At 43.5% G+C, this 60948-nt stretch overlaps 1 protein-coding gene across 1 annotated transcript; it reads right to left on the bottom strand.

The window, feature by feature from the left end:
* Positions 1 to 2197: 2197 nt before the first annotated feature.
* LOC120021829 (volume-regulated anion channel subunit LRRC8A-like) lies at positions 2198 to 33071 on the bottom strand. Its single transcript, XM_038965679.1, has 3 exons — positions 32980 to 33071; positions 12716 to 14837; positions 2198 to 2473 (listed from the first exon to the last, which is right to left on the bottom strand). Exons 2-3 carry the CDS (start codon positions 14825 to 14827, stop codon positions 2198 to 2200), a joined length of 2388 nt encoding a protein of 795 aa, XP_038821607.1. The 5' UTR covers positions 14828 to 14837; positions 32980 to 33071.
* Between the last annotated feature and the right edge of the window lie 27877 nt (positions 33072 to 60948).

The following is a 60948-nucleotide window of genomic DNA, read 5'->3' as shown; positions in this document are numbered from 1 at the left end:
GGTCTGGGGCGGTGTGTCACCCCATCATCGGACTGAGCTTGTTGTCATTGCAGACAATCTCAACGCTGTGCGTTACAGGGAAAACATCCTCCTCCCTCATGTGGTACCCGTCCTGCAAGCTCATCCTGACATGACCCTCCAGCATGACAATGCCACCAGCCATATTGCTTGTTCTGTGTGTGATTTCCTGCAAGACAGGAATGTCAGTGTTCTGCAATGGCCAGTGAAGAGCCCGGATCTCAATCCCATTGAGCACGTCTGGGACCTGTTGGATCGGAGGGTGAGGGCTAGGGCCATTCCCCCCCCAGAAATGTCCGGGAACTTGCAGATGCATTGGTGGAAGAGTGGGGTAACATCTCACAGCAAGAACTGGCAAATCTGGTGCAGTCCATGAGGAGATATACTGCAGTACTTAATGCAGCTGGTGGCCACACCAGATACTGACTGTTACTTTTGATTTTGACCCCCCCCCCCCTTTGTTCAGGGACACAGTATTCCATTTCTGTTAGTCACATGTCTGTGGAACTTCAGTTTATGTCTCAGTTGTTGAATCTTATGTTCATACAAATATTTACACATGTTAAGTTTGCTGAAAATAAACACAGTTGAGTGAGAGGATGTTTCTTTTTTTGCTGAGTTTACTATAGAATTCCATGCATTCCTATAGAGGACTGCTCCTACTGGGGAGTGCCAATATGACCGACCGGTGGCCTCTCAATGGCCAATACATAGCATCAGCAATCCAGGGTTTATATAGATCATTGGTCTCAATCAGCGAGCCTTTGCTCTGGGATCGTTTGCTCCTTTCTGATGCACTCCTACTCTGTGAGCGTTGCTCCATTCATTCACACATGGGCCCTCGCCTTTACTATCAAATCAAAAACCGCTAACTTTTCAGAACAGAGCTAGATTCAAAACACCTAGCTGGAAAGTTTTCATCGCTAAGTAACATTGCGAAAAAAGGGAAATGGCATATGTAGTTAATACATCAAATGAAAATAATTGTGTGAACAAAGATGAATTAATCTCCCTTTCCTCCAAAGTTAGGCTTTCCTCTCCTAAAATAACTTGGGACAGTTGGTGAGAAAAATAAAACCATCGATGCCTATGCTCGAAACAATTTTACAACAGCTATACATTTGTCTGCATGTTTAGCAAAATCATGAACATTATGGTTTTAATCATAGACAATGTGGGACGTACAGCACAGCACCCAAAAGGTAAGGCCATATTAGTAACAAGAGTTGCCTGGCTGGTCTTGAAGGAATCAGCTGAGGTGGCAATTTCCCTCCAAATTATGTTGTTTACTCCAAGTCCCATCGATAAAAGTGTCTCTTCTTTGATTTCCCGGCAGAATATATTGCACAATAACGTGTACTGTATAAGCCATCATTTTCATTAGGGCACAGTATCAAACGTTTCAAAACATTTAGCAACAGAAAACAAAAATGTGTGTTTCTTATTGATAGTCCCTCTGTTTCAGACCATTTTCTTCCATTTGGTGGCTAATGAACAGGGCCCTGCTTTGGATGTATTGGCCATCGAGATGTGTTCCCTTAAGCCAGTCGGATCCTGTGTCCTCTCACTGCCGTTTGGATAAACACATACTGCTGGTATTTGTGGACTGTATACTTTAAAGTGAAGATGATGGAAAACGGAGCACACACACACATTGCTTGGTAGGCTACATGAGCCTTCCACTCCCATACAGCGTCTCTTTCATGTTGACCGCTGGCTTTCTAGCAGTGGATCAGTTAGGCAGAAGATACTATTTTTGAGTTCTAGGAGTGTGTGTGTTTTTATTTTCACCACATGGGCGAACCGTGGGGGTACTGCTTAGCTTTGTAACCCCTTGTCCCTTTGTGGTCTCTGTCTATACGGAGATGACTCAGTACTAAAAAAGGGCCTCGATCTCAGAGAGGTTTATGTCTGGTTAGTCTGTTAAAGAGCATCTTGTGGACCTAAAAAAACAAATTCAGCCAGTAAAACCAAGACACCAACCAACCATCCTTCTCTAAATGTACGTCCAGAAATATTGACACCTCTCACCCCTTTCTCCTTCCCGATACCAGTGGAGGCTGGTGGGAGGGAGAAATTGGAGGATGGCTTCTGATTTAAAATGACATCATCCTCCACTGCCCAATACCCCTTCTCTCTCCCGCTTTCCTCCTCTCCTTAGGCTTTCTGGAGTCTCTCCTCAGACCGGCTCTTTGTCGGCCCTCCACAGCTGCTCTTTGACCTCGGGGGGCAGGGTGTTAAAGAGGTCCTCCTCCACCACTAGGCCGCACCTCTTCAGCAGCCTGCATTCTCCCAGCTCCACGGGCAGGCACTCCAGACGGTTCCCCCGCAGCTCCAGCTGGGTCAGGCCCGTCAGCTCGCCGAAGCGCGAGGGCAGAGTCTGCAGGCAGTTGTTGCCCAGGTTAAGGGTGCGCAGCTTCTTGCACTGGAACAGATCCGGCGGGAGGGACTCGATCTGACAGGGACAAGGAGGGAGAACAGAGAGAGGATGAATGTTGAAAAATAGGAGAAAGGTTCTTGTATTTGTACCTTCTCCCCATAGTTAACAGCTATATTTGTAATAGCAGACTTGGAAAAAGAGAAGAGAGAAATCCGTGCACTGTTCCCACCGTAGTTACCCAATCAAAAACCAGTCACACACCAGCCCATAGAACTTTAAACCAATCAGAAACAAATCAAAACAATCTGCCCTAAAGCAAAGACTGGCATGATACCCTAGCCCAGAATCTAGAGTAAATTATTTAGGTAGAGGTACAGACATACCGTGCATTCGGAAAGTATTCAGACCCCTTGACTTTATCCAAATTTTGTAACATTACAGCTTTATTCTAAAATGGATTCAATTGTTTTCCCCCCTCATCAATCTACACACAACACCCCATAATGACACATCAATATTAGTTTTTTGACATTTTTGCAAATGTGTAAAAAAGTTACAACGGAAATCACATGTATATAAGTATTCAGACCCTTTAATCAGTACTTTGTTGAAGTACCTTTGGCATCGATTACAGCCTTGAGTCTTCTTGTGTATGACACTACAAGATTGGCACATATATTTGGGGAGTGAAGGTTCATTCTTCTCTGCAGATCCTCTCAATCTCTGTCAGGTTGGATAGGGAGCGTCGCTGCACAGATATTTTCAGGTCTCTCAAGAGATGTTCGATCGGGTTCAAGTCCGGGCTCTGCCTGTGCCACTCAAGGACATTCAGAGACTTGTCTTGAAGCCACTCCTGCGTTGTCTTGGCTGTGTGCTTAGGGTCGTTGTCCTGTTAGAAGGTGAACCTTCACCCCAGTCTGAGGTCCTGAGCACTCTGTAGCAGGATTTCATCAAGGATCTCTCTGTACTTTGGTCTGTTAATCTTTCCCTGCTTCACCGTAGGGATGATGCCAGGTTTCCTCCAGACGTGACGTTTGGCATTCAGGCCAATCTTCGTTTTATCAGACCAGAGAATCTTGTTTCTCATGGTCTGAGTCCTTTAGGTGCATTTTGGCAACTCTAAGCGGGCTGTCATGTGTCTTTTACTGAGGAGTGGCTTCCACCTGGCCACTCTACCATAAAGGCCTGATTGGTGGAGTGCTACTGAGATGGTTGTCCTTCTGGAAGATTCTCCCATCTCCACAGAGGTACTCTGGAGCTCTGTCAGTGACCATCAAGTTCTTGCTCACCTCCATGACCAAGGTCCTTCTCCCCCGATTGCTTGGTTTGTCTGGGCGGCCAGCTCTAGGAAGAGTCTTGGTGGTTCCAAACTTCTTCCATTTCAGAATGATGGAGGCCACCCTGTTCTTGGGGACCTTCAATGCAACATTTTTTAGTACCCTTCCCCAAATCTGCTCCTCAACACAATCCTGTCTCGGAGCTCTACGGACAATTCCGTTGACCTCATGGCTTGGTTTTTGCTCTGATATGCACTGTCAACTGTGGGACCTTATATAGAGAGGTGTGTACCTTTCCAAATCATGTCCAATCTATTTAATTTACCACAGGTGGACTCCAATCAAGTTGGAGAAACGTTTCAAAGATGATCAATGGAAACAGGATGCACCTGAGCTAAATGTCAAGTCTCATAGCAAAGGGTCTGAGTAGTTCTGTAAAAAAGCTCTATTTAGATTTTTTTTATACATTTGCAAAAAACTCTAAAAATCTGTTTTTGCTTTGTCATTATGGGCTAGTGTGTGTAGATTGATGAGGAACAAATACTTTAATCCATTTTAGAAAAGGCTGTAACATAACATGTGGAAAAGGTCAAGGGGTCTGAATACTTTCCGAATGCACTGTACATGTACATATTCTATAATAACTTATGCATCATGCCCACACTAACACCTGTTATTAATGGCTGCCATCTGTTGGGACAACAGCACAATGAGTGCATCCTATATAGATTATGTTAATTTAAGCCAATTACGATCAGAGTAAGACGATTTACGAGCCTAAAAATAGCCTTATCAAATTACAAATTGCTTTTCTTAGCTTCATGCGCTGAAGATGTGAGATGGCTGGGGCTACTTGGGCATTGTTCTTCGAGCAAAAAACTAAACGTAGCACATTGGTGTCCAGCTGCGAGCATCGGGTCCTCGTTAGGGCCCACCTGGGAACGACGTTTTACAAATTACACAACTCATTTAAGTAGATAATGTGCAAATCGCAAAGAGAAGACTCCGGAGAGGGTCGTAAAAACAGAACACACCAGAGGGGTTCCTTGTAAACGGGGCTAATTCGAGATGCATAATACTCTGTTCAAGGACTATTTTCAGTGTGGACAAGGGAGTGCAGCAAAGGGTGTAAAATAGTTTTCGAACTTCATTGGGAGGAATGATGTTTGAAATTCTTTTTACATTTTTATCACTTAAAAAAAAAAATGATAAAAATGGCATTTTTTAGACCTATACATGCCTTCTGTAAAACCATATGACCTGTGAAAGTGATAAAGACAACATATTGGTGCCATTATACTACTTATACTGTGCTATAAAATATGGAGTATGTCTTGATTCTAAAATACAATTTTCACATTCATTTATTAAACTACCCTTTTTGAATTTGTTTATTTCAAGACATATTGTTCCAAACAATATACTCCACAAGTACATCACATTTCCAGAGTGGGCTCTCTGCTAATTCTGAAGGTATGTCAAATTTTTACAAGCACCACCAACACAGTGAATGGAAAAATGGATTCAAAGGGAACTCCCTCTGCTGGTGACTTGCTGAATGTGCAATCTTAAATGGGGTCTGTGATTGGTTAACCTCCTAAGGTCGATGTCTGCGCCCCCACAGATTAGCATAATAAAAAACATCCCATACAAATCAGTCAGTTTTAGCTAGAGATGTTTTTTGTTGTTGCATTGGATGCGTCCTAATCCACCTCCTATGTAACACACACAACGCATCTGTAGTGAAAGGTGACAGAGTTAGAGCAGTGTTTGTCAGATCATGAGACATCATGAAAATCTGTCTTCTCACGAAATCGTCTGTAGCATCCAAATTATTATGACCCCTCTATGGAGAGATGAGACTCTAACAAACACGTACATGTTGGCTTTGTTCTAGGATGCCCACATACCTCACAAGACTTGTCTGAAGGTCCCCCGGTACAAGTAGATTTTTTTTAATGAAAGTATATATAAAAACTCAGCTAAAAAAGAAATGTCCTCTCACTGTCAACTGTGTTTATTTTCAGCAAACTTAACATGTGTAAATATTTGTATGAACATAAGATTCAACAACTGAGACATAAACTGAATAAGTTTCACAGACATGTGACTAACAGAAATGGAATAATGTGTCCCTAAACAAAGGGGGGGGGGGGGTCAAAATCAAAAGTAACAGTCAGTATCTGGTGTGGCCACCAGCTGCATTAAATACTGCAGTGCATCTCCTCCTCATGGACTGCACCAGATTTGCCAGTTCTTCCCCCAAGGCACCTGCAAGTTCCCGGACATTTCTGGGGGGAATGGCCCTAGCCCTTACCCTCCGATCCAACAGGTCCCAGACGTGCTCAATGGGATTGAGATTCGGGCTCTTCGCTGGCCATGGCAGAACACTGACATTCCTGTCTTGCAAGAAATCACGCACAGAACGAGCAGTATGGCTGGTGGCATTGTCATGCTGGAGGGTCATGTCAGGATGAGCCTGCAGGAAGGGTACCACATGAGGGAGGAGGATGTCTTCCCTGTAACGCACAGCATTGAGATTGCCTGCAATGACAACAAGCTCAGCCCGATGATGGTTTAACACACCGCCCCAGACCAATGACGTGCCCTCCACCTCCAAATCGATCCCACTCCAGAGTACAGACCTCAGTGTAACGCTCATTCCTTCGATATATATATATATGACTCGTTTCAGGAAGCTAGGCGTGTGTCACACATCACTACTTCACAGGAGCAGCATTTGACGAAACATTTTTTTATCAAAATGCGTTGTTTGGCAGAAATGCCTTTTGGAACATGTGAACGTTCATGTGCCTTAATAACAAAGTTGTATTCCTTCCATAAATATGAATAAAATTGTTAAAATTACGAGCTTAGTTTGTTTAGCCATGGAAGAAGACAGGAACCTTCCCACTAGCCATGATTAGCTGAGAATGTATGGGCTGGACATTGAGTTGAGTTTGGATTGGTCGGCCATGTAGCACGCTTCTGTCTATAACGTGAGCTGTTCAGTATGTGTTGACAGTCCTTTCTACGGCGCCGTTTTTGAAAGACATAACGTTAGCCATCGAGAACTACAAAAGTTTTGCTACTTTTCTCAACAATGTTGTCCTGAATTTAGCAGGTGCTACCGACAGATCAGTAGACAAAGTGATGGGCTACTTTCTGCACACACCACGGTCAGTGTGAACCGGAGTGACTTCACACAAAGCTGGCCAAACAAGTTGAAGCTAAAAACAAAACAAAGTTAAATGGTTCCAGTCTGCCGTGAAGCGTTCATCCACGTATACAGGTAAAAGTCTAGCTACATTTTCCAGATAAGTTTCTAATTTTGTATTGCTAGTTATATGATAATGTTAGCTGGTTCACATTGAACCTAGTTTGTTAGCTTTAGCTACCTACATATTCATTCTATAGCTAAGACAATTTGTATTGGTAGTAGTATGAGTTGGGGTTATGCCGGTTCATTGTTTAGCTAGCTAGTTACATATCTAAACAAAAACGACTCCACTTCGGCCCGATTATTACATGACCCATCAAATTAGTAGGTGTGTCTGGGGGTGATTACGGCCATCAATTGTATTTTATGAACATGTGTACATGTCTAGACAATAGTGACCCATCCACTTAGCTAGATGTGGGTAGGGGGTGATTGCGGCCATCGATTGTATTTTATGAACATGTGTACGTCTAGACAATAGTGACCCATCCACTTAGCTAGATGTGGGTGAGGGGTGGTTATAGTATTTCCTTTACATGACCCATCAATTTAGACAAGTGTGTCGGGTAAGCGTCATCTAATAACGATAAAATGTTTATAAAATATTTTTAATCTGGACACTTTGTTTTTGATATTGCTCCTATGCAAGTACTATCCCTGTACCGTTTACACCTTCTGTATCCTGTGCATGTGAAAAAAAATTATTAGATTATATTTGATATAGTGTGGGTTTACCACATGGCCTCACATGTGAACCCTTAAGAGGGTGTGAACGATGCTGAATGGGTGTAGACAAAGATGAGCTCTCCAGTAGGTGTACCAAAACATTCAAGGGCCATTTTAGTTATAGCCTAATGTTAGCTAGTTAACATGGAACCTAGTTTGTTACCCTCTGAAAAGTAGGGTTATAAGTTTATCAACTTTAAATGCAGAATTACTTTCCCACTGTTCCTCCACGCTCCCGAGTGGCACAGCAGTCTAAGGCACTGCATCTCATCTCTGCATCCCTGGTTCGAGTCCAGGTTGTATCACATCCGGCCGTGATTGGGAGTCCCATAGGGAGGTGCACAATTGGCCCAGCGCCGTCCGGGTTTGGCCGGGGTAGGCCGTCATTGTAAATAAGAATTTGTTCTTAACTGACTTGCCTAGTTAAATTTAAAAAATACAGTGTGTGATATACAATTTTCTAGCTCTGAGTCTCTACTTTATCCAATATAAAATACACAATTTCAAATTTTGCTACATAAGACCGAATTGAGGCGGTTGGTCACATATGGAGACTGTTTAGTAACAAAAATAAGCGGTTAAATACGTACATGTCAAAAATGTAATGTTTATTGTTCTTTCTTATATGTCTCAGATATAGGACAGACTCTTCAGAACAAACTTCCATTAGATTTTTTGGTTGGACTATCTGTTGTTCAATGTAGTGAATCTGTTATTCAATGCATTTGTATGGGTTAATAGCTTAGACTCTTATGGGTTAAACATCCTTCCTCCCAATGAAGTTTCTATGTGAGAATTGCCAGAACAATCTGAGATACCAAAAATATTTTTTGCTCCCACTGGAGCAGAATCGCCTTAAAACCATGATAATAGTATCGTTTAGAGTAACCATCCGATCCCACACACAGCAGATGCCCACCAGAACACAACAGGGAGAATGTTGTATAACCTCCCAGAATTCCTTGCAAGCCCTCAGCATGTTTCTCACTGTGAACTCGATTCCTAAATAAATCAATTGGATGAACGGCGTGTTTAACCCGACGGTAATGCACTGGCTCACATTAGACATTACAGGCAAATTGGTTGTAAAGAGTCTGAGGTCAGCTTATCAGGTGATCCGAGTGTTGTTCATGCAAAATTCACAAATTGGCCCATGCAAAAACACAAATGACCAGAGCTATGGCTAAGTCACCTCACATTTATATAATTAAAATGATATTAAATTATGTAATGTGTTTAGATTATACATTATGTATATTTACATGATATATTACATTTAGTTAGTGTTACACTTTCACTTACAAGTGTAACTTACAAGAGCTAGCCTACACTAATATTATTCTCAAAACTCTCTCTAAAAGTCAGAAATTAGTTAAACAAGAATTCGCATAAATCAAAGTTCATGCAAATAATCTTCTTAAACAATTCACAAAACTCCTGAATGAGTCTAAGACAGCATCACCCTGAGGTGTTCTGTACAGAAGACAGTAAATCTTTTCCAGCTATCATTGGGGTGGCAGGTAGCCTAATGGTTAGAGTGTTGGGCCAGTAACTGAAAGGTTGCTAGATCAAATCCCCAAGCTGACAAGGTAAAAAAAAATATGTCGTTGTGCCCCTGAACAAGGCAGTTAACCCACTGTTAGGCCGTCATTGTAAATAAGAATTTGTTCTTAACTGACTTGCCTGGTTAAATAAAATGAAAACTGCTTAACAAGGCTGAGTTGAATCTAATAGGGTGTTCAAAGAATGACTGTTTTAGAGGAGCTTGACTATACTAAATAGTCCTAAAAATGAATTCACTAGACATTTTGACTTCATATTGGCTTGAAGATGCTTACATTTGCAGTTACTAAAAAAATAAGTACAGTACCAAAATAGTGAACATCACCCCAGAGACAAGTTCTCTTTATCTGCAGCCAGAAGCGTGACAAAGTCATTAGCATAATACAACTGTTCATCCGTGTACTTAAAAAATATTTTTTATTTTATTTATGAATTTTCTGCTTTACAAAACAGACAGATAATGACAGCAAACAATACATTCAGAATACCCCCACCCCTCAACTGGAGACAAAAAAAAATGATTCAAAAACAACAGAACACAACATTGCTCTTAAGGAATTGGCACCTTGCTTCAATGATATTTGACATACTGTACAGTATAAGGACTATGCTCGGCATTAAAAATAATGACTGTGGATCAGGGTTGGTTGCAGGTTGTATGTTGTTTCCCATCATCACGTGAAAGATACGTGATAAAGGGCTGCCATATCTTAACACATGTATTAGATCTGCCAGAGATATCATGTTGAATCCTTTCTATATGTAGCAAGCTGGTGACTTCAGCTAACCAGGTTTTAAAAACAGGTACAGTCTCCTTATTCCAAAGGCTTAAAATTTTTATTTTTGCAATAACCATGCCATATTGTAATGTTTTTTGTTCCCCGTGGGTTAAAGTCGTTAGGTGCTGTGACCTGCCTAAAACAGCACTATCCGGGGCTGGTATGAGGTTACAGCTGTGTACTTCTGAGAAACACGTAAAAATATCCTGCCAGAATGTGTGCAGTTTGGGGCATGACCAGAAGAGGTGACCCAGGGTACCCTCTGCAGATTTGCACTGAGGGCATATCGGAGAGACCGAGGGGTAGAATGAGTGTAATTTGGTACAGGAATAGTGTAGTCTGTGAATCACTTTGTATTGAATAAGTTGGTGTCGGGAGTTTATTGAGCACAAGTGAATATCTTGAAGCAATTAACCCAACAGTCATCAGTCATCTCCATAACAAGGTCTTCCTCCCAGGTCTCCTTCAAATGTTACAGAGTAATATGCTGTAAAGTTATCTACAAAGCTGGAGATCAAGCTCTTGGAGCCAGGGGAAAATATACAACTCTCGCGCAGGTGTAATTGCCTCAAAATGTGGTATATTTAAGCAAACGTAGTTCCTTATCTGAAGATATCGGAAGAAGTTAGATGCGGGGAGATCGTACATTTCCCTCAACTGTGCGAATATGGCAAAAATATTGATGTAAAGGTCTGCAATAGTAGTAATGCCCTTTCTCTTCCAGAATAAAAAAGTGTTGCCAGTCGGTGGGGGGGGGGGGGGGGGGGCATGGTTATGGTTATGGCAAATAGGAGTACAAACAGAGGTCTCCGGGAGACCAAGTGTTTTCCTTATGATACAATTTTTTTTGCATAAAGTTATTGCCAGTAATACCTGTAGGGGATTCAGTTGATGAAAATAAAAGTGCTGGAAGAGAGGTGTTGTGTATATCTTGGATCTACCATGCCAGGGTATGCATCCTGCCAATAAACCTAGCATTTGCTGCCCAATAACAATGTTGAAAATTTGGTAGGCTCAGGTCACCTAATTCTTTGGGCTTGATTATATGTTTTTTAGAGATCCGGTGTACTTTGTATCCCCACACAAAAGGCAAGATAATAGAATCCAAGGATTTGAAAAAAGCTTTACTTAAAAATATAGCCAGATTCTGAAAGAGATAAAGGAATCTGGGGAGTGTAACCATTTTAATAGCGTTAACACGGCCTATCATCGATAGAGGCAACACTCTCCAGATCTCAATGTTGCGTTTCAACTTCTCTATCACGTTGTGGTAGTTCAATTTAGGGTCCTTGGGGATGACAACCCCTAAATATTAAATTTTGTCTCCTGTGAATTTAAACGGTATATGTTTAAGGAACTCTGGGTTTAAGTCTCCTTTAAGAGGCATGAATTCGCTTTTATCCCAGTTTATGGTATACCCAGAGAGTTCTCCAAATGATTCGATGAGCTCCATCAGCAGTGGAAATGCCTATGTTTAGCTAAAGCAATGGCAGGATGGCTTCTGATACTGATAGCTAGGGGTTCCATAGCAATGGCAAATAAGGGGCATCCCTGGCGGCAGGAACGTTAAAGTGAAAAGGAGGGGATTTATTGTAATTAGTGAGAACTGAAGCCGTCGGGCACGCATATAGTATTTGAAGCCAAGAGACAAAACTCTCGCCCAGACCAAACTCATTTAATGATTTCTGGTGCGTTAAGTGCAAGTATTGCAACTTTAGAATAAAGATTTAGTAGCTCTTCATACTGTCCCTCAAGGGTGGCGATGCATGTCTCGTGGTCACCTGCGTTTCCTTCCAGATCAATAATGTGGGTTGTATGTTCAGCCAGTGAGGTTTGCACTGATTGTAAGGATGAGTCAAGATGATTAAATCGAGCGTTCATGTCCTCTTCCATTTTCTTGATAGCTGCTAATATAATAGTCGGTGAGGGCTCCGAGTCAGGCTTAGCCATGCTAGCCATTACGGCCAGGCTAACGCAAGCATCGCCATCCTCGTCTTGTGCTGTGGTGGGGACTTTACCATCTTTCTTTCCGGTTGTTTTTGGATTAATTAGTTTCCCCATGGCCGTGTTTCACATAGAGTTGCTCATTGTAGCAGTTTGGTCGGGCAAAAGTAGAATTTAAATCAAATTTAAGCAAGGGTGAGGAGGTAGTCGGAAGAAGCGTCTACTCCATGGTGCTCACTATCGCCCCCCCCCTCATCTGTGTACTTTTAAAACTCTGGCACATTGCATCACATCAGACAGTTACTTTACTTGAACTAATTTGAAACATATTATTAGCACTAACAGGGTAGGCTGTTACTTTCTCAGAATATTGGGCAAATGAACTATTGAAGCGATAATTTTACCTCAATGGAACTATGGAGACATCTCGGTCTACTACACAAAACTCTACAATGTGTACTCTACAATATGTGCACAAGATCATTAGGGCAAATTATCCCTAACATAACCACGTACCGATCTTCATCATTATGCTAAGCCCTACCTTCCTATGAGCCCATTCACATGTGAAAGAGGCAGGTAGAAGGGAGTAGGGCTTTTCAAGAACAAATGTCTAACATTTTCCTGTGACACACAGATAAATGCAAAGACAAGTGTTTTTTGCCCATTTGACCTGACCAGGAAATAATCTGGGCCCTAACAAAGATAGTTAGAAAAAGATAGAAGAAAAACTGTTGGTTATAGAGTTAGTTCCAAGTGTGTATCAAATATTTTCTCTGGGACGCTCAAATACTAGATCTGTACTCACCCTGTTGGCTGTCACAGCAAAGTACTGCAGGTTCTGGAGGAAGCCCACGTCGGCATGTATACTGGTCAGGTTGTTGTGACTCAGGTCCAGAAAGCGCAGTTTGCGGCAGAAGAACAGCTGGCCCGGGATGTTCTCGATCTTGTTGCGGTTTAGGTAGAGCCTCTCCATGTTCGTCAAGGTGCCGATCTGGATGGGGATATAGGCGATCTGATTGTACCACAGCTTCAAGTTTACCAGACGGTGCAGGTGCTGGAAGCTGATGATCTCCTCAATGGTCTTAAGGTTGTTGTCCTTCAGGTCAATCTCCTGCAGGTTGTGCAGGCTGAAGATGGAGTGCGGGATACGTTCCAGGTCGCAGCGCAACAGCTCCAGCTCTGTCAGGTTCACCATCTTCTTCAGGCTGTTGAGCACCATCAGCTTGGTGCCCTCATTGTTGATTGACAGCTTCTGGAGGTGGACCCCAACGTCTGTCACCACCTGAGGCAGCTTGGTCAGGTTACTCTTCAGACGGAGCACTTTGAGCCTCTTGAGCTCTCGTAGCCCGTCGATGACAATGTAGCGGTTGTTCTCTGCGCTCAGGTTCCCTGTGAGGTGCAGCTCGCTCAGGTTCTTCAGGCTGTAGATCCATAGAGGGATCTCCTTGATGTCAGTGAACTTGATGTGGAGGGACTTGAGGTTCTCCCTCAGAAAGGCCAAAGCTGGGGCCTCAATTTTTGCCGGTGTGTGGTAGAGCCACATCTCTCTCAGGCTGACTAGCTGGGCAATGATGGGGGGGATGGTGACATCAGGGATGAGCTCCAGCTTGAGCACCTCCAGTTCTATTAGGTCAAACACTGTTTCAGGGATTCCGTTAAGCATGAACAAGTGCAGCTCCAGTTTCTCCTGGGAGTTCTTGGTGATGCGTTGCCGCAGCTTGTCCAGCGTCCACTCATTGTTGAGGTTCAGCTGGCGCAGTTTGTTCTCGCTAACCTCCGACAGGAAGACCGCAAAGCGTTTGGAGTAGAGCGGGTCATACTGGTCTATCATGTGCAACATGAAGGCAAAGTCGTTTTTCACGTCTGGTATGTCACTGTATCTGCTCTCCTCGCGGATTGACTCAAAGGAGTAGCGCTTAAGCGAGCGGCTGAGCATCCAGCAGAGGGTGTACATGCAGATGAGACCGTAAATCCCCACCAGGCTGATATAGAAACATGCCAGAATCTTGAAGAGTGTAGCCAGGGGGTGAGCACAGTGGTACATCCTATAGCCCGTCAGCTTCTCAATGTCCACCGTGCAGATCACACTGAACTTGATGTAGTGCACATAGTAGGCCGTGTAGCAGATGATCAGGATGAACTTGATGACTTTGATGATGGTCTGGCGGATGTAGAGCCGGTAGACAATGTCCCCTTCTTCGACGTGGATCCGGAACTTCTTGACCTTCTCGAAAAGAGCTTTGGCCTGCTCGCCTTCCTTCTTGTCCAGGACACCCGTGTCGGAGCGGTCAACAATGCCCTGCTCGATGAGGGACTTGGTCCTTTGGAGCATGGGCACGCTGGCCTCCACGTCCTCGCTGATGCACGATGCCTTCTTGTCCATGGTACCGTTCATCTTCCCCAGGGGCTTGGGGTCGCTCTCCTCCACTACAGTCTCAGACAGAGCCCTGGTGGTCCATGGTGAGTCAAAACACTTGAGCAGGATGGACACAAAGTGCTCCAGTTTGGAGCTAGTCCGGGGGAACTTGAACCAGAAGTTACTGCAGGCCAGGAAGATGAGGGTGTGCAGTAGCACCAGGTAGGGGAAGTACTTGGCAAACCAGTGCAGCTTGTTCTCATAGCAGACCGCGTCAATGTAGTTGTACTGGTGCCGGTCCAGTTCATACTGGATGCCTTTTGGCTCTGTGTCAAAGGGGTCACGGAAGCTCATATTGAGGTACTCGCAGGATTTGTTGACCACCCACTTGCAGGGCAGGCAGATCATCTTGTCCTGGGTTACCTGTAGCGTGCCCCCAAACACGGCAATCATGAGCATGACGATGGAGATGTAGTCTGTGAAGACGTCCCACCATGGCTTCAGGATGCGGTAGGCCGGCTGTGTGTCGGCAAAGTACCGGAGCTCTGTGATGGGGATCATGATGGTTTACCTATAGAAAGGGAGAGAGAAAAAATTGAATGCAAGACATTTACAATGCCACTCATATACTTCAAAGTTCATTAGAGTAAAATCTTCAAAAGGTTGGCTCCAACATGCTTGAACTACAAACATAGCTCATCAAATCGAACAGGATTGCACAATAAAGTCAGAGAATTATTTCCGTTGTGGTGAAATACGTCATGTCAGCATGAGTTAGGGCTGGGCCATATACCGGTATTGATACACGGACCGGTTTGGGTTTTTACTTTACCTTCTATAACCGTATTTGAATGTTTGGTTTGTTAAATGTGATACGCCATGTGTAACGTGCATTTTTATGGTTTACTTCGCTACTTAAGTCATCTCTCTCTGCTCTCTCTCCATGCCTCTTTCCACACAGACCTAGCCCCGCCCCGTCACTCAAGGAGCGGATGTTGTTCTTCAACCACGAGATACTTGCATCCAGTCTCTGCATGATTAATGCAGCACATTAAACAATGTTGAAGACAAAGATGCTGTTTTCACTTTGCTTCTTAATATAAATCCACTAGTGTTCTATTAGTTTGTGTTTCTTATATCTGCAAACAGCTAGATTGTCTTTTCTTAGCAAATTGGGCCTGAATCTTGTTACCCGCTAATGCTAATCGCTAACTAGCTAATAAATGTACTGAGTCAGAGCAAACGTAACTAGCTATACAGCCTGATAATAAGTGATGGTATAGACCTACAGTACCAGCCAAAAGTTGACACACCTATTCATTCAAGGATTTTTCTTTATGTGTACCATTTCCTACATTGTAGAATAATAGTGAAACTATGAAATAACACATATGGAATCATGCAGTAAACAAAAGTGTTAAATCAAAATATATTTGAGATTTGAGATTCTTCAAAGTAGCCACCCTTTGTCTTGACAGCTTTGCACACTCTTGGCATTCTCTCAACCAGCTTAACCTGGAATGCTTTTCCAACAGTCTTGAAGGAGTTCCCACATATGTAGAGCACTTGCTGGCTGATTTTTATTCAGTCTGCGGTCCAACTCATCCCAAACCATCTCAATTGGGTTGAGGTCGGGGGATTGTGGAGGCCAGGTTATCTGCATCTCAGTGCCGTGATTGTGCGCCGCCCTATAGGACTTCCAATTGGCCCAGCTTTGTCCGGGTTTGGCCAGGGTAGGTCGTCATTGTAAATAAGAATTTGTTCTTAACTGACTTGCCTAGTTAAATAAAAGGTAAAAAAAATAAAATAATAATAAACACTATTCTCATTCGTAACCCCACATATTTATATCAGCATGCAAACCCCATGAAGACCAATTTGAATGCTTATTATGGGAAATTCCATCCTACTAATGATACCATCATGACAGATCAGTTTGTTCAGGAATACAAAACATATTTTGGACGTAATCCTACTTGTAAACTAATTTCATTAGTTATAATAATCCCTACAGCCCAGGGGTTCCCAACCTAGATGATTAGGTCTTTTTTTATTACAATTTGCGATTCTTTATATCTAAAACAACACATACATCTGCTGTACTTTAGGCTGGAAACAAGCGACTCTGATGCACATGGGAATATCTTTGGTTTGTCTAACATTCAGAAGCTGAGTTACGACCTTCTAAACTCGGAGTCAAAGAAATTGGACTTTGCTTGGGGAGTAATCTCATACTGTCACTATCAATTGATCGAATCACTATGTAAAAGAGAATATGTATAATTAAATTAAGGGTTCATATAAATTGTCATAAAACATATATTTGGTAGCAGAATAACATTTGGGGAAATCAGGTCTAGACTTCATTTTCCTTATCCATTATTATCATCATCATCATTACATAGCCTGCCTAAAATATGTCAGTCTTTTTAAACTACGTACAATTTCAGGAAATTAGCTTCAAAACAACATTTTCAAATGTCCAAAAGGGGGCGTTGGGGAAAATATTTTGGGAACTCCTGCTACAGCCAAATGTTTAGGCTAAGCTTCACCACCAAGTTAGTTCAAACAATTAGGAAGTCGTCTTTATGATGCGTTTTACAATAGGCCTACAGCCCAGTCAGCTATTTTCAGGTCAAGCCAGTGTGTGGGTTTCCAGAGTGGTGTGTGTGTGTGGGGGGTCTACTCCATGTCAGGGACATCCCAGACATCCTGTGAGCAGACAGAGAACACTATGTGGCTCCAAGAACACAGAGGAAGCTGGATGCAGAGGGGAACAGAAACTGACTCCGCACACAGATGCTAAAGTAAGCAATAAATGTAATACATGTATTGTTACAAGACCCCGCACAAAAATGAGTAATCATTGTGACTCGTACTTTAAAAACACAAAGTTATATAAAGGACAAGCCCATCAGGTAGGCAAACTTGACATTGTAAGGAAGGCGAGCTTTTGAGAAGTTGTTTATTTTTTAAATATTTTTTTTGAGAATTAAGAAAACAGGGACTGGCTGCAAGAGTGAACATGTTTCTTACGGTTTACTTTCTGAGGACATATTAATCAATGCGGGAGATTTAATGACGGTATTTATGGGCCAACAGCTAAATGTCATAGACAGCCTGTCTGATTATAATAAAACCAATGCTGAATCCATTAACATGGCTGGAATGTGTTTTTGCCCGAAAAGGCTCACATCCTCATGGTGTTCCATCTGTTATGTCTAGCTCAGCTATAGGCAAACTGTATCCTCTCCACCAGTGATATTTTATCTCCCAGACAGCACAGACGTGGAAAAATGTAAGGTTACTTGCATAACCCTGGTTCTCTGACATTATGAGTGAGATCTCTTCACTAAGACTGCCCACCCTCTCGGAAGTGCCTATCAAAAGTGTTTGTTGGAGACAGACAGGTAAGAGTGGCGAATGAGGTGAAACCCTCACACTTCCATAAAAGGAACAACTCTCCCGCCTTCTGGTTATTCTCAAGCATGCTTTTCTTCCTCATGCTCCTGCGAGCAGGGGAATGCGGTTAGATATCTCATACCATAATATCAGAGAACCACTGTTATGAAAGTAATCTTTAGTTCTCTTTCAATTATTTGTTTTGATATCTCACATGGGGATATGGCCAACTCCCGTATTGCAAAACATGCTCTCCAAAGCCAGGGAAGTCCCAACATCAGCAACCCTCAGAGGTCGCGAAATTAATGGAGTACGTACCGAAGAGGTGCAGAGACAACCCAACAGGGGAAAAACTTCATAAAGTGAGGGGAAGCCCAATATAAGACGCATACAATCTCAGTTTAATGAGATATGCTCCAAAAACAGTGCACAAGAGGTAAACTCCTTTGTAGGAGAGGGACCTTCCAGGCACCTCCAAAGATTATCGCCCCATTATAATGGTTCCCATGATCCGGCAGGATATCGTCGAAAAGAGAAGGGCCCAATAAGTGATGCGCATAACACCCTTGCCAGAGCTCTCCTACAATCCAAGTAGATGCGAACCGCACGTAATGGACAACAGGGACGCCCTTCTAGAGAAGGCAACAGGTGAAAAGCCATCGGCTCCAAGGTGCGACAATGGGAAAAAGTCGACCCGAGCCAAAGACAGGGTTAGGTACATTGACCTGAAAAACCCCAGGGCAGACTGTGGGCGCGAACAGTGACTGGTTAAGCACAGTCCACACATACGCTTAGTGATGCCAAAGGCCTTAGTAAAGTGAAAGAAGGAGGAATATTACATCTCCACACTTTCCAGTGGCTAATAGCTGCTGTGAAAGGGTTTTAAGCACAACAGACATGTCCCAGGACGAGCTAAAAGCTCAGAGACTGGGTTTAAGCAAAGCGCCCTGCTTAGAGACTACACAACAGTTATGGATAATCTGTTTCAAGCATCGCTGAACTTTGCTCCATTCATCTTAGCCTTGATCCTGACTAGTCTCCCAGTCCCTGCCGCTAGAAAACCTTACGCCTTGGAAGGCCGAAAAAGTGGCTAAAGGGCCATAACAAAGATGAACCTTCTCGCACTCCAACAAATCCTGCAAGGAGCATAGGACCATGGAAAACAGAGTGTAGTGAATAACAATCTGTCTAGTCGCACCACTTCTCCACAAAAAAACACACACCAACTGTGAAAACAGAAAGCTTGCATAAGTGGCTGCCACTCTTTTCCAAGAGTTGCAGGCCTGTCTCTTTCCCTTTTTTTCTAAAGAATCTGGGTGAGGATGGAGAATTGCTTCGTTCGCTAGGGTATAAACCCTGCATGACGATAGCCAGGGTTGGGGAGTAACTGATTCATGTATTCTGATTACAAAAAATGACTTTTAAATTCAGAAAGGATGTTCGCAAAAAAAAGACACCTTTCTGTTCTCAATGACATTCAATTCAGCATTGGAAAAAAGGCACAATTTGAAGTTAGTTTCACCTGAGTGAGTCTGACCACAAGTCAGAGATCATGTATCCTTTTTGTCTTCTTCTAATGCATCTTAATACAAAAGTAACGGAAAGTAAATGAGATTACATTACTGAGTTTGGGTAGTCCAAAAGTTACATCACTGATTACAATTCGACATGTAACTAGTAACGGATTACATTTAGAAAGTAACCTACCCAACCCAGACGATAGCTGCCAGGACTGATCGTAAGCACAGTTGTAACTGCCGACCAACAAAAAAAAATCACTGGTCATCGAGGAGCTCAAAGATGAAGAAGATAAGAATAAGGCATCACCCACTTCTCCTGGGTATCAGCTCTTCCATCTCTTTGGGATGGGGTTTCCTCGGGCCTTATCGTGTTATCGCTGCAGTAAGTCAGTCTGGATAGATGCGGGAAGCAGGCTGTCTCGGGACAGAGCAACCAGCACCATGATGTAAGACATCAGGCAATATAGCCTAGTCCCCCCCCACCCACCCTTTTCCCTAAGATCCAGAAAGTAAAGTAAGGAATAACTGATTGTGCATGTCCAGGCTTGGGGTACCCTTAGCAAGAATCCTGCTAGTGAGGGGCTCTTAGCTTCCCTGAGGCAAGGGCAAACTGGTACTGCGGGGAGCTGTTAATAAAAATAAAATAAAAATCAGGGCTTGAGTCTTTTCCCGTTGTATAGATCCATTGACGGGCGCTGAGCCACTACAGGGGATGGCCACCCGATGTCCAGTCTGGCCGCAGCCGCTTTCAGACATAAAAGAGCCCAAACTTCACTGGAGGTGGTCTGTGGGCCTGAAAGGGTGGGAGAACGGGGTCGTCAGTCCCCATCTCCTGCACTATCTCAAGGATCTCCATGATATTAATCCCATCGTGATCCCCCAACTCGCCTTCCCCTGACACTATGTCGTCAGCCATTGAGGGGAGAGAGTCGAGGCTAGTGGGGCGTTAGCTAGCTAGAAGCTACCTTGTGGTGAAGGTGTGCCGTGGCTAGCTCAGTGCTGGCCAAGTTAGCCTTCAGAAAGAGCGCTTCCGCAACCGAAGGTGCCGTGAAGGCTGAGATGGTCAGTCTAGTAAACACAATAGGTGAATGTAGATGATAAAAGGGTGCTCACAACGCTACCGTGTTGCAGGTAGGGTATGGTAGCAAGGTTAGCTTGCCTCTCAGCAAGGTAGCCAAGTTAGCCTTGCAGAGTGGGCTAACTGAGTCTCAGTAGCTAGCGGAGACTGAGAAGTAGAAAAGGATTTCAAAACTAAACCTTCCGGTTAGTACTCAACCTCTCGACAGGGTATGAAGACCTACAGTTGAAGTCGGAACTTATCCTTCAGGGTTCATTTCTGGGTATCCAGTCGATATGAGGCGAGCTAGAGTAGTGCGACCATTCATGAGGAAGAGAAGCAAGAATAACCAGAGGGTGGGAGTGTGGCTCCTTTTATAGAAGTGAGGGTCTCACCTCATTCGCTACTCTACCTCTGTCTCCAACAGACGCTTTTGATAGGTACTTCCATGAGAATAGGCGGTCGTAGCGAACCCCCACATGTGAGATATCAAAATTAATAATTGAAAGAGAACGACCCATTTATTAGGACCAGGAGTTTTTACTGATCACATGACCTGATTAGGGAAAATAATCTCTACCCTGGTCAGGACAAGAGGTCAGAAACACCTTTGTCCTGAAACATTAATACTACTACTACGGTCTACTGGGGAAACCAGTAGACCGTAGGACATTCTTCAAGAAATGAAATCATTATTCAGGTACACAAGTCCTCCGCATTTGGACTGTTTAACCCAGACACGCTACTTAATGAAAACATCTCAAACTGAGATCATAGTGAAGCTTAGAGTGCCTACCTCCAGCAGAACAACCCCTTCCAGTATCACAGACAAATTTCAGACATCAGCCATCTAATCAGTTGAAAGAGATTTCCTGTTTCCTTTTTATATGTGTGAGGTCAGTTGGGGTGGACTGGGTGTAGACTTTAGTTTCTAGCTCCCTCTCTCCATGTGCACCTCCCCTTCTACCTGCAGGAACTAACAGGAAGAGAATAAGGGAGTGTGGTCAATGGAAGCTCACAAAAGAGCCTCATCCAGTCCAAACCAGTCAGACGAAGCCATCTTAAGTCGCTCTATTTCTATGGATCGCTGCCCTCTCTTACAGTAGCTCCCGGTTTGTCAGAAGTCTAGTTTAAACACTCCGACTGAGACCGAACAAAAAAATATTTTTTCTCTCTCTACGCTGTCCATTCCCCCCCCCCCTCCCTCCCTCCATCCCCCCTCCCCTCTGTAGCACGAACCAAGTAACCTATCAAATGAAGTCTTTGTTTGCACAAATTTCAAGTCGTGGTGGCATGACTTCTACAATTCCGTCTGAGCGCATAAATAATGAATAATGTGTGCCAGCCTACTGGGTGACTCAAACAGCCCGTTATACAGCTGCTCAGTTCACAGTGCACCAAGCTGCGCACTGAGCACTATCTGGCAGATCTAACGATGTAAGGGCACTAAGGGCAGTTCACATGGATCACTGTACGGCAGCTTGATAAATCATACCCGTTTGCCCCTGGGGTATTAAACATATGGAGATCCATCCAACAACAGTACACACAACATACTTTCTCTCTTCCTGCTGGAGTTACACTACCGGTCAAAAGTTTTAGAATACCTAGTCATTCAAGGGTTTTTCTTTATTTTTACTATTTTCTACATTGTAGAATAATAGTGAAGACATCAAAACTATGAAAGAACACATAAGGAATCGTGTAGTAACCAAAAAAAGTGTTGAACAAATCAAAATATATTTTATATTTGAGATTCTTCAAATAGCCACTCTTTACATTGATGACAGCTTTGCACACTTGGAATTCTCTCAACCAGCGTCATGAGGTGGTCACCTGGAATGCATTTCAATTAACAGGTGTGCCTTCTTAAAAAGTTAATTTGTGGAATTTCTTTCCTTCTTAATGCGTTTGAGCCAATCAGTTGTGTTGTGACAAGGTCGGGGGATACAGAAGATAGCCCTATTTGGTAAAAGACCAAGTCCATATTATGGCAAAACAGCTCAAATAAGCAAAGAGAAACGACAGTCCATCATTACATTAAGTCAATTCCAAAATTCCAAAAATGTCAAGAACTTTGAAAGTTTCAAGTGCAGTGGCAAAAACCAAATCTAATTTTATTGGTCACATACACATGGTTATCAGATGTTATTGCGAGTGTAGCAAATTGCTTGTGCTTCTACTTCCGACAGTGCAGCATTATCTAACAAGTAATTTCTAACAATTCCACAACAAATACCAAATACCTAATACACACAGATCTAAGTAAAGGAATGGAATAAGAATATATAAATATATGGATGAGCAATGAACGAGCGGAATAGGCTAAGATGCAATAGATAGTAAAGAATACAGTATATACATATGAGATGAGTAATGCAAGATATGTAAACATTGTTTACAGTGGCATTATTAAAGTGGCTAGTGTTAAAGTGGCTAATGATTTAAAGTCTGTATGTAGGCATCAGCCTCTCTGTGCTAGTGATGGCTATTTAACACATCTGATGGCCTTGAGATAGAAGCTGTTTTTCAGTCTCTCGGTCTCAGCTTTGATGCACCTGTACTGACCTCGCCTTCTGGATGGTAGCGGGGTGAACAGGCAATGGCTCAGGTGGTTGTTGTCCTTGATGATCTTTTTGGCCTTCCTGTGACATCGGGTGCTGTAGGTGTCCTGGAGGGCAGGTAGTTTGCCCCCGGTGATGCGTTGTGCAGACCACACCATTCTCAAGAGAGCCCTGCGGTTGTGGGCAATGCAGTTGCCATACCAGGCGGTGATACAGCCCGACAGGATGCTCTCAAATGTGCATCTGTTAAAGTTTGTGAGGGTTTTAGGTGACATGCCAAACTTCTTCAGCCTCCTGAGGTTAAAGAGGCGCAGTTCTTTACCACACGGTCTGTATGGGTGGACCACTTCAGTTTGTCAGTGATGTGTGCACCGAGGAATAAAAAAAAAAAACGTTCCACCTTCTCCACTGCTGTCCTGTCGATGTGGATAGGGGGATGCTCCCTCTGCTGTTTCCTGAAGTCCACAATCATCTCTTTCGTTTTTCTGACATTGAGTGAGGTAAAATTCCTGACACCACACTCCGAGAACCCTCACCTCCTCCCTGTAGGCTGTCTCGTCGTTGTTGGTAATCAAGCCTACTACTGTTGTGTCGTCTGCAAACTTGATGATTGAGTTGCAGGCGTGCATGGCCACGCAGTCATGGGTGAACAGGGAGTACAGAAGGGGGCTGAGCATGCACCCTGTTGGGGCCCCAGGATCAGCGAAGTGAAGATGTTGTTTCCTACCTTCACCACCTGGGGGCAGCCCGTCAGGAAGTCCAGGACCCAATTGCACAGGGTGGGGTTGAGACTAGGGATGCACCGATTAAATTTTTTGCCGGTACCGATATCTGATATATTCCTTGCCAAATAAAAACCGATACCGATATTTAACATTTTATCAGCCATTTAAGCATTCTATTACAATCAAATAGTTGAAACACACACACACACACACTGACCAAAAAGTTATTTTGTTGGCATTTACGTGTCCCCATTACCAGTAAAGCATAATCAAAACCTATTTCTTTCACTTACTTGCTGTGCTGTTTTGTTGTTCATTTGTTCAGTCTCAACCAGGATTTCATTATACATGTCAAGCAGTGAAGTTTCAGCTGTCTGTCTGCCCATGGCCTTTCTTCCTCGGTGCGCACTGTCACTGTGTCCGTTTCCATCTTGTCCAGCTGTGTCTAACATGTCACGTAAACCGTAAATTGAAGTAGAGGTCCTTGTACCTAGCATCGAGCATGGTGGCGACACAGTAAAGAGGCTCAGAGAGAATGGCACGAATCACTTGTTCACAGCCTTGAGAACTTTTGGAAGTTTTAACCCTACTGTCTGTGTCGGCAGTTTTGTTGAGCAGGCATTTCAATGCCATGACAGAGGGTATCACGTCTGCTGTAGACGCATGTGATTAGCTTATTTCTCAAGTCAGCTGTTCGAATGGAGCTAGGGGTATGTTCATGTTTCCAAGTTTCAAACATGTTCTCAAATGCCATTGAAATGGCAGCAGCGGTATGAGAACCAGCACATTCTTGAAAAATCTGAAAAATAGCGCCTACTTGGTAGTGTGTACCGGGGGCTCGAGGTGCTTGACCAGTCGGAAAAAGCCAACATCATCCATGACAGAGAACGGTTGATTGTCAAGGTCAATGAACTCCATTATCTTGGCATTAATGGATGTCGCCTTTGAGTTGTCTCGCTGAAAATGTCTTACTCTTTCAAGTGACTGCTCGACTTGAACTTGTTTAGTTGTTGGAATTGTGCCCTTAGTATTTTTCTGCTTTTGTTCTGTGTAGCGCTGTATTTTTGTGGCGTCATTACGTCATCTACCTACGTTTATATAGGTATGAACGTCAGCTTTGACATTGGTTTTGCACATTGGTGTTAAACTAGACATTGGGCCGACGCTGGCCTTTTTAGAAATATATCGTGCATCCCTAGCTGAGACGCAGGGCCTCAAGCTCAACGATGATCTTGGAGGGTACTATGGTGTTGAATGCTGTAGTCAATGAACATCATTCTTGCATAGGTATTCCTCTTGTCCAAATGGGATAGGGCAGTGTGCAGTGTGATGGCGATTGCGTTGTCTGTGGACCTATTTGGGCGGTAAGCCAATTGAAGTGGGTCTAGGGTGACAGGTAAGATGGAATATATGATCCTTGACTAGTCTCTCAAAGCACTTCATGATGACAGAAGTGAGTGCTATGGGGTGATAGTCATTTAGTTCAATTACCTTTGCATTCTTGGGTACAGAACAATGGTGGCCATCTTGAAGCATGTGGGGACAGCAGACTGGGATAGGTGGAGATTGAATATGTCCGTAAACACACCAGCCAGCTGGTCTGTGCATGCTCGGAGGACGTGGATAGGGATGCCGTCTGGGCCGGAAGCCTTGCGAGGGTTAACATGTTTAAATGTCTTAATCACAACGGCCACAGAGAAGGAGAGCCCACAGTCCTTGGTAGAGGGCCGCGTCGGTGGCACTGTATTATCCTCAAAGCGGGCAAAGAAGGTGTTTAGTTTGTCTGGAAACAAGACGTCAGTGTCCTTTTGTGGTCCGTGATTGTCTGTAGACCCTGCCACATAAGTCGTGTCTGAGCAGTTGAATTGTGACTACACTTTGTCTCTATACTGACATTTTGCTTGTTTGCTTGCCTTGCAGAGGGAATAACTACACAGTTTGGCCATATTCCCAGTCGCCTTGCCATGGTTAAATGCAGTGGTACGCGCTTTCAGTTTTGTGCGAATGCTACCATCTATCCACGGTTTCTGGTGAGGGTAGGTTTTAATAATAGTGGGTACAACAACTCCTATACACTTCCTTATAAACTCACTCACCAAATCAGCGTATACGTCGATATTATTCTCTGAGGCTACCTGGAACATATCCTAGTCCGCGTGATCAAAACAATCTTGAAGCGTGGATTCCGACTGGTCAGACTAGCGTTGAATAGTCCTTAGCACGGGTACTTCCTGTTTGAGTTTCAACCTATAGGAAGGGAGGAGCAAAACGGTCAGATTTTCCGAAACGAGGGCGGGTGAGCATTGTGGAAGTCAGAGTAACAGTGTTCGTGTTTTTCCCAGCGCGAGTGTTACAGTCGACATGCTGATAGATTTTAGGTAGCCTTGTTCTCAAATTTGCTTTGTTAAAATCCCCAGCTACAATAAATGCAGCCTGAGGATATATGGTTTCCAGTTTGCATAAAGTCCAGTGAAGTTCCTTGAGGGCCGTTGTGGTATCGGCTTGAGGGGGGATATACACAGCTGTTACAATAACCGAAGAGAATTCTCTTGGGAGATAATACGGTCGGCATTTGATTGTGAGGAACTGTAGGTCAGGTGAACAAAAAGGACTTGAGTTTCTGTATGTTTTTACAATTACACCATCGTTAATCATGAAACATACACCCCGCCCTTCTTCTTCCCGGAGAGATGTTTATTCCTGTCGGCGCGGAGCACTGAGAATCCAGGTGGCTGTACCGACTCCGACAGCATATGCCGAGAGAGCCATGCTTCCGTGAAACAGAGTATGTTAAAATCCCTGATGTCAATCTAGAAATCAACCCTTGTCCTGATTTTGTCGACCTTATTGGACATTAGCGAGTAATATACTCGAAAGTGGTGGGTGGTGTGTGCACCTCCGAATTCTGACTAGAAGACCGCTCCAGTCTCCCTCTTCTCCGGCGGCGTTGTTTTGGGTCGGCCCCTGAAATCAGTTCAAACGCCCTTGGCTGGAGCGGACAAAGGATCTGCGTCGGGAAAGTCGTATTCCTGGTCGTAGTGCTGGTAAGTTGACATCGCTCTGTTATCCAATAGTTCTTCCTGGATGTATGCAATAACACTTAAGATTTTCTAGGCTAACAATGTAAGAAATAATACATAAAAAAACTAAATACTGCAAAGTTTCCTAAGAACTAGAAGTGAGGCAGCACTCTCTGTCGGCGCCAGCTTTCACTATGATGAAACTGGCTCTCATGAGAACCGCCACAGGAATGGAAGACCCAGAGTTACCTCTGCTGCAGAGTATATGTTCATTAGAGTTAGAGGCCTCAGAAATTGCAGCCCAAATAAATGCTTCAGAGTAACAGACACATCTCAACATCAACTGTTCAGTGGAGACTGATGAATCAGGCCTTCATGGTCGAATTGCTGCCAAGAAACCACTACTAAATGACACCAATAATAAGAAGAAAGTCGCTTGGGCCAAGAAACACTTGCAATGGACATTAGACCAGTGGAAATCTGTCCTTTGGTCTGATGAGTCCAAATGAGATTTTATGGTTCCAACCGCCATGCCTTTGTGAGATGCAGAGTAGGTAAACGGATGATCTCCGCATGTGTGGTTCCCACTGTGAAGCATGGATGTGAAGGTGTGATGGTATGGGGGTGCTTTGCTGGTGACACGGTCTGTGATTTATTTAAAATTTAAGGCACACTTAACCAGCATGGCTACCACACCATTCTGCAGCCATACGCCATCCCATCTGGTTTGGGCTTAGTGGGACTATCATTTGTTTTTCAACAGGACAATGACCCAACACACCTCCAGGTTGTGTAAGGGCTATTTGACCAAGAAGGAGAGTGATGGAATGCTGCATCAGATGACATGGCCTCCACAATCCCCCGACCTCAACCAAATTGAGATGGTTTGGGATGAGTCGGACCACAGAGTGAAGGAAAAGCAGCCAACAAGTGCTCAGCATATGTGGGAACTCCAGGTGAAGCGGGTTGAGAGAATGCCAAGAGTTTGCAAATCTGTCATCAAAGCAAAGGGTGGCTTTTTGAAGAATCTCAAATATAAAATATATTTTGATATGTTTAACACTTTTTTGGTTACTACATGATTCCATATGTGTTCTTTCATAGTTTTGACGTCTTCACTATTATTCTACACTATTATTCTTGTCACGCCCTGACCTGAGATATCTCTGTTTTCTTTATATTTTGGTTAGGTCAGGGTGTGACTCGGGTGGGTACGCTAGTTTTTTTATTGTCTAGGGTTTTTGTAGGTCTAGGTGATTTGTATGTCTATGGTGGCCTGATATGGTTCCCAATCAGAGGCAGCTGTTTATCGTTGTCTCTGATTGGGGATCATACTTAGGTAGCCATTTTCCCTTTGGTGTTCGTGGGTTCTTGTCTATGTGTAGTTGCCTGTCAGCACTCATTTGTATAGCTTTTGGTTAGTTTGTTCAGTGTTCATTCTTTTAATAAATTAGAATGTACGCATACCACGCTGCGCCTTGGTCTTATTCATACGACGCACGTGACAACAATGTAGAAAATAGTAAAAATAAAGAAAAACCCTGAACGAGTAGGTGTTCTAAAACTTTTGACCGGTAGTGTACAGTGGCAAGAAAAAGTACGTGAACACTTTGGAATTATCTGGATGTCTGCTTAAATTGGTCATACAATTTGATCTGATCTTCATCTACTCACAACAATAGACAAACACAGTCTGCTTAAACGAATAACACACAAGCAATTATGAGTTATGTCTTTATTGAACACACCGTGTAAACATTCATAGTGCAGGGTGGGAAAAGTATGTGAACCCTTGTTTTAGTTCAGCAATATTCTTGTGATGTGTGAACTGCTCTCGAGGTCATGCCACAGCATCTCATTCGGGTTGAGGTCAGGACTCTGACTGGGCCATTCCAGAAGGCGTATTTTCTTATGTTGAAGCCATTCTGTTGATTTACTTCTGTGTTATGGGTCGTTGTCCCGTTGCGTCACCCAACTTCTGTTGACCTTCAATTGACGAACAGATAGCCTTACATTCTCCTGCAAAAAGCATTGATAAACTTGGGAATGTATTTTTCTGTCGATGATAGCAAGCTGTCCAGGCCCTGAGGCAGCAAAGCAGCCCCAAACCATGATGCTCCCTCCACCATACTTTACAGTTCGGATGAGGTTTTGATGTTGGTGTGTTGTGCCTTTTTTTCTCCACACAGTGTTGTGTGTTCCTTCCAAACAACTCAACTGTAGTTTCATCTATCCACAGAATATTTTGCCAGTAGCGCTGTGGAACATCCAGGTGCTCTTATGCGAACTTCAGATGTGCAGCAATGTTTTTTTTTGGACAGCAGTGGCTTCTACCGTGGTGTCCTCCCATGAACACCATTCTTGTTTAGTGTTTTACATATCATAGACTCGTCAAAAGAGATGTAAACATGTACCAGAGATTTCTGTAAGTCTTTAGCTGACACTAGGATTCTTCTTAACCTCATTGAGCATTCTGCGCTGTGCTCTTGCAGTCATCTTTGCAGGACGGCCAGTCCTAGGGAGAGTAGCAACAGTGCTGAACTTTCTCCACTTATAGACAATTTGTCTTACCGTGGACTGATGAACATCAAGGCTTTTAGAGATACTTTTGTAACCCTTTCCAGCTTTATGCAAGTCAACAATTCTTAATCTTAGGTCTTCTGAGATCTCTTTTGTTTGAGGCATGGTTCACATCAGGCAATGCTTCTTGTGAATAGCAAACTCAAATTTTGTGAGTGTTTTGTATAGGGCAGGGCAACTCTAACCAACACCTCCAATCTTATCTCATTGATTAGACTCCAGGTTAGTGGACTCCTGACTCCAATTATCTTTTGGAGAAGTCATTGGCCTAGGGGTTCACATACTTTTTCCAACCTACACTGTGAATTTTTAAATTATGTATTCAATATAGACTAGAAAAATACAATAATTTGTGTGTTATTGGTTTAAGCACACTGTGTGTGCCTATTGTTGTGTCTTTGATGAAGGTCCGATCAAATTCTATGACCAATTTATGCAGAAATCCAGGTAATTCCAAAGGGTTCACACATTTTTTCTTGCCACTGTGTGTGTGTGTGTATATATATATATATATAAACATAATCTCCAAAAATGTCAGACAGAATTATAATCACATGGTGAAGCCTTGCCTGATTGAACTGCAACATAACTTTACCACATCAAAGTGTTTCCCTGACAGTTGCCTGACATAGTATTCAAGTAGGCCGGTAGAGAGCTTTAGACTTACCTGCCACCCCTCCTGAATCTTAATTTATGTTATTCCCCAGGTAGATTGATCAACGTAGTCTGATCGTCTGGGCTACAGAAATCTGAAAGCATACCACTAACAGAACAGTCCTTGTGTAGAAGTGGGGGTACAGGAGAATAGTAATGCCCAGCTGAACACTGGACGGTAATGCATTTCAGTAAGAGATTACCAGAGTTTGTTTTACGTCTCCCTCCAGAACAAGCAAAGATGATGACCAGTCTGTTAAATAGTATGGCTTGTTTTATGTAAGGCTTTGAGGAGAGGAGTAAAATAAGAGAATTTGGTGGCCGATTCCTGAACAACGTCTATTTGCGCCCCTACTGGATGGAAATTACAAGTGTAATGGCTGTGCTCAATGCAATGGCACTTATAAATGCAGATCCTTCAAACACCCACAAACAGGGAAATCGATCCCAATCAAAGGTGTTATTACGTGCTCCACTAAGGCAGTTATTTATCTTATAACTTGTCCTTGTGGTAAAAATTATGTGGGTAAAACAAAGCGCGAATTAAAAGTACGTATCTCAGAGCATTGTAGCACCATTAGGTGCAAAAACTTGACTTATCCAGTTGCGGCCCACTTTTTGGAGGCAGGCCACTCGATTTCGTCTCTGCGTTATATTGGCATCGAACATGTCACCCTCCCTAGGAGAGGGGGTGACCTTGATAATTTATTGTTAAAACGAGAGGCTGTCTGGATCTTTAATTTAAAGACCCTTGCTCCCTTCGGTCTCAACGTAGACTTTGATCTGAAGCCATTCTTGTGATTATTGTGACTTTGCCATTGTAATTGTTTGTAAGCTTGTGTAGTCTAAAATGAGTCTATGATCGTATGCTATCCATTTGTTTTTTGTATGCTGTTCTTTGTATGTCATTTTAATATTTGAGAATTAACCAATGATATTAGGCCACTCTTGGCCATGATTACAGACACCTGTGTGTCTTTTGACACTATATAAACGAGTCATCCCGCAGTGTTTGTGATTATACCCTGATGAAGACAGCTTGGCTGTCGAAACGTTGGTAATAAAATTTTTGCATCTGAGCTCCTACAGTGTGCGGCTCTCCTTTATTTTTTTAAGTGTTCTATTCCGCTAGCCAGCACCTCGCCTAAAAAGGTGTGCGTTTCTTTTTCTTCTAGATGGTTTTCAGATCCTACCCTCAGCCTTATGTAGGTACAGTGAGTCAGTGCTCCCACCTTCTGAAGACAAAGCTACCATTGTCCAGGCAGGGCTGCGTTGTCCAGGCAGTGTTGACTGGCATACATTAGAAAAAGGGCCAAACATAGAAATATAATTACTAGAAGGCCCATCACCACTGCGATTTGTATGTACCATGATGGGTACACTAAATTGGAGATGCTAGTTCTAATAATTATATTTCTATGCGGCCAAACCTGAGCCAAACTTATATCCCTGAGTCAAGGCCAAATAACCTCCTCCAAGGGCATTACCGCTCTTTACCTGGAACTACAGGGAGTCATTCTTAGAGAAAATATCAAAGAATGTAAAAATTGGGAACAAATACCATCCCTCTTTAAAAGAGCATTAAGACGTTGAGTGATGTATCTGAAATTCATCAGAGGGTGATTTGCGCTGCCAGAGGATCCAAGGACAGTTGAGACACTCAACATTTAAAAAAAAAAAGGACATTTGATTTACAAACATGGTGGTGCGTAGTAGACAAACAAGCATTTGTTAGCACCCTAATCAACACCAAGTACTCGACAAAGAAGTTAGAGGTCAAGTTGTTTGCAACATTTTTACACACAGGGTAATTACATTACGTGTCCCTCTTTATGTCAGCCTTGTAAAAGAGATGTTGTCTTTCTTCAACAATGTTTTGAAAGTAGACCAAGGCTGAGACAGTAGAACAGTCCAGTGCATAGGATTAGCATGAGGGCTATTTGTGTTTGTTATGATCTGGTGAGTAACTTCAAAAATAACACTTTGCAGAACATACCAGTGACCTCACCGATGTCCAGCCCCGGGGACAGACAGTGTCACAGAGAGACAAGATGATGTCATCATTTTATGTCAGGGCATCCATGCTCAGGTGTTATAATTGGGTGGAGGGGGGAGACTTGTAGTGGTTGGTGGCCGTTACTTTTGGGAAAAAATAGCAATTTTGTGAACAGTTTCACCTCTCTGAAATAAAAACACTCCAATTTAGCCTTGATGTCCAACTCACATACAGGGTTCTGATGGCATCAATGTGATGTGTACATTTAATTTATAATTTTCTCCATGAGGTTCAGTGGACAATGTTAAGTGGCCTGGCTGGCAGTCCTATATGATGTTCTGGACAGTAGCCTACCTGAGGTTCCCCCAGGGCAGGTAAAATGCCAACAGACAGAAGAATATTGTTTTTGGCACTAGAGCCAACTAACGCTAACTAGCAAAACATTTTTTTCGAAATCGATACTTGGAGTCAAAGTATGGATATGTCGTCCAAAATAATATCGCGAAATGTAACTATATACATTCTTCCCCCTTCACTATCAAAATCCATTATTTGTAGAAATGCAATTGCATAGAATGACATGTTGCCAACTGATGTGTTATTACAGACTGCAGATAATCCAAGACAGGTGAGCATTTGAAGGCCCACTCAATATGTGCTTCTATGTGCCATTGTTTGAGCTCCCTTAAATTACCTGTTATTAGTTTTTTTTACAATACATGTTGTAAGGCCTACTTTACATTTTTCCAAATATTCATTCCATATTGAAATATCATCCCATGACATTAATTAACAAGTGTATATCCAGAAATCATTATTTATCGTCACTAACATGTTATCCACATTGCAACGATTTATAGGAAAGTGGTATACAATTGCCTACCTAGACTGGTGTAAAATTAAATCGCTGTGAAATCATAAAAAGACTAACAGTCTGCGTGTGCCAGGTGCCGGTTGAATGGCACGTGTTATGGCTCCAACAAAATGCACAAGCTGATAATGAAGCAATAAACCACAAAATACAGTTTAAGTTTATATATAAAGTCGTTTCGTGTCTATAACAAAGGTAGAATTACGTTATCACCGACAGTCTTTGTTGGATTCCCAAACAACACCCCGGTGACGCTGTTACGATGTCATACACAGAAGTCGACATTTTTCTCTGAACATCATAATGTATAAAGTCCTTACTCACCTAATTTGTTACAGTAACTGTCTTTATCCTTTTCCGCACATAATTGAAACATTTCGTATTGGTTCACAGAGAGGCAACGTTAAGGTTCACACTAACCATCCGCAGCACGTGTGTGTCGTGAGCAACATTAGCATATAGTGGAATCGGCGTTTCGCCTTCAAAATAAAAGTATTCAATTGAAACTGATGCAAACGGATAAAGTCAAAACATGCCACAATTGGACTATAATTATATACAAATGAACAAGATACAAATAGACTAACCTATGGATTGTGCACCCATTAAATGGGATATCAGCCACTCAGTGACACCCACAGAACACAACTATGTAGAATTTACACAAATATTAGTGTTTTAGCTCTTATTGCAAGACTTTAACTGTTGGAAATCACCATCCCAGTCAGTATATTGTGTGTATTGAACATTCATATTGAACTGCACAGCCTGACCTATGGATTGTGCACCCATGAAACGCAGTGTGGAGAAGCTACTCTGGAAGTATAGTTTATTAGGTTACCATTTACTTCACTCTGGAAGAAGTTAAGCTACACTAAAACTACCCTCGCAAAATATACATTTCTTAACTAAAGTTACTTTGATGGATGGAAACTACAAATGTAACAGCTGTGCTCAATGCAATGGCACTCATAAATGTAGATCCTTCAAACACCCCCAAACAGGGAAACAGATCCCAATCAAAGGTGTTATCACATGCTCCACTAAGGCAGTTATTTATCTTATAACTTGTCCTTGTGGTAAAAAATTATGTGGGTAAAACAAAGCGCGAATTAAAAGTACGTATCTCAGAGCATCGTAGCACCATTAGGTGCAAAAACTCGACTTACCCAGTTGCGGCCCACTTTTTGGAAGAAAATCACTCGATTTCGTCTCTACGTTATATTGGCATCAAACATGTCACCCTCCCTAGGAGAGGGGTGACCTCGACAATTTATTGATAAAACGAGAGGCTGCCTGGATCTTTAATTTACATAGACTTTGATCTGAAGCCATTCTTGTGATTATTGTGATTTTGCTATTGTAAATGTTTGTAGGCTTATGTAGCCAAATTGTATCGATGATTGTATGTTATCTATCTATGTTTTTTGTATGTTATTTTAATATATGAGAATTATCCAATGATATCAGGCCACAACTGGCCATGATTACAGACACCTGTGTGTGTCTTTTGACACTATATAAATTAGTCATCTCGCAGTGTTTGTCATTATACCCTGATGAAGACAGCTTGTCTGTCGAAACGTTGGACATAAATATTTTTGCATCTGAGCTCCTAGAGTGTGGGGCTCTCCTTTATTTTTTTAAGTGTTCTATTCCGCTAGCCAGCACCTCGCTTAAATAGGTGTGCGTTTCTTTCGCCTCTAGATTGCTTTGAAAAAGTAATTCACTACATCCAAACTACTTTGCGATGAATTATCATATGTAAATCTGAAATGTCATCACTTTGGGGTCATAGATGTAGGATCTTAATTTGAGTATAATCATGCAACAACAGGGAATGAGAATTATAATGAATTAACATTTTTGTAGGGGTTGATACATTTTTTGTGAGGAAAAATCAAGTCTGACATTTCAAAGCGGAAATTACTCATTTCAGAAGCCCTTTTAAAACCTGCATTGCAGGAATGTTCTCCTGCAACACGCTGATCAAATTAAGATCCTACATCTGTATGTTAACATAATATGTCATTTAGTCTATTAAACACAAAAAGAGTTTCAAGTGAGAATTAGGCAGGTCTGATGCCAAAAAGGAAAAGAAATGGCCTAATTCACCCATATTTTATTTTTGTCAAAAAAGTTGTGTATGTAACAGATATCCAGCGATGACAAGAAGTACTTCGTAACTCTCTTGCATTGTGATTTTAAAGAAAGGAATGCCCAGCCAGCGGTCCCAGTTGAATGGTGTTTATTCTGAAGATAGACACAAGGAAGCATAGTAGATGTGCAGGACAACAGTATGTTAATGGCTGTAGATTCAGGATTCGTAGCTTGCAAGTCAATATCAGACTGGGAAGAATTGACCTTCGCAAACATGACCAATGGCACACCTTAATGATAGAGTATGTAAATTCAACCAACCAGTAGGGATACATAAACATTGAATACATATTTTTGCAGTGGCAAGTGGAAACATAACCAACCCTGTTACATGTTGTTCCAATAGACAGCTAGGACCTACACTGCAAAAAAAGTAATTAATGAGGCTTGCGAAGCAAGAGTCCCCACTTCAAAACTTTGACATACTTCTTAGGTGGGACTTGCCAAGCAAAAGTCCTGACTTTATATCTTTGTCATTGTGGTGCAGCAGGGCTAGGGGAACAAGCTCCAGATGAGCACTGTTCCCTTAATGAGGTTGGCAGCCCTCTGACTGCCTAAAGACTTATACAGTTGAAGTCGGAAGTTTACATACACTTAGGTTGGAGTCATTAAAACTCGTTTTTCAACCACTCCACAAATGTCTTGTTAATAACAAACTATAGTTTTGGCAAGTCGGTTAGGACATCTACTTTGTGCATGACACAAGTCATTTTTCCAACAATTGTTTACAGACAGATTATTATAATTCACTGTATCACAATTCCAGTGGGTCAGAAGTTTACATACACTAAGTTGACAGCTTCTGATAGGCTAAATGACATCATTTTAGTCAATTGGAGGTGTACCTGTGGATGTATTTGGATGTATTTCAAGGCCTACCTTCAAACTCAGTGCCTCTTTACTTGACATCATGGGAAAATCAAAAGAAATCAGCCAAGACCTCAGGAAAAAAATTGTAGACCTCCACAAGTCTGGTTCATCCTTGGGAGCAATTTCCAAATGCCTGAAGGTACCACGTTCACACAATAGTACGCAAGTATAAACAGCATTGGACCACGCAGCCGTCATACCGCTCAGGAAGGAGTTCTGTCTCCTAGAGATGAACGTACTTTGGTGCGAAAAGTGCAAATCAACAGCAAATTACCTTGTGAAGATGCTGGAAACAGGTACAAAAGTATCTATATCCACAGTAAAACAAGTCCTATATCGTCATAACCTGAAAGGCCGCTCAGCAAAGAAGAAGACACTGCTCCAAAACCGCCATAAAAAAGCCAGACTACGGTTTGCAACTGCACATGGGGACAAAGATCGTACTTTTTGGAGAAATGTCCTCTGGTCTGATGAAACAAAAATAGAACTGATCATCGTTATGTTTGGAGGAAAAAGGGGGATGCTTGCAAGCCGACGAACACCATCCCAACCGTGAAGCACGGGGGTGGCAGCATCATGTTGTGGAGGTGCTTTTCTGCAGGAGGGACTGGTGGACTTCACAAAATAGATGGCATCATGAGGAACAAAAATTATGTGGATTTGTTGAAGCAACATCTCAAGACGTCAGTCAGGAAGTTAAATGGGTCTTGGGACAATAACCCCAAGCATACTTCCAAAGTTGTGGCAAAATGGCTTAAGGACAACAAAGTCAAGGTATTGGAGTGGCCATCACAAAGCCCTGACGTCAATCCTATAGAAAATTTGTTGGCAGAACTGAAAAAGCGTGTGCGAGCAAGGAGGCCTACAAACCTGACTCAGTTACACCAGCTCTGTCAGGAGGAATGGGCCAAAATTCACCCAACTTATTGTGGAAGGATACCCGAAACGTTTGACCCAAGTTAATCAATTTAAAGGCAATGCTACCAAATACTAATTGAGTGTATGTAAACTTCTGACCCACTGGGAATGTGATGAAAGAAATAAAAGCTGAAATAAATTATTATCTCCTATTATTCTGACATTTCACATTCTTAAAATAAAGTTGTGATTCTAACTGACCTAAGACAGGGAATTTTTACTAGGATTAAATGTCAGGAATTGTGAAAAACTGAGTTTAAATGCACATTGACTCGGTGCCGGTACCCCTTGTATATAGCCTTCTTATTATTTTATTGTGTTACATTTTCTTACTTTTATTTATTTAGTAAATATTTTCTTAACTTTTATTTTTCTTAAAAGTGCATTGTTGGGGTCTTGTAAGTAAGCATTTCACGATAAGATTGTATTCGGCGCATGTGACTAACGCTCGTCGGAAGAAGACCAAGGTGCAGCGTGGTACGTGTTCATGCTTCTTTATTAATAAACCGAACACCAAACAAAACAACAAAAGAACAATGAACATAACGTCTTGAAGGCATACCAGAGCTAACAAAAACAAAATCCCACAACCTAAAGTTGCAAATCAGGCTGCCTAAGTATGATTCCCAATTAGAGACAACGATAGACAGCTGTCCCTGATTGAGAACCATACCCGGCCAAAACATAGAATCAAAAATCATAGAAATAAAGAACATAGAATGCCCACCCCAAATCACACCCTGACCAAACCAAATAGAGACATAAAAAGGCTCTCTAAGGTCAGTGCGTGACAGTGACTAATGACATTTTATTTTGATTTGACTTTCTCTGTTTTACTTTTAGCTTGCTTGGACAGTTTCACCACCACCACCATGTGAGTTACCTTGTTTTCCCTTACAGCTTAGACTAGAAACAGTCAGAAAATGCAGAGCACAGAAAACACACACACTTAGTATTTCACTGTAATTCTTTACCTTGTATTTCTAACAGTTTAGCAGAAGGCCACCAGACCACATTAGAGTTGGTAAGTGCATGAGAAAACAATACATTTACTAATTCATCTGTTTTTGATTCTTTGTCTCATTTGGAGCTCAATTAGTCCAGTAGTCTACTAGTTAAAGGTGAGTAGGTTGTCTTTTGCTACTTCAATATATAATTTGCACTTTTGTCACTGTTTTTCATGTAACACACAGATGTTCTGCAGATATTCTGAACTCTGTCCCTCATCTGTCTCCTGACCTCCTCAGTTAAAACAGAGCCTGTGAACAACAGTGATATTGACTACCATAGAAGGCAGCACTAGACAGCCATGCAGGCGACGATAACACCACACACAGTTTCAGCCTCTCATTTCTCCCTTTAAAACGGAGCCTAAGACACATGCATACTCACAGATGTTGTTGGTTTAACAGCCATATTAAAACCAACTATCACCAAGTTTACCATTGCAGACATCCGTTTCCCTTCACACCAATACACATAAGCTGTTCATGTGTTGTCACCATTACTCTCACTCTTGCTATAAAGTCAGCTTTTACCATATTTATTCAATCTCGTATTTTCTTTCTCCTAGGAATTATATTTTATTTATTGCTGGTGAAATGGACAATCGAACACGTCAGGTGTGGCTTGATTGGATAATACAATTGCCATGCAACCTTATATCTTGTGCAATCTGTGCATTCTTTTGAAGGAATGTGGATTGACCTGCATGAAATTATCTGAAGGATGAGGAAAGAATCTACTGGAATTCTTTAGAACCCATAGAGGCCTTCGATGGCCTTTCTTTAATGAATATAGCTGCCGCGAACGGTCTTGTTTTTCTAACAATAACGTCTCTGTCAATAACACAAAATGAACTTGCTAACAACTTGTTGTAGTATTCGCATGGCTGTTGTCATCAACCAGACACCGGAAACAGGGTATGCGGTCATTCAATTTTTTTGTGTGAAAAAAAAAAAAAATCATTACCCAAAATGCTTGAATGATTGCTTTCTGTCTCATCGAAATAGCTCCAGCATTTAGCTGTGTATACTGAGCTAACTAGATGGATGTTTTGTCTTGTTTCTACAAATGTAATTCATATGGAAACGGCCCAAGCTGCTTGCTATTGCTACCTAGTCTGTCAGGCAAGAAAAGTTGTGTGCCGGTAAATGTGGGCTGCGCTCTTGAAGCATCAACCTCAGCTGTCACTTTCTCTAGCTAGCCATACAGTCAAACAGCTAACTAGCCACCAAAATGGAGATTAGAGCAATTCGTGTTGATCTGTTGGGATAAGGTTATGGTTTGTCATGTTTGGGAGGTACAGATATTCATAGGCTATACGTTGCTCTTTTCCTATTATTTGACAGTTTAGCTGTCGTCTTAGGGTACATGCCCGCGCAGTGGAACTCATAAGATATTGAGTTGCAGTGATATTTGTTTACATAGCCAGCTAACAAGTTGCTTGATTTGTCCTGTTTCTACAGATGCTATTCATTTGGAAACTGTCCCATATTCGTCACTAGCTAATAAGCTAACATTGGCGAACTCTGTAGTTCGTCTGTCAGGCAAGAAAACGAGAGTCGATTGTGCTTCGCCCGCGACGCTGTCACTTGATCGTCTCACTCCCTTCGTACAAAGACAACCAGCTAACTATGCCCGTCTGTCACGTTCCTGACCTGTTTTATGTTATTTTTGTATGTGTTTAGTTGGTCAGGGCGTGAGTTGGGGTGGGCATTCTATGTTTTGTGTTTCTATGTTTAGGTCACTTGTAATTAGCCTTATATGGTTCTCAATCAGAGACAGGTGTTTGACGTTTTCATCTGATTGAGAACCATATATAGGTTGGCTGTTCACACTGTTTGTTTGTGGGTGATTGTCTTCCGTGTCTGTGTCTATGCACCACACGGGACTGTTTCGGTTTGTTTGTTCGTTCGTTTTGTTGTAGTCTGTACCTGTTCGTGCGTTCTTCGTGTTACATGTAAGTTCTCATAGTTCAGGTCTGTCTACGTTTTCGTTTTGTTATGTTGTAATCATTTCAAGTGTTCTTCGTGTTTCGTCTTCGTCTGTAAATAAATCATTATGTATTCACAACCCGCTGCATTTTGGTCCTCCGATCCTTCTCTCCTCTCCTCGTCCGAGGAGGAGGAAGAACTAGACAGACGTTACAGAATCACCCACCAACCTAGGACCAAGCGGCGGGGGAGAGCTCAACAGCGAAACCAGGACTCGTGGACTTGGGAGCAGATATTGAATGGAGAAGGACCCTGGGCTAAGGCAGGAGAGAATCGCCGCTCTCAGGAAGAGAGGGAGGCAGCTAAAGCCCAGGAGCGGTGGTTTGAGGAGGCAGCAAGGAGACGTGGCTGGAAGCCCGAAAAGCCTGTGAGTAAACCCCAAAGAATTCTTGGGGGGGGGCTAGAAGGGAGAGTGGCGAAGTCAGGTAGGAGACCTGCGCCCACTCCCTGTACTTACCGTGGAGAGCGAGAGTACGGGCAGACACCATGTTACGCAGTAGAGCGCATGGTGTCTCCTGTACGTGTGCACAGCCCGGTGCGGTACATACCAGCTCCTCGTATCGGCCGGGCCAGATTGAGTATTGAGCCGGATGTCATGAAGCCGGCCCTACATATCTGGCCACCAGTACGTCTCCTCGGGCCGGCTTACATGGCACCAGCCTTACGCATGGTGTCCCCGGTTCGCCTACATAGCCCGGTGCGGGTTATTCCACCTCCCCGCACTGGTCGGGCGACGGGGAGCATACAACCAGGTAAGGTTGGGCAGGCTCAGTGCTCAAGGGAGCCAGTACGCCTGCACGGTCCGGTATTTCCGGCGCCACCTCCCCGCTCCAGGCCAGTACCACCAGTGCCTACACCACTCACCAGGTTTCCAGTGCGTCTCCAGAGCCCTGTTCCTCCTCCACGCACTCTCCCTGTGGTGTGTGTATCCAGCCCAGTGCCTCCAGTTCCGGCACCACGCACCAAGCCTCATGTGCGTATCCAGAGCCCTGTACGCACTGATCTTTCTCCCCGCACTCGTTCTGAGGTGCGTGCCCTCAGCCCGGTACCACCAGTCCCGGTACCACGCACCAGTCCTATAGTGCGCTTTGAGAACTCAGTGTGTCCTGTTCCCGCTCCCCGCACTAGCCTTGAGGTGCGTGTCTCCAGTCCGGTACCACCAGTTCCGGCACCACGCACCAGGCCTATAGTACGTTTTGAGAGTCCAGTGTGCCCTGTTGTTGTTCCCCGCACTAGCCTGAAGGTGCGTAGCTTTAGCCCGGTACCTCCAGTTCCGGCACCACGCACCAGGCCTACAGTGCGTCTCAGCCGGCCAGAGTCTGCCGTCTGCCCAACGGCGCCTGAACTGCCCGTCTGCCTAACGGCGCCTGAACTACCCGTCTGCCCAACGCCGTCTGAACTGCCCGTCTGCCCAACGCCGTCTGAACTGTCCGTCTGCCCAACGCCGTCTGAACTGTCCGTCTGTCAAGCGCCGCATGAACTGCCCGTCTGTACTGAGCCTTCAAAGCCGCCCGTCTGTACTGAGCCTGCAAAGCCGCCCGTCTGCCATGAGCCTTCAGAGCCGTCCGCCAGACAGGAGCCGCTAGAGCCTTCCGCCAGACAGGATCAGCCAGAGCCTTCCGCCAGACAGGATCAGCCAGAGCCTTCCGCCAGACAGGATCAGCCAGAGCCTTCCGCCAGACAGGATCAGCCAGAGCCTTCCGCCAGACAGGATCAGCCAGAGCCTTCCGCCAGACAGGATCAGCCAGAGCCTTCCGCCAGACAGGATCAGCCAGAGCCTTCCGCCAGACAGGATCAGCCAGAGCCGTCATCCAGCCATGACCAGCCAGAGCCGTCATCCAGCCATGACCAGCCAGAGCCGTCATCCAGCCATGACCAGCCAGAGCCGTCATCCAGCCATGACCAGCCAGAGCCGTCATCCAGCCATGACCAGCCAGAGCCGTCATCCAGCCATGACCAGCCAGAGCCGTCATCCAGCCATGACCAGCCAGAGCCGTCATCCAGCCATGACCAGCCAGAGCCAGCCTGCCAGGATCCGCCAGAGCCAGCCTGCCAGGATCCGCCAGAGCCAGCCTGCCAGGATCCGCCAGAGCCAGCCAGCCAGGATCCGCCAGAGCCAGCCAGCCAGGATCCGCCAGAGCCAGCCAGCCAGGATCCGCCAGAACCAGCCAGCCAGGATCCGCCAGAGCCAGCCAGCCAGGATATGCCCCTCATTCTGGTGTTGCCCCTCATTCTGGTGTTGCCCCTCATTCTGGTGTTGCCCCTCATTCCGGTGCTGCTCCTTATCCTGGTGATGCCCCTTAATTTAGGTGGGGTTATTTGGAGGGTGGGCATTGTGAGGGGGATAAAGAAGCGGGGATGTATTATGGTGGGATGGGAACCACGCCCAGAGCCTGAGCCACCACCGTGGACAGATGCCCACCCAGACCCTCCCCTAGACTTTTGGTGGTGCGTCCGGAGTTCGCACCTTGAGGGGGGGGTTCTGTCACGTTCCTGACCTGTTTTATGTTATTTTTGTATGTGTTTAGTTGGTCAGGGCGTGAGTTGGGGTGGGCATTCTATGTTTTGTGTTTCTATGTTTAGGTCACTTGTAATTAGCCTTATATGGTTCTCAATCAGAGACAGGTGTTTGACGTTTTCATCTGATTGAGAACCATATATAGGTTGGCTGTTCACACTGTTTGTTTGTGGGTGATTGTCTTCCGTGTCTGTGTCTATGCACCACACGGGACTGTTTCGGTTTGTTTGTTCGTTCGTTCGTTTTGTTGTAGTCTGTACCTGTAAGTTCTCATAGTTCAGGTCTGTCTACGTTTTCGTTTTGTTATGTTGTAATCATTTCAAGTGTTCTTCGTGTTTCGTCTTCGTCTGTAAATAAATCATTATGTATTCACAACCCGCTGCATTTTGGTCCTCCGATCCTTCTCTCCTCTCCTCGTCCGAGGAGGAGGAAGAACTAGACAGACGTTACACCGTCGTAGCATCATCCCCCGTTCTGAAAGACTTGGCATTAACCATCAGAGATATAAAGCAAGTAACTGCATGTTTTTGTGAGCACTGCGTTATTCGAATCCGGTATCAGGATAAATAAAAAGCAAGGTCTGCTAACTTTCTTTAATTACGTTTAATTAACGCAAGCAATGAATGGCAAGTGCAATTTTCGTATATATGGGTTCGCTGTATCACCGCGCAGGGTAAAACAGAGAACTGGCAGGACGTACGTAAACAGCTGTTCTTATACCGTGATGACGTAGTTCCAACCCGTCTGTTGGCCTATCACAGTAGAGGCTGAGCGTGGTTTAAACTTTGCTCAGCCTTTCGCCGGCACTCAGATTGGTCCCAGTCTCTCAGATGTCCGCATCTGGTCATTGGGTAGATTAGATCCGTCTTGTGTCTCCCCCCAGATTCTACACTCAAACAGTTCCTTATTTGGTATTGTCCAGTGTCCTACCCTCACTGGTTGGCCTGGAGATATGCACCCCTCCCCTCTCCAGATTGACCACAGCTTTTACAGCCTGTCACTATATGTTGCTCAGTTTTTACACACACATACACACACACACATCTGTATTGTTTGTGTGTGTGTGTAACAAAACAATATTCATCTTCAAACAATATGGTAGCGGGCTATAGTGCATAAACATAAATCCTAACACTTTTCATGATCAGTAAACATAAATTGATCATGTAATTTCAGATACGTGATGGTAGCCTCTCAATATTTTCCACCATTAATTGGATATTTGAGTGATATAAAATTAAAGTGAACTATACAAGCATGAGTGGTTTAAGTTCATTTCTCGTCCTTTGTGGGCTCCGCCTTTCAAGCAGCAGAAGGGTGCATTTGTCGTGCAGTGGTAAGTAGACCTAAGGCCTTTTCACACTGCATTGTTCTTAGCCCCGGAGTATCTTAGCCCCAGGAGACTGGCACTGGGCTAGTTTAGCTTGTGTTCACTTAGCTTAGCTAGCTATATGCCAAATGGATAGGCTAGCCTCGGGTATCTTAATAAATTACATAATCAATTGATGTTTACTGATCATGAAAAGCATGCAGTTACTGCTGTATAACTCTGATTATATAGATACATGTGGAATAATCTGAAAAGTGTAGTTCTGAGTGAACTTAGAGGTGACGATATTAAAATCCAATAGTTATATTATAACATTTATTTAACAATCCCTTGAAAACGGCACTTAGTTGTCAATGGTTTTAGCAGTTTGGCGTCTCCTTGCCCCCCAGCAGCCCAATGGAATGCTCTGCACCGTATTGTGACGTTTTATTGATAACAGCCCATTAAATGTTCTATCCTTCGTTTTGTTCTCCACTTTCATGGGATTTCCTCAGTATTCTAAAAGTCCCATTGTGACATCATGACTTACAACATTCCATTCACTGTAAATGCAACAATGCAACTTTTGACACAAATCAGCTACTTTGCCAACAATGTAGACACACAAATAGTGAACACAACTACCAACCACACAAATTCTGACCACAACCACACAACTACTGACCACAACCACACAACTACTGGTGACAACAACACAACTCCTGACCACAAGTACTGACCAAAACCATACAACTACTGATCATAACTACTGATCCCAACCACACAACTGACCACAACCACACAACTACTGGCCACAACTACATACCATAACTACTGAACACAACTTCTGACCGCAAGTACTGACCATAACCACTGATCACAATTATTGATCACAACCACAAAACAACTGATCACAACCACACAACTACTGACCACAACTACTGACCACAACCACACAACTACTAACCACAATCACACAACTAACGGCCACAACCACAAAACTACTGACCACTACTGACTACAAATACTGACCACTACTACTGAACCACACAGTACATTCAAATCTAGGTAGTGTTTTCAGTAGCTAAATAGATGGTAACTTTACAAGTAAAGTTGTGGGACTTGCTTTAGTTATATATAGTCAAAGTTAAATTTAGTAAAATAATTGGTCTGATTACTTTGATAGACTACTATATCAACCTTATTACTTTTGGCTCCAATGCCTTCCCACTGTAGGACACAATGTCACTATTTTCATTCCATTTCCCCCAGTGGTGTAGATTTTGCGCATACTGCCACGTTCAGAACAAGTTCCCGAGTTGGAATTCCAAGTTGGATGACCGTTAAAATAGATTTTTCCCAGTCGGAAGTCGGAGATTTCCGAGTTCCAAGTTGTTTTGAACGTGGCATACGGGTGCACACAGTTGGTGTTTTCAAGACAACTGTGGTGCGTTCAGTTCGCTTAAACATTTGCTGTTGCGGAACAGTTTGTACTGAAAGACAAAGCAGTACATGCTGACCACGCCGCCCGCGAGCGTTGCAAAATAAATGTACACAGAAGTTATTCAATCATTGCACCCACACTGTTCATGCACGTCTGCGTAGCCAGGCACTAAAATAGAACTTGGTTATATTGACGTGCTGCAAGTTCCGCCTCTCCCATCTCCTCATTGGTTTTTAGGAGCATATACCCATGTGGGTGATTGAAAGATGAACTGAGGTCCACACTCCAGTCCAGTTGGTGGTGGTAATGCACCTTAAAGTTGGTTGCCAAACGCCTTATAAAGTCCAAACAAGAAGAAGCCTGAAGGAGGAGAGGTTACTAGAAAATAACTTGGTTTACCCTTTTATCTGTGGATTAATTGTCGGAGTAGAGGACCTTGTAAATTTCAGGTAAAATGGTGTAGAGAGGAGTAGGCAGGAGGCAGTTGCAGGTTTAGAACTCCTGAATATATTTAAGCACCATAGATCAAAGCGGGACAAAACCCAAACGCTGTTGTGATCAAAATAGATCTTCATAAACAAAAAGGCACAGGGCGAACCCAAAGTGCAAAATATAAAGTACTCAAGAAATAGTAGGAGAGATTCCTCTCAGGAAAACAAGTAACATTTACAATGACTGACAAAGACAAATGGCAGAGGGAGTGTATATATAGAGTGGGGGATTGGAACTAGGTGTGTGTAATGTCACATGTCCGGGGTTGACGAGTGAAGGAAGTTTGCCAGCAGTGGGTTCGGCAGCAGGTAGAAGGCCTGCGACGCCAAACACTTGAGCTGGACAGGAGGCGGAGCCAAAGCGAAGGCTGGTGTGACAAACCCAATTGTTATATCCCAGGACAAATTAGCTAGCAACAGCAAGCTAGCTAGCTAAATTGCCATAAATGTTTAATGCTTTTCGACCTGCCCCTAAATGAATATAGTTGGTTCAGAGTTTGTTTTGATATTTCAACCTGCATGTCCTGATTGTGTGTGGGTGGACAAAATCAACATGCGTAGGTTGGCGGATGCACGCACTCGCGCAAGCGGTAGTCAGCATAGAGTAGCCTACAGGTTGCCGAAAACTAGCTAAAGTCAAATCTAATTTATTTGTCACATGCGCCGAATACAACCTCACAGTGAAATGCTTACTTACAAGCCCTTAACCAACAATACTTTAAGAAGTTTAAAATAGATATGTAAAAAAATAGAAAATTAAAGTAACATAATTCAACAGCAGCAGTAAAATAACAAGTGAGGCTACATACAGGGGGTACCGGTACAGAGTCGATGTGCGGAGGCACCGGTTAGTCGAGGTTATTGAGGTAATATGTACATGTAGGTAGAGTTAAAGTGACTATGCATAGATTAGAAACAGAGAGTAGCAGCAGCGTAAAAGAGGGCTCTGGGTAGCCCTTTGATTAGCAGTTCGGGAGTCTTATGGCTTGGTTGTAGAAGCTGTTAAGAAGCCTTTTGGACCTAGACTTGGTGCTCTGGTACCGCTTGCCGTGCGGTAGCAGAGAGAACAGTCTATGACTAGGGTGGCTGGAGTCTTTGACAATTCTTATGGCCTTCCTCTGACACTGCCTGGTATAGAGGTCCTGGATGGCAGGAAGCTTGCCCCCAGTGATGTACTGGGCCGTACGCACTACCCTCTAGTGCCTTGCGGTCGGAGGCCGAGCGGTTGCCATACCAGGCAGTGATGCAACCAGTCAGGATGCTCTCGATGGTGCAGCTGTAGAACCTTTTTGAGGACCTGAGGACCCATGCCAAAACTTTTTAGTCTCCTGAAGGGGAATAGACTTTGTTGTGCCCTCTTCACGACTGTCTTGGTGTGTTTGGACCATGGTAGTTTGTTGGTGGTGTGGACACCAAGGAACTTGAAGCTCTCAACCTGTTCCACTACAGCCCCGTCGATGAGAATGGGGGTGTGCTTGATCCTCCTTTTCCTGTGGTCCACAATAATCTCCTTTGTCTTGATCATGTTGAGGGAGAGGTTGTTGTCCTGGCACCAGACGGCCAGGTCTCTGACCTCCTCCCTATAGGCTGTCTCATCTTTGCCGGTGATCACTGTTGTGTCATCGGCAAACTTGATGATGATGTTGGAGTCATGCCTGGCCATGCAGTCATGAGTGAACAGGGAGTACAGGAGGGGACTGAGCACACACCCCTGAGGGGCCCCGTGTTGAGGATCAGCGTGGCGGATGTGTTGTTCCCTACCCTTACCACCTGGGGGCGGCCCGTCAGGAAGTCCAGGATCCAGTTGCAGAGGGAGGTGTTTAGTCCCTGGGTCCTTAGCTTAGTGATGAGCTTTGAGGGCACTATGGTGTTGAACGCTGAGCTGTAGTCAATGAACAGCATTCTCACATAGGTGTTCCTTTTGTCCGCGTGGGAAATGGCAGTGTTGAGTGCAATAGAGATTGCGTCATCTGTGGATCTGTTGGGGCGGTATGCATTTTTGAGAGGGTCTAGGGTTTCTGGGATAAGGTTGATGTGAGCCATGACCAGCCTTTCAAAGCACTTCATGGCTACCAATGTGAGTGCTACGGGTCGGTAGTCATTTAGGCAGGTTTCCTTAGTGTTCTTGGGCACAGGGACTATGGTGGTCTGCTTGCAACATGTTGGTATTACAGACTCAGTCAGGGACTGGTTGAAAATGTCAGTGAAGACACTTGCCAGTTGGTCAACGCATGCTCGGAGGACACGTCTTGGTAATCCATCTGGCCCTGCGGCCTTGTGAATGTTGATCTGTTTAAAGGTCTTACTCAAATCGGCTACGGAGAGCGTGATCACACAGTCGTCCGGACCATTGGTGCTTTCATGCATGTTTCAGTGTTACTTGAAGAAAAGCGAGCATAAAAGTAATTTAGCTCATCTGGTAGGTTTGTGTCACTGGGCAGCTTGCGGCTGTGCTTCCCTTTGTAGTCTGTAATAGTTTGCAAGCCCTGCCACATCCGACAAGCGTCAAAGCCGGTGTAGTACGATTCAATCTTAGTCCTGTATTGACGCGTTGCCTGTTTGATGGTTCGTCGGACGGTATAGCGGGATTTCTCATAAGCTTCCAGGTTAGAGTCCCGCTTCTTGAAAGCGGCAGCTCTACCTTTTGATACAGTGTGAATATTCCCTGTAATCCATGGCTTCTGGTTGGGGTATGTAATAGATGTTACTGTTTCATCAGGGAGCGACAAAGATGAAGTAAACAAATGTAATGGATGTTACCGTTTCATCAGGGAGCCACAAAGATGACGTAAACAAATGGAATCGCTGAATTAACGTTGTTTGCTATTTCATGCAGCCACAGAATAGAAAGCTAAACAAATGATTTGGTATTCGAATTTCGCATTGTTTAAAGTTGAGATATGATTCACGCAAAGTAATTAGATTGGTTACGCAAGTAATCCTCCACGATAATTGTAAAATTTGCCTCATGCTAGGTTTAGACGAGGGACACAAAAAGTGTCATACCAGTCGGTATAGCGGGACAAGAAAGCAAAAATGAGGGTGACGCAAAAGAAAGCCAGCATGACAATATGCATTGCTATGGTGATTATAGTAAATTAACAGTGCAAATCAACATCCGGTAGAAAGCAACACTATGGCAGAAGGCAGAAGTTAAAATATTTGAACAAGGCCCGTCTACCGTGGCAGCTGACGGCATTCACCGCCAGTCTCAACAGCATTTTCCGTTGTGCTCTTATTGAAAACAATGACTTCCGGCTTGCCATCTACCTCCTACCATCTAAACACAGCATCGTGTAAGGACATATTCAGATCAACAGTTTTTAATGAAACCAGCAACGCAAATAATTATTCTCAGTGATTGACAGTATATAGGTATTATTGCATGCTGAATAAGTAATCACATTGAAATGAGATTTAAGGATCATGATCAGTTTTATATATCATTCATGACAGTTCTGTAAATTGGCTTGGTAGCGGTACTGACATTGTTGCTTGGTTAGCAAGCAATTGATGTTACACATCATTCACATTTGGGAGAAATGGTCCCGCCGCTTGGTAGCTAGCTGTCGTTAGTTCAAATAAAGCAAATGATGTACTAATATGAAAGGGAAATTGTAGGCTAAACCATATAGTATGAACACCCCATATCTTAATTCAATGAATGAGGTCCCATGCAGAGGGTTCTCTGTTGAACGTGGATGTGCTTTGGACAGTCCTTGCACTTTGAAACCCATGCCAAACCGTCACATATAGCACCGCCCGTAATGCTAAATGGCGTGAAAAGAGTTGGCTTGTTTGACATTGCAGGCGACACTGCAGGCGACTGCCGACTGACTGATCTACAAATCACCTTGGATCATAAAAAACGACTCATAATTATTTGTAGATCAGTAAGTCACAATTTGCCCATGATACATCACGTTTTTTGAAGCTCTCGAACACAGTCAGTGTGTCCCTTCACACTGCGGCTGTACTTGTGCATTAAACCACGTGCAGTGTTGCAGACATGTTGAAATTGTAGTACCTGGATGTAACTGCCCCCCGCCCATATGGTAGAGGTGTTTGAGTTCTATCCACATAATTTGTCATGTCAAAATGATTTGCATATTCAGCACAGCCTACACGCCCATCACATCACAAAATCCGGTGACAGCCAGCTCTGCTTCTTCGTAGACACTTAGGCCCCTATTAAACTGTAATAGTGACAGAATGAATTAAGTAGAAAGGAAATGCATTGATTTACGGTACCAGTCAAAAGTTTGGACACATTCGAGGGTTTTTCTTAATTTTTTTTAATTACTGTTTTCTACATTGTAGAATAATAGTGAAAACATCAAAACTATGAAATAACACATGGAATCATGTAGTAACCCAAAAAGTGTTAAACAAATCAAAGTAGCCACCCTTTGCCTTGAGGACAGCTTTGCACACGCTTGACATTCTCTCAACCAGCTTTTACATTTTTTATTATGAGTTTTCAGAGCGTGCTGCAGCACCTTCAGCACCCCTACTTCCCACGTCTATGGCCATGAGTACAGTAGTTTGCAGAAGAAACATCACTAAGACTCAATCAAGGTAGCTCTGGTGATTGTTTGCACTGTCTGCATGGCCGATTAATTAGGGCCTATTTCAAGTTTTCATAATCGGTAATCGTCATTTTTGGATGCCGATTATGGCCGATTACATTGCATTCCACGGGGAAACTGCGTGGCAGACTGACCACCTGTTACGCGAGTGCAGCAAGGAGCCAAGGTAAGTTGCTAACTAGCATTAAACTTATCTTATAAAAAAACAATCAATCTTCACATAATCACTAGTTAACTACACATGGTTGATGATATTACTAGGTTAACTAGCTTGTCCTGTGTTGCATATAATCAATGCAGTGCCTGTTAATTTATCATCGAACCACAGCCTACTTCGCCAAACGGGTGATGATTTAACAAAAGCCCATTTGCGATAAAAGCAAAATTGTTGCATGAATGTACCTAACCATAAACATCAATGCCTTTCTTAAAATTAATACACAGAAGTATATTTTTTCAAACATGCATATTTAGTTAAAATAAATTAATGTTAGCAAGCAATATTAACTAGGGAAATTGTGTCACTTCTCTTGCCTTCATTGCACGCGGAGTCAGGGTATATGCAACAGTTTGGGCCACCTGGCTCGTTGCGAACTAATTTGCCAGAATTTTACATAATTATGACATAACATTGAAGGTTGTGCAATGTAACAGCAATATTTAGACTTAGGGTTGCCACCCGCTCAATAAAATACAGAACGGTTACGTATTTCACTGAAAGAATAAACGTTTTGTTTTCGAAATGATAGTTTCCGAATTTGATCATATTAATGACCAAAGGCTCGTATTTCTGTGTGTTATTATATTATAATTAAGTCTATGATTTGATATTTGCCAGCAGCTCTTAACAAAGCTTGAAGCACAGCGCTGTTTATGACTTCAAGTCTATCAACTCCTGGCAATACTAAAGTGCCTATTAGAACATCCAATAGTCAAAGGTATATGAAATACAAATGGTATAGAGAGAAATAGTCTACGCGTCATAATTCCTATAATAACTACAGCCTAAAACTTCTTAACTGGGAATATTGAAGAACTGGGAATATTGAACCACCAGCTTTCATATGTTCTGAGCAAGGAACTTAAACGTTAGCCTTTTTACATGGCACATATTGCACTTTTACTTTCTTCTCCAACACTGTGTTTTTGCATTATTTAAACCAAATTGAGCATGTTTCATTATTTATTTAAGACTAAATAGATGTTATTTATGTATTAAGTTAAAATAAGTGTTCATTGCTCATTCAGTATTTTTGTAATTGTCATTATTATTATATATATAAAAGAAATCAGCCGATTAATCTGTATCGGCTTTTTTTGGTCCTCCAATAATCGTATTGGTATCGGCGTTGAAAAATCATACTCGGTCGACCTCTAGTCTTTATCTTGATCAATACAAGTGTAAAAAAGGCTGTCCTGCTCCCCTTCCCTCCACCTAACTCCACCTCACAGTCCCCTTAGTTTCTCTTATTGAGTCTAGGTAGTTTGGCTGCTCAGTTTAACTAGTTGTCACTCACCCATCATAGCCCTGCCATTCCCAACCAATCAGAGCTTGGAAATGCACATCTGGACATTGCACCCACCCACTCAGGTCAGTGTTATTGTTGTACAAAGAGAGAAGACGCACGGTTTCTTTTTGATTCTGGACAGTAACACTAACAGTGATACTTCTATGTCATACTTGAGTAAAAGTATAGATACCTTAATAGAAAATTATTTAGAATTATGGATCCGGACCCACTCGGGTCCAGGATCGGGGCTCGGGTATTCGGATGCAGGTGGATCTGTGAAGACCTCTACTCCACGGTAGGGTCAGTTCCCTGCCCCCACGGCAGGGTTAGAGTCTCCATCCTCCCTGGCAGGGTCAGAATCACAGAGTTCCCTTCCTTCCCGGCAGGGTTGGAGTTCCCTTTCTTCCCGGTTCTCGGACTGCAATAGTGCTAGGCCCCCAGTCCTCTGTCGTTCTAGGTCCACAGTTCCCTGTACTAGTAGCCCCTAAGTTTGTTGCTCTGCCAGGCCCTAGGTATTTGTTCTTAACTGACTTGCCTAGTTAAATAAAGGTGAAATAAAAATACATTAAAAAAAAGGCAAAAAACAACATTTGAGAGTGCGCTAACCCTGGTGCTAGAGGGGGTACGCAAGCTGGAGGTTGAATGTTTGACGGGGTACGGGACATTAAAACGTTTGGGAACCACTGCTCTATATCAATGGAATGCACATAATAATCCAATGAGTAAAATAAAATATAACATGTTCTATTCTAAATTTCCTTCATGCCCCAAATGTGCGTAGGCAGGGCATGGAAAACACAGATTCAACCCCAAAGAAGAGGAAAAAGAAGAGACCCAATGAGAAGGGGACCCAGGTTGAACTACGCATGCGGGAGGATATCCATGATCTTGAGCTTGCCCATTGGAGATTGGCTAGAGCGACATGGAGAACTGAGCGAGGAAACATGAGGGAGATTAAGGCACTGGATGGAGAAATATTTCGGCCGCATGAGCTGTTGGAGGAGGTAGCATCAGTTTTCTTAAATCAGACTTTCATAACAGTAGATGGTTGCTTTGCCCAATCCTGATATATGGAAATAATATGTAAATAGTCAAATAAAAGAAAGAAAAGCTGCACACTGGTAATATTCTTAGGAAGGTCGGCATTCTTGGAAAAGAGTTGAAAAAGAATGGAAGAATTTATGAATTGGAATAAATATTTTTCACCTTTATTCCAAGAGTGTGGACCTTGCTATTTTTCTAATAGGCTGAGATACAGTAATATAAATGTGTTTTCTCTATGAGATGTACTACCCATACACATAGAATTGTTTTAAGATAGTAATAACATGGACCATTAAGCTATTAAGTAATAGAAATGTGTCTGTCATCATACAGAGTGGGGTGGATAAAGGACTGATCAAGCAGTGCTCCACCTCCTCCATTCTTTGACCCATCTCCCCGACACTGCCAGCTCTCCCTAGGTACAACCTCCTCAGGTAACTTGTCAACAGTCAATCGGAGCCTGACCAGCATGCCGCCACCACCCAGAAGGACCCGGCTAAGAAACACTGCATATTTTCCCCTATGGGCACACAGAGCTGCAAGATGGAAGGACATTAACATCTAAACTGCCCTCCATGCTGCCCGGACCAACACCAACCCCGGACCCCAGACCCGTCCTTCAGCCTCATCGCAGCATTGTCCCTTCACCACGTCCCACGTCACTCTCCACCCCCAGCCCTTCACCCTGGTTGAGCAGGCCACAAGGAGTGCCATCACTGACCTCCGGGTCTAGGGCTTCCTTGTGTGCCTGCTTGCTCCTCAGGTTGCCTTTCCTCCCCTTTATAGTTCCAGCACCAATTCCAGACCCAGCACCAACCCAGTTCCCGGTATCCAGCACCAGAACACTGGAAGAGGCACGGAGGAGAGACTAAACATCGGACCTTCACCCGGAGCGAGCAGGCCACAGGGGAGTGCCACCACCAACCTCCGGGTCTAGGGCTTCCTTGTGTGCCTGCTTGCTCCTTGGGTTGTCCTTCCTCCCCTCTGCAGATCCAACACCAGTCCCAGCACTAACCCCAGCACCCGACCACCACTCGAGGTGCGGCGGGGGGACCAAAGATCGAACCTTCACCCAGAGTGAGCAGGCCACAGGAAGGTGCCAGCCCTAACCTTACAGTCCTGGACTCCCTTGTGTGCCTGCTTGCCCCACAGGTTGTCATTCCTCCCCTATACAGTCCCAGATCCAACCCAGCACCTGCACCAACACCAGTTCCCGTCCCAGTACTAGTCCTGGCCCCAGTACCAGCACGGTTTCCAGCTCCGGCCACAGCACAAGCATGATTGGAGATTACTGTATGTGTATAAATGCAATTATCCAATGTCTTTATCCAAAAGGCTTCTGAACAGATTCTACCCCCAAGCCATAAGACTCCCGAATAGCTAATCAAACGGCTACCAGGACTATTTGCAATGTCCTCCCCACCCCCATTTTTACGCTGCTGCTACTCTCTGTTTATTATCCACGCATAGTCACTTTACCTCTACATATTACCTCAATTACCTCGACTAATAACCGGTGTCCCCGCACATTGACTCTGTACCGGTACCCCCTGTATATAGCCTCACTACTGTTCTTTTATTTTTGTTCTCTAATAATTTATTTTATTCATTTATTTTTTTACTTCAGTTTATTTTAGTAAATACTTTAACACTTTTTTTCTTAACTGCATTGTTGGTTAACCTGTTAGTGTGTAGGGGGCGCTATTTTCACTTTGGGAAAAAATCGTGCCCAAATGAAATGGCCTTGTACTCTATTCTAGATCGTACAATATGCATATTATTATTACTATTGGATAGAAAACACTCTCAAGTTTCTAAAACTGTTTGAATTATATCTGTGAGTAAAACAGAACTCATTTTGCAGCAAACTTCCAGACAGGAAGTGAAAAATCTGAAATCGAGGCTCTGTTCCAGGGCCTGCCTATTCAACTGGCTTATATCTATCGATATACATGCACTTCATACGCCTTCCACTAGATGTCAACAGGCAGTGGGAGGTGAAATGGGGTGTCTAGCTTGATCTGAGGTCGAACAAGAGCTTTTGGAGTGACAGGTCTGGAAATGTCATTGTCTTCGAAGGCGCGAGAAGGAACCCCAGATTGCCTTCTGAAAAGCGTTCGGTATACACGGCTAATATCTCCGGCTCTGATTTTATTTGATACATGTGATAATATCATCGTAAAGTATGTTTTTTCAACCGAGTTTTATCAGATTATTCAACGTTTATCGGGACTTTTGGAGTTTTTCGTTGTTTGCGTCGAGAGAAGATGGACATGTTCGCGCCACTTGGCTAGCTAAGGTTGCTAATTCGACAGGAGAAAAGGACATTCTAAAACCAAACAACGATTTATTCTAGACCAAGGACTCCTTGTACAAGATTCTGATGGAAGCTCAGCAAAAGTAAGAACAATTTATGATGTTATTTCGTATTTTTGTGTGAAATGTTTAGTCCTATTCTCCGCCCTTTTAGCGGGCGCTGTCTCGCAATAACGCAAGCTGTATGTCGTACTAAAGTTATTTTTTAAAATCTAACACAGCGGTTGCATTAAGAACCAGTGTAGCTTTCATTTGCCATACAACAAGTATTTTTATGTAAAGTTTATGAGTTATTTGGTCAGATTAGGTAAGTGTCAGAAATATATCCGGACATTCCGGGAAAAAGTTGCTACATTTTCACAATGTGTAACCACGGTTTTCAGCTCTAAATATGCACATTTTCGAACAAAACATAAATGTTTTGTGTAACATGATGTTATAAGACTGTCATCTGATGAAGTTGTCCAAAGGTTAGTGATTTATTTTATATTTATTGCTGGTTTTTGCTAAAGCTATCTTTGCGGTGAATAAATGTGGTTGTGTGTTTGGCTATTGTGGTAAGCTAATATATTTCTATATTGTGTTTTCACTGTAAAACACTTAAAAAAATCGGAAATATTGGCTGGATTCACAAGATGTTTATCTTTCATTTGCTGTACACCATGTATTTTTCATAAATGTTTTATGATGAGTATTTATGTATTTCACGTTGCTCTCTAATTATTCTGGCTGCTTCGGTGCTATTTGTGATTGTAGCTGCAATGTAAAACTATGATTTATACCTCAAATATGCACATTTTTCGAACAAAACATAAATGAATTGTGTAACATGTTATAATACTGTCATCTGATCAACTTCATCTGTAGTTGTTTCTTGGTTAGTGACTAATTATATCTATATTTTGTCGGTTTTTTGAAAGCTACCTATGCGGTGGATAAATAGCGTTGTGTGTTTGGCTATTGTGGTGAGCTAACATAAATATATATTGTGTTTTCGCTGTAAAACATTTTAAAAATCGGACATGTTGGCTGGATTCACAAGATGTTTATCTTTCATTTGCTGTATTGGACTTGTTAATGTGTGGAAGTTAAATATTTCAAAAAAATATTTTTTGAATTTCGCGCTCTGCGAAGGCAGCGGAATGTTGTGGGTGTTCCGCTAGCGGAACCCCGGGGCGAGAAAGGTTAATGGCTTGTAAGTAAGCATTTCACTGTATGTGACAATTTCATTTCGGCACATGTGACAAATACAATTTCATTTGATTTGATTCAACTAAAAAACTACATTTTTGTTTGTTTTACAGCACCGTATGATCACATTCTGTATGGATTGAAGGCATTGCTTTTAATGAGCGACTGGAGGACACCATGGAGGAAGAGGGAGAGTGTCCATGATAGGCAGTTTGCCATGGCTCTAAATGGGCTTTTGGATTTTTTTTTTCTATATCAAATAACTTCACAATAAAAATTAATTCCAAGCATCAGCGTTTTCTGTTTGATTGTGATCAGTGCAGTAGTAGTTGTAGGATTGGTGTAAACTCATTGTCTCTTCACTGCCGCATACCACACCTGCTGTTCTATTCTGACCTTGGCAACCTCAACCTGTCTCTCTCGCACCGAGCACTTCTGATCCCCAGCAACTTGGGCAACCCCACAATTGACACAATACTACACATTCCTTTGTCCCATGCCCTCCTGCACACTTCTCATATATTGGAATCTCCCTCCTACACATTGCTGCAACATAACCATAAGCTTGGCATCTGAACACCTTAGTGGGTTTGGCACAAAAGCTCTCACTGAATAACTGACATATCCTAACATGACTTTATCAGGTAAAAACTGCTTCAAAACTCAAAAGGACAATGTCTTCTCAGTTTTACCACGCTCGCCACCGGGTCTGCGTTGCACCAAACGGTGTTCGTCAGACACAGGGAATTTTCCATTTCAGTCCACCTCAACACTTAATGCCACCCCAGTAATCACTCAAAGACGCCCTGCTCTGGAGAGCAAAGCAAGTCATAGGTATTGTCCCCAGTCACGTGACATGAAGCGCCTGCTCTCTCGGGATGGAAGAAACATGGATCAGGATGGGCAGGGATCCACTGCGGGTGCAGTGTCCAGATATGCATTTCCAAGCGCTCTGATTGGTTGGGAATGGCAGGGCAACAAAGGGGACTGTGAGGGGAAGTTAGGTCGAGAGGGGGGTGTAGGACAGTCTATTTTACAGACACCCCAATATTTCCTAATGGAAATATTAACTTCCACAAAAAGGCCTCTAACCTAAATGGCACAGTCTCTAATGCGGGTCTATAAAGGGGACCTAGTAAGGCAGGAGGCTCTAAACCTGGCGGAACCGGCAACTGCCAACCAACGAAGGCAGAGGGCTGCAATCCAAGCAGTGCAGGAGACTGCAAACCTGCAAACGGACCAGCTAACTTAGGGCCTAGCATGGCAGGGGACACTAAGCCTGACAGGCTAGGATGCTGCGTACCCAATAAGGCGGGGATCTGCGGTCCGTGCAGTGCAGGATACTGCAGACCTGACGACAAAGCGAACATGTGTCCTAGCTAGGTAGGATTTTTTATTTATTTTACCTTTATTTAACCAGGTAGGCTAGTTGAGAACAAGTTCTCATTTACAACTGCGACCTGGCCAAGATAAAGCAAAGCAGTGCGACACAAACAACAACACAGAGTTACACATGGAATAAACAAACATACAGTCAGTAACACAATAGAGAAAAAATTGTCTATATACAGTGTGTGCAAATGAAGTAAGGGAGGTAAGGCAATAAATAGGCCATTGTGGCAAAATAATTACTATTTAGCAAATCAACACTGGAGTGATAGATGTGCAGAAGATGAATGTGCAAGTAGAGATACTGGGGTGCAAAGGAGCAAAAAAATAAATAACAGTATGGGGATGAGGTAGTTGGATGGGCTATTTACAGATGGGCTATGTATAGGTGCAGTGATCTGTGAGCTGCTCAGACAGCTGGTGCTTAAAGTTAGTGAGGGAGATATGAGTCTCCAGCTTCAGTGATTTTTGCAATTCGTTCCAGTCATTGGCAGCAGAGAAGGAGAGGCGGCCAAAGGAGGAATTGGCTTTGGGGGTGACCAGTGAAATATACATGCTGGAGCGTGTGCTACAGGTGGGTGCTGCTATGTGTGAGCTGAAATAAGGCGGGGCTCTACCTAGCAAAGACTTATAGATGACCTGGAGCCAGTGGGTTTGGCGACGAATATGAAGCGAGGGCCAGCCAACGAGAGCATACAGGTCGCAGTGGTGGGTAGTATATGGGGCTTTGGAGACAAAACGGATGGCACTGTGATAGACTGCTTCCAATTTGCTGAGTAGAGTGTTGGAGGCTATTTTGTAAATGACATCACCAAAGTCAAGGATCGGCAGGATAGTCAGTTTTACGAGGGTATGTTTGGCAGCATGAGTGAAGGATGCTTTGTTGCGAAATAGGCCGATTCTATAATAAGCCGATTCTAGATTTAATTTTGGAATGGAGATGCTTAATGTGAGTCTGGAAGGAGAGTTTACATTCTAAGCAGACACCTAGGTATTTGAAGTTCTCCACGTATTCTAAGTCAGAACCGTCCAGAGTGGTGATGCTGGACGGGCGGGCAGGTGCGGGCAGCGATCAGTTGAAGAGCATGCATTTAGTTTTACTTGCATTTAAGAGCAGTTGGAGGCCACGGAAGGAGAGTTGTATGGCATTGAAGCTCGTCTGGAGGTTAGTTAACACAGTGTCCAAAGAAGGGCCAGAAGTATACAGAATGGTGTCGTCTGCGTAGAGGTGGATCAGAGAATCACCAGCAGCAAGAGCGACATCATTGATGTATACAGAGAAGAGAGTCGGCCCGAGAATTGAACCCTGTGGCACCCCCATAGAGACTGCCAGAGGTCCGGACAACATGCCCTCCGATTTGACACACTGAACTCTATCTGAGAAGTAGTTAGTGAACCAGGCGAGGCAGTCATTTGAGAAACCAAGGCTGTTGAGTCTGCTGATAAGAATGTGGTGATTAACAGATTCGAAAGCCTTGGCCAGGTCGATGAATACAGCTGCACAGTATTGTCTCTTATCGATGGCGGTTATGATATCGTTTAGGACCTTGAGCGTGGCTGACGTGCACCCATGACCAACTCGGAAACCAGATTTCATAGCGAAGAAGGTACGGTGAGATTCAAAATGGTCGGTGATCTGTTTGTTAACTTGGCTTTCAAAGACCTTAGAAAGGCAGGGTAGGATAGATATAGGTCTGTCGCAGTTTGGGTCTAGAGTGTCTCCCCCTTTGAAGAGGGGGATGACCACGGCAGCTTTCCAATCTTTGGGAATCTCAGACGACACAAAAGAGAGGTTGAACAGGCTAGTAATAGGGGTTGCAACAATTTTGGCTGATCATTTTAGAAAGAGAGGGTCCAGATTCTCTAGCCCTGCTGATTTGGAGGGGTCCAGGTTTTGCAGCTCTTTCAGAATATCAGCTATCTGGATTTGGGTGAAGGAGAAATGGGGGAGGCTTGGGCAAGTTGCTATGGGGGGTGCAGGGCTGTTGACCAAGGTAGGGGTGGCCAGGTGGAAAGCATGGCCAGCTGTAGAAAAATGCTTATTGAAATTCTCAATTATTGTGGATTTATTGGTGTTTCCTAGCCTCATTGCAGTGGGCAGCTGGGAGGAGGTGCTCTTATTCTTCATGGACTTTACAGTGTTCCAGAACTTTTTTGAGTTCGTGCTGCAGGATGCAAATTTCTGTTTGAAAAGGCTAGCCTTTGCTTTCCTAACTGCCTGTGTATTTTGGTTCCTAACTTATATTGTGGGGGCAATGTGATGCTAATGCCGTACGCCACAGGATGTTTTTGTGCTGGTCAAGGGCAGTCCGGTCTGGAGTGAACCACGGGCTATATCTGTTCCTGGTTCTAAATGCTTATTTAGGATTGTGAGGAAAGCACTTTTAAAGAATAACCAGGCATCTTCTGCTGACTGAATGAGGTCAATATCCTTCCAGGATACCGGGGCCAGGTCAATTAGAAAGGCCTGCTTGCTGAAGTGTTTGACAGTGATGAGGGGTGGTCGTTTGACCGCAGACCCATTACGGATGCAGGCAATGAGGCAGTGATCGCTGAGGTCCTGGTTGAAGACAGCAGAAGGGTATTTGGGGGGCAGGTTGGTTAGGATGGTATCTATAAGGGTGCCTGTGTTTACGGATTTGGGGTTGTACCTGGTATGTTCATTGAAAATTTGTGTGAGATTGAGGGCATCAAGCTTAGATTGTAGGATGGCTGGGGTGTTAAGCATGTCCCAGTTTAGGTCACCTAACAGCACGAGCTCTGAAGATAGATGGGGGGCAATTAATTCACATATGGTGTACAGGGCACAGCTGGGGGGAGATGGTGGTCTATAGCAAACGACAACGGTGAGAGACTTGTTTCTGGAAAGGTGGATTTTTAAAAGTAGAAGCTCAAATTGTTTGGGCACAGACCTGGATAGTAAGACAGAACTCTGCAGGCTATCTCTGCAGTATATTGCCACTCCGCCCCCTTTGGCAGTTCTATCTTGTCGGAAAATGTTATAGTTAGGAATGGACATTTTGGGTTTTTGGTGGCCTTCCTAAGCCAGGATTCAGACACAGCTTGGACACCCGGGTTGGCAGAGTTTGCTAAAGCACTGAATAAAACAAACTTAGGGAGGAGGCTTCTAATGTTAACTAGCATGAAACCAAGGCTTTTACATTTACAGAAGTCAACAAATGAGAGGGCCTGGGGAGGATATCCCTCTAGTGGTGTGGGGGCTGTGCTTTGGCAAAGTGGGTGGGGTTATATCCTTCCTGTTTGGCCCTGTCCGGGGGTATCATCGGATGGGGCCACAGTGTCTCCTGACCCCTCCTGTCTCAGCCTCCAGTATTTATGCTGCAGTAGTTTATGCGTCGGGGGGCCAGGGTCAGTTTGTTATATCTGGAGTACTTCTCCTGTCTTATCCGGTGTCCTGTGTGAATTTAAGTATGCTCTCTCTAATTCTCTCTTTCTCTCTTTCTTTCTCTCTCTCGGAGTACCTGAGCCCAAGGACCATGCCTCAGGACTGCCTGGCATGATGACTCCTTGCTGTCCCCAGTCCACC

Source organism: Salvelinus namaycush, chromosome 26 (genome assembly GCF_016432855.1).
Source record: "Salvelinus namaycush isolate Seneca chromosome 26, SaNama_1.0, whole genome shotgun sequence".
In the NCBI taxonomy this organism is placed as follows: domain Eukaryota; kingdom Metazoa; phylum Chordata; class Actinopteri; order Salmoniformes; family Salmonidae; genus Salvelinus; species Salvelinus namaycush.
This window is presented reverse-complemented; position numbering and strand designations above follow the sequence as displayed.

What these genes read in the sequence shown, in the direction of transcription:
- LOC120021829 (XM_038965679.1), bottom strand. Translation starts at nt 14,827, where the DNA reads ATGATCCCCATCACAGAGCTCCGGTACTTTGCCGACACACAGCCGGCC. An exon ending in TTGCTGTGACAGCCAACAGG is followed by an intron (nt 2,474 to 12,715) that starts GTGAGTACAGAT and finishes TGTCCCTGTCAG; the next exon opens with ATCGAGTCCCTCCCGCCGGA.